The sequence below is a fragment of the Corticium candelabrum genome, chromosome 7 (genome assembly GCF_963422355.1).
Source record: "Corticium candelabrum chromosome 7, ooCorCand1.1, whole genome shotgun sequence".
Lineage (NCBI taxonomy): Eukaryota > Metazoa > Porifera > Homoscleromorpha > Homosclerophorida > Plakinidae > Corticium > Corticium candelabrum.
Genome location: NC_085091.1, coordinates 8,028,388 through 8,095,593, shown reverse-complemented (window position 1 = coordinate 8,095,593; position 67,206 = coordinate 8,028,388). Strand labels below are relative to the sequence as shown.

At 41.8% G+C, this 67,206-nt stretch overlaps 11 protein-coding genes across 19 annotated transcripts in view; 3 read left to right on the top strand and 8 right to left on the bottom strand.

The window, feature by feature from the left end:
• LOC134182130 (neuralized-like protein 4) overlaps positions 1-6,340 on the top strand; it is a 10,419-nt gene extending 4,079 nt beyond the window's left edge. The window contains exons 7-22 of the mRNA XM_062649477.1: positions 6-482; positions 1,162-1,269; positions 1,331-1,479; positions 2,213-2,419; positions 2,609-2,707; positions 2,765-2,828; positions 2,910-2,950; positions 3,390-3,439; positions 3,496-3,628; positions 3,687-3,845; positions 3,896-4,145; positions 4,207-4,365; positions 4,426-4,564; positions 4,624-4,739; positions 4,797-4,944; positions 5,962-6,340. Of these exons, the coding sequence (XP_062505461.1) occupies positions 6-482; positions 1,162-1,269; positions 1,331-1,479; positions 2,213-2,419; positions 2,609-2,707; positions 2,765-2,828; positions 2,910-2,950; positions 3,390-3,439; positions 3,496-3,628; positions 3,687-3,845; positions 3,896-4,145; positions 4,207-4,365; positions 4,426-4,564; positions 4,624-4,739; positions 4,797-4,944; positions 5,962-6,172 (2,510 nt within the window). The 3' untranslated portion in view covers positions 6,173-6,340. The remainder of the gene's footprint in view (positions 1-5; positions 483-1,161; positions 1,270-1,330; positions 1,480-2,212; positions 2,420-2,608; positions 2,708-2,764; positions 2,829-2,909; positions 2,951-3,389; positions 3,440-3,495; positions 3,629-3,686; positions 3,846-3,895; positions 4,146-4,206; positions 4,366-4,425; positions 4,565-4,623; positions 4,740-4,796; positions 4,945-5,961) is intronic.
• A 1,209-nt stretch (positions 6,341-7,549) lies between these two features.
• Positions 7,550-8,890, top strand: LOC134181822 (spidroin-1-like). The gene is made up of 2 exons (XM_062649091.1): positions 7,550-8,832; positions 8,885-8,890. Exons 1-2 carry the CDS (start codon positions 7,693-7,695, stop codon positions 8,888-8,890), a joined length of 1,146 nt encoding a protein of 381 aa, XP_062505075.1. The 5' UTR covers positions 7,550-7,692.
• A 2-nt stretch (positions 8,891-8,892) lies between these two features.
• LOC134181821 (mucin-2-like) lies at positions 8,893-9,745 on the bottom strand. Its single transcript, XM_062649090.1, has 2 exons — positions 8,994-9,745; positions 8,893-8,913 (listed from the first exon to the last, which is right to left on the bottom strand). The coding sequence occupies exons 1-2, from the start codon at positions 9,732-9,734 to the stop codon at positions 8,893-8,895; spliced, it is 762 nt and encodes a 253-aa protein (XP_062505074.1). The 5' UTR covers positions 9,735-9,745.
• Positions 9,746-10,877: 1,132 nt separating this feature from the next.
• On the bottom strand, positions 10,878-18,151 carry LOC134181820 (uncharacterized). The gene is made up of 12 exons (XM_062649089.1): positions 18,050-18,151; positions 17,893-17,971; positions 17,741-17,833; positions 16,377-17,099; positions 16,248-16,299; positions 14,491-14,592; positions 14,072-14,445; positions 13,766-13,924; positions 13,666-13,703; positions 13,499-13,601; positions 12,813-13,435; positions 10,878-12,205 (listed from the first exon to the last, which is right to left on the bottom strand). Exons 1-12 carry the CDS (start codon positions 18,149-18,151, stop codon positions 11,099-11,101), a joined length of 3,555 nt encoding a protein of 1,184 aa, XP_062505073.1. The 3' UTR covers positions 10,878-11,098.
• LOC134182689 (interferon regulatory factor 6-like) lies at positions 12,666-16,313 on the bottom strand. 3 transcript variants are annotated; one of them, XM_062650119.1, is made up of 6 exons: positions 16,029-16,313; positions 14,072-14,572; positions 13,766-13,924; positions 13,666-13,703; positions 13,499-13,601; positions 12,666-13,435 (listed from the first exon to the last, which is right to left on the bottom strand). In XM_062650119.1, the coding sequence occupies exons 2-6, from the start codon at positions 14,439-14,441 to the stop codon at positions 12,792-12,794; spliced, it is 1,314 nt and encodes a 437-aa protein (XP_062506103.1). In that variant the 5' UTR covers positions 14,442-14,572; positions 16,029-16,313; the 3' UTR covers positions 12,666-12,791. The 3 variants fall into 3 exon arrangements, with proteins under 3 accessions (XP_062506103.1, XP_062506105.1, XP_062506104.1); XM_062650121.1 differs by having other exon boundaries at positions 14,072-14,539; XM_062650120.1 differs by lacking the exon at positions 16,029-16,313 and having other exon boundaries at positions 14,072-14,625.
• A 1,466-nt stretch (positions 18,152-19,617) lies between the features above and the next one.
• Positions 19,618-21,553, bottom strand: LOC134182691 (interferon regulatory factor 3-like). 2 transcript variants are annotated; one of them, XM_062650122.1, is made up of 6 exons: positions 21,122-21,553; positions 20,926-20,967; positions 20,820-20,864; positions 20,684-20,722; positions 20,566-20,622; positions 19,618-20,508 (listed from the first exon to the last, which is right to left on the bottom strand). In XM_062650122.1, the coding sequence occupies exons 1-6, from the start codon at positions 21,486-21,488 to the stop codon at positions 19,844-19,846; spliced, it is 1,215 nt and encodes a 404-aa protein (XP_062506106.1). In that variant the 5' UTR covers positions 21,489-21,553; the 3' UTR covers positions 19,618-19,843. The 2 variants fall into 2 exon arrangements, with proteins under 2 accessions (XP_062506106.1, XP_062506107.1); XM_062650123.1 differs by lacking the exon at positions 20,926-20,967.
• Positions 21,554-22,554: 1,001 nt separating this feature from the next.
• On the bottom strand, positions 22,555-25,007 carry LOC134181966 (interferon regulatory factor 4-like). 2 transcript variants are annotated; one of them, XM_062649264.1, is made up of 7 exons: positions 24,593-25,007; positions 24,433-24,524; positions 24,286-24,346; positions 24,049-24,137; positions 23,747-23,834; positions 23,631-23,687; positions 22,555-23,569 (listed from the first exon to the last, which is right to left on the bottom strand). In XM_062649264.1, the coding sequence occupies exons 1-7, from the start codon at positions 24,966-24,968 to the stop codon at positions 22,881-22,883; spliced, it is 1,452 nt and encodes a 483-aa protein (XP_062505248.1). In that variant the 5' UTR covers positions 24,969-25,007; the 3' UTR covers positions 22,555-22,880. The 2 variants fall into 2 exon arrangements, with proteins under 2 accessions (XP_062505248.1, XP_062505249.1); XM_062649265.1 differs by having other exon boundaries at positions 23,768-23,834.
• A 2,626-nt stretch (positions 25,008-27,633) lies between these two features.
• LOC134182256 (alanine--glyoxylate aminotransferase-like) lies at positions 27,634-39,022 on the bottom strand. Of its 3 annotated transcripts, none has more exons than XM_062649644.1 (12): positions 38,854-39,022; positions 38,640-38,790; positions 36,594-36,658; positions 36,433-36,533; positions 36,302-36,372; positions 36,155-36,239; positions 36,002-36,094; positions 35,876-35,945; positions 34,221-34,316; positions 29,565-29,647; positions 28,067-28,112; positions 27,634-28,006 (listed from the first exon to the last, which is right to left on the bottom strand). In XM_062649644.1, the coding sequence occupies exons 1-12, from the start codon at positions 38,986-38,988 to the stop codon at positions 27,902-27,904; spliced, it is 1,101 nt and encodes a 366-aa protein (XP_062505628.1). In that variant the 5' UTR covers positions 38,989-39,022; the 3' UTR covers positions 27,634-27,901. The 3 variants fall into 3 exon arrangements, 2 of the variants coding, with proteins under 2 accessions (XP_062505628.1, XP_062505627.1); XR_009970296.1 differs by lacking the exons at positions 27,634-28,006; positions 28,067-28,112 and adding exons at positions 34,841-34,887; positions 34,945-35,089; positions 35,153-35,402 and having other exon boundaries at positions 29,621-29,647; positions 38,640-39,022; XM_062649643.1 differs by having other exon boundaries at positions 38,640-39,022.
• A 13,036-nt stretch (positions 39,023-52,058) lies between these two features.
• On the bottom strand, positions 52,059-53,610 carry LOC134182723 (uncharacterized). Its single transcript, XM_062650156.1, has 3 exons — positions 53,502-53,610; positions 53,143-53,427; positions 52,059-52,573 (listed from the first exon to the last, which is right to left on the bottom strand). The coding sequence occupies exons 1-3, from the start codon at positions 53,583-53,585 to the stop codon at positions 52,214-52,216; spliced, it is 729 nt and encodes a 242-aa protein (XP_062506140.1). The 5' UTR covers positions 53,586-53,610; the 3' UTR covers positions 52,059-52,213.
• Positions 53,611-56,560: 2,950 nt separating this feature from the next.
• LOC134182063 (alanine--glyoxylate aminotransferase-like) lies at positions 56,561-63,716 on the bottom strand. 3 transcript variants are annotated; one of them, XR_009970258.1, is made up of 13 exons: positions 63,355-63,716; positions 62,408-62,472; positions 61,820-61,920; positions 61,694-61,764; positions 61,549-61,633; positions 61,396-61,488; positions 61,192-61,261; positions 61,030-61,125; positions 60,809-60,891; positions 59,116-59,161; positions 58,002-59,061; positions 57,632-57,922; positions 56,561-57,095 (listed from the first exon to the last, which is right to left on the bottom strand). XR_009970258.1 is itself a non-coding variant. In XM_062649390.1 (11 exons), exons 1-11 carry the CDS (start codon positions 63,707-63,709, stop codon positions 58,963-58,965), a joined length of 1,164 nt encoding a protein of 387 aa, XP_062505374.1. In that variant the 5' UTR covers positions 63,710-63,716; the 3' UTR covers positions 56,561-58,962. The 3 variants fall into 3 exon arrangements, 1 of the variants encoding a protein (XP_062505374.1); XR_009970257.1 differs by having other exon boundaries at positions 56,561-57,922; XM_062649390.1 differs by having other exon boundaries at positions 56,561-59,061.
• Positions 63,717-64,453: 737 nt separating this feature from the next.
• The window catches only part of LOC134182116 (TNF receptor-associated factor 3-like), a 2,788-nt gene continuing 35 nt past the window's right edge, over positions 64,454-67,206 (top strand). The window contains exons 1-7 of the mRNA XM_062649456.1: positions 64,454-64,819; positions 65,001-65,055; positions 65,144-65,248; positions 65,309-65,470; positions 65,730-65,810; positions 65,864-65,932; positions 65,987-67,206. The exon at positions 65,987-67,206 is cut by the window's right edge and continues 35 nt beyond it. Coding sequence (XP_062505440.1) covers positions 64,485-64,819; positions 65,001-65,055; positions 65,144-65,248; positions 65,309-65,470; positions 65,730-65,810; positions 65,864-65,932; positions 65,987-67,009 — 1,830 coding nt within the window. The 5' untranslated portion in view covers positions 64,454-64,484 and the 3' untranslated portion in view covers positions 67,010-67,206. The remainder of the gene's footprint in view (positions 64,820-65,000; positions 65,056-65,143; positions 65,249-65,308; positions 65,471-65,729; positions 65,811-65,863; positions 65,933-65,986) is intronic.

The following is a 67,206-nucleotide window of genomic DNA, read 5'->3' as shown; positions in this document are numbered from 1 at the left end:
ACCAGGTGCCAATGAGTTGTCTACCAGAAATGGTGATCGGTCCATTAACTTTCACAGAAAGTGTGGCACAAACGTTAAGATAAACCAAAGTGAACGAGTTGCCAGTCGTGTGAATCCTGACGTTGAGTTTAATGGAGCTGTTTGTTTGACTAGTCGGCCTCTTCGAGATGGAGAGATCTTTGAAATAGAGGTCAAAGAAGCTGTCAGTCGTTGGTCTGGATCTTTGGAGATGGGAGTTACACTCATTGAACCCAATGAGTTAGAGTTTCCAGATACCATGACTGACGTTACATATGACACATGGATGTTATCAGGCTCAACTGTAATGAAAGGTGGTAGTGCAATATTGAGGGGTTATGGGATAAATTTAGATGTCGTTGTACCGGGAAATCGAGTTGGTGTGATGAGGACAAGAAACGGTGATTTGCACTTTTATTTGGATGGTCATGATGGTGGAGTTGCTGTGAGCGATGTTCCTCCAGGTATGTATGAGTGTGAATGAAGTTGTACTGAATAGGGTGATTATCATGACAACATGACCAGGGAAGAGTGGAGCAACTATGGAAACTGTCAGACGGATTAGTTGATGAACATGTAGACAGGCAGATGAAATGACAAAGGAGGAATAAAACTTTTTTATTATTTCTTGTTGTTATCTCTCTCTCTCTCTCTCTCTCTCTCACACACACACACACACACACACACACACACACACACACACACACACACACACACACACTGTAAACTGTGAATGGCAAAAACATGCATGCTACTTGACTTGCTGCTACTTTTCCAGTTTGTAGATTGGGTCGTTGTCTGCTTGCTTGATGGTTTCAGCAACTTTGTTAACCGTCATCTACGTTGTTTACTCTAGTGCATGTGTTAAGATGGATCCAGTATTTTTTTACATTTGTAATGGTTTGTGCGCACATGAGCCATGTTGTTGTACAAACTTGAGCAATTAATGGTGCATTTTTACGAAAGTTATCAATCTCATAGAATATTGCTAGTTATGTGGGCCTTATTTCTGACTTTTCTTGATTTACTTAAAGGAACCCTGCCCAGAAGTTCCTTTTATGCTGAGATTGTATGCTGTTGCCATTGGTGTTTGATGCAATACACATTTGTGTAGTCTGCTTTGTTGACTTGTGGTTGTAACAGGAACTTACGGAGTTGTGGATTTGTATGGGCAGTGTTCGGAGGTAACAATTACAAATGGAGTTTTGGACAACAGAACAGCTGTTTCATTGTTTCCTTCTCTTCCAGCAGGTAATCTACAATATTCAATTATCTTAATGTGTTGTCATAATGCTAAAGTTTGTGTTCTAAGGTGGTTGGGAAGGCTTACATCGATTTCATTCTCTGTGTGGTCACCTTGTTAGCCTGCGTGAGAACAATCGAGCAGCTCGTCGTACCGGAAGTTTTAACAAGGGTGTGGTGCTGAGCAGCGAACCACTGAGAAATGGCGAACTGTTTGAAGTAAAAATACTCTCTCACACATGCATACATGCACACACACACACACACACACACACACACACACACACACACACACACACACACACACACACACACACCTTGAACCTTGATTCCACCATACCCACTATAGGTTTTGGCAACGCAGCGTAATAGTGCTTCTCCAAGCAGCACGATCATCAGCATCACGAAGACTGATATGTAATGATCTGAGGTCTCTTGTGACAACATCTATCCATCTCTGTTTAGGCCCATGCGTTGGTCTTGTTGCATTACTAAGTCTGCTGCGAAGTAGTTGTTTTTGGGGACAATTGTCACTCATGCATAGCAGATGGCCCAGCCATTGCAATCGTTGTTTCTGTATTGTCATAGCAATAGGGTCTTCACACCGGAGGAACGCGCTCTATTCTGCATTTAGTAGCAACATATGTTTTAAGTGACCAGTTTGCTAGGCTAGCGCACCCTAGCCTCTCACCATCTTCAACTTGTCGAAGGTTGAAGTTAGCATGTATTTCCTCCCCCGGGCAAGGGAACTACCAGAAATACAAGGTCCCATGGGGTACCCTCTTGGAGGGTTCAGTGAGAGGACTTTCACATGCACACACACACACACACACACACACACACACACACACACACACACACACTTGCAGGTGATTAATGAGTCGAGTTTCTGTTTGTGCTTGATTTCTGATATCATTGAGATATTCTAGCAGGTTTTATGCTACATCCTTAGGTTGCCATTGTAAATATTGCTAAACGTTGGGCTGGATCCATCGAGATTGGTCTCACTGGCATTTCTCCTGAGGAGCTGCAGCGAGTTGGATTTCCAGACACTTGCGCGTCTTCTAAGCAAAGCACTTGGGTGGTGTCAGGCTCCACAGTGCTGGTCTCTGGGAGCACTTACAAGGAAAACTACTGTCGATCACTTGACAGTCTGAAGGTTAAGCAAGTGTAAAGCATGTTGAAATACAATTGAAATTCCTAATTAACTAATTAGGACACATTGCCTTCTTTACATGTTCTAATCTTTCTCAGACAGGCATGCAGTTCTGTTGTTATAGGTATTACGGAAACACTACTATGTAGCATTTTGTGTTTGAGTTGTCTTTGACTGTTTTTTGTTTGGCAGGAAAAGGATCGAGTAGGGGTAGTTAGAGAGTCTGACGGTTCAATGCATATTCACATCAACGGTCATGATCAGGGTGTCGCTGTCAAAGGCATTCCTCCAGTTTGTGCCATGCACAGACGAACCCTAGCGACACTCTTGATCTGCTTGTTTTTTTAGATGGTTTACGCAGTGGTTGATTTGTATGGACAGACGGACGAAGTAGTGATTCGGAGCAAGAAACGTAAGGAAATGCTTTAATGGTCGCCATACCCTTCTTTGAAATAAGAGGCGATAGGTAAGCTTGTTTTGTTGTAATTCACAGAAGAGTCCCCGGAATTCGACGGGTTTAGATCTCCATCTGAGGTGAGCTGCAGATCAGACAACAAACATACTCTAGGGTCAAATACTGTAGAACGGATGTGACCCCAGGCGGGGGCGGGTGGACGCGTGTGGGGTACAAAGTAAACAGGCAGAACAGGTAGAACAGGTTTTGACATCTGAACGCTTAGTGATTTGCGAGTGTCTGTTACAAAATCTAGTCTCTTCTAGTGATAATCGTGTGTGAATTTGTTAGTGAGGGTAAACAGTATATGCAAACATATAGAAATAGAGTGCCATAGTGACTGTTTTTTCCTGCAATGTGAAAGAGTGCACGTGGGTGGAGTGTTTTGACTCAAAGGAATGTGGGGACAGGATGTCACTGATTGATTATCTTGGAGATGAACTTGTGTAAACGCTAAACATTGTTACTGCAACATTACCATTAATTGCAAGAGGAAATGTAATCTCTCTATTTGTGCAGAGGAAAGAATCAAGAAAGGAAGTATCAACAACACCAGCAAAACCAGTCCAGTAGGTAGATATCATTGCTGTATTTGTTAAGGTATTATGAACTTTTTGATAACAAGGTATGAGTTTTGGAAAAACTGTGGAAAGAATATTAGTCTTAGCAATGGAAATAGAACTGCTGCAAGAACAGCTAGTTACAACTGTGGTGTGGTATGCAGTCACCAACCTCTGGAAGTAAATCAACTTTTTCAGGTGTAAGAGATGGAGGTTACCATAGCTGAAAGTATGGTCTAATATACATCTGTAATAGATCCGTGTACTCAAGTTGAACAAGACGTGGTCTGGATCTTTGATGATTGGAGTAGTAGGGCAAGATCCTGACGTTATTGTTTCCCACCAAACAGCAACTGCATTGAAGAGAAATGCTGTCATTGTCAGCTCTTCATCCGTACATGTTGACAGCCAAAAGGTGTAGTAAACGTTTGCATTTTAGTGACACTTGGATGATACTTGTGTTAGGTGAAGGACAGGTATTGCAGCAGTTTGGATACCCTTTCTGTTGGAGATGAAATAGCAGTTTGTATACGTGAGGGTGGAATGCATCTACTGATCAATGGAAAAGATCAAGGAGAAGCAGCACCTAATATACCACCCAAGTGTTATGCTGTTGTTGATGTATATGGAATGGCTGAACAGGTGAAGATTGTGGGAGTTGGAGATGAAGAGGAGAAAGAAGATGAGAAAGAAGATGAGAAAGAAGACGAGAAGGGTATGCTAGCTGTTAACTGACAATGAGATACCTCAAACAGGAATGCCAGCTTGTTTTATAGCCGACAGCAAAATGGAAATGCAAATTTCACTGCCTGCAAAGTTATTGGTTGCAAAACCAGAGTCAGAAGCAGTGCGTAGTTCTAAAAGTGTAGTTACTAAGCGAAAGTGCTCTTACCAGGAGCTGTGTCGAAGATTTGTTGCCTCACTTGCTATACCTGGTGACAAATTAACTATTTGATTTACCTGTCATTTGATTGCTAGAGCTGTGTATTGTGTAGGTGCATTCATGGAGCGGCAATATGATCTGTGCTATTGTTTGGAATGTCACACTAGTCGACATGATTTAAATTATTATGAACGTGGTGATCCACCAAGTACATACGCACTGCCTATTGGTTGGGCTCGAAGTGCTCTAAAGTAATGTCGATGTTGTGGTAGCTTGTGCGTTACTAGTATGCTGATTTTGGTTATGAAAGGCTTCCGGCACGTGCTGAAAGTTTGGACATTAATAACAAATGGCACGTTGCATTTCATGGAACACAACCAGCCAATGTGCGGCCAATACTGGATTCTGGTGACTTTTTAATACCTGGTATGGCAAGGTGGAACTGAATTATAAACATTTATGTAGCTACTGGTTTGATTTTAGGTGATGTTGCTTTGGGTGGTACAACCATAGCTGAGGGAAAAGGCCATTACAATGATAAGTGGAAGCCAAAAGGATTTGACACCAAGAAGATTTTTGTGTCTCCAACAATAAAATACGCTGGTATACAAGTCTATGCTAAGAAAACAGAGTAAGTCTTTGTTGTATGGTGATGTTTCTCAAAGTAGTAGTACGAGTATTATGGTTGGCAGTATGCTTGCAATTAGCATAAAAGGCTGTAATGTGGGACCACCATATATTTTTATTATAGTTTTAATAGTTGAAGTGCTACTTTATGTTGTCAAAAGTTATGCACAACATTTAAGCTACATATCATATAATATGCTTGTGCTGGCATTTATAAGTAAGTGAGGCGGGTGACATTGAAAGTGGAAAGCAGTGTGTTTTTGAAATGCGAGGAGAGAGAAGGCATCTATCTTGATACTGTTACATTCAAATGTGACACAATAGAGTTGCATCCTGAGCAGTTAGTTGAAGTGTTGGAGGTTCATTGTGCTAAGAATGGTGATATTGCAATGGAGTTTGGTCAATTGCTTTTTAGTATCTAGCTGGTGCAGAATTAGATATATTCTTTATTATATCTTGATGCTTAGTGCTACTTGGAATTAAGGATTTTATGAGCTTATGCAAGGCACAAAATTTACTGCTACCAAACTATTTCAACAGCAGGTGAAGTTGTTCAATAAAGCTTAGGAGGGGAGGGGGTTGCTGTGAGCGCCAATGAGAATTGGAGAGAGAGTTTACAACATGCCAGAGGCGTGTATGTGTTGTTTGACGTCTTGTCTGCTAACTCAAGTTTAACCGATTTTGTCCATGTATGACACTGTTTGGAGATTCGTTTAGCATGAAACTTCACCGTGCACGTAATGGAATTTTTGTTTTTTGCAATATATGTGCATTTACTAAAGATGTTTAGAGTGTGATATGGTACAGACTAATTGAATATAAGTCAATACAATTGAATTGCAGTAATGCTATGTTTGTATGGCAAAACAAGAGGCTTGGAAATATGAAATGAGTTTCTTGGTAGTTGTTTGTTGACATTCTAATATAACTGGCATTTTCCCTTAATATTGATGTTAATTATGTAGGGTAATTAGTACTTTAGATTATGTATTGTTTGCTACAATGGTAGATGCTTGTGCAGGTTTACTGATCCCCTTACAAGGAAAAAGTATATTGCTCAAGTGGCGTTTCAGGTTCGGATCAGGCCAGGAAGCTACGCAAAGGGAGACCTCACCGTTAAGTGTGTCAGTCCTCTAGATGCAAAGATTCCTAATAAAGAGATTGAATGGTCAACTAAAGAACGAGGAGCAGTGATACCATATGGACTGTTAGTGAAAATTGCAAAGTCATAATTGCTTGGTACACTTTTTGGTACGAGTTTGTACGATTTTAATAATAATATTGTAATGTTCAAATGCTGTGGTGCTCTAATTCTTTGTATAGAGTATGAAAAATGAGTCGTAGTTGATAAATTTTTATCAACTTCAAGCAAATAATATGTTTACAGTACTCTGTGGGTACTTGCACCGTGTTGTGTGCGTTTGCATAAGAAAAGAACAACTTTAGCTAGCTGAAAAATTTCTAAGTGGGTGGTTGTCCAGGATTAGAGAATACATTGGATTATGGTAATTCCAAGCTTGGAAAAACAAAACATCTCATGGCTGGGATATTGCAACTTGAAGCGCCCATTTGTAAAGAGGCGTTGTGAATACAAGCTTCAGACGCTTCCACTATTGTTTCTTTAGTTTCCGCTCGCATCTTTCTTGGTACATGCATGGTTTTGTTTATTAATTAATTAATGTTTGATCAGTACGTGACATAATCACCTGTTTTTAAAGCTGATCCTGAATTTTTTGTATCTTTGTCATCATTCAATAGGACTTTCTTTTATAGAGTACTGTCAGAGCAGGTAAACCGGGACCTGTTTTTATTAGAATGAGGTTTGCTTGAGTATGTTACTTAGATTTAGCTAGGCCTTGGTGCGCATGTGCAGCTTTCTTTAGACAGACAGGAGAGAGGAGGGGAGGAGTGCCCTCCTCTCCCCTATGACTCTCAGGGATCGGTGATAACGTAATGTCGCTGAACGTCAGAACAAATTGATTAGTGAATTTCTAATGTAGAATATAATAACGCAAGTAGACGTATCTGTTTAGTTATTAAAATAACGCTATGGATATATACTGTAGTCTCGCATAGCCAGCCTCTTCTCCTTTCATCATCTTCCAGTGGGAAAGAGGTGGAATGGCTAGCTAGGCAAGACTACAAATTGTAGTGGTGGTGTAAACTTAATTAGAGCTTACGTGTTAGCTATGTCAGGGAAACAAACTACTTGTCACTTTCTTATAGATGCAATGTATATACACAGTAGACTAGTTTGATAGAGCAAGCAAGATTCTTGGTGTATTGTACACTCGATGATTCATCAACAAATGGAAACAATTAAATCTAACAAAATGCTTCAGTCAATTCTTTCTTTGTCTGCTCTTTTTCAGAGCTACTGGAGAAGCTAGCAGAGCCTTGACTGTCAATCAAGGTATAAGTATAAGTAGATTGCTCGCTTGTGGATTCCTCAATATTTACAGCATTTTCAAACTGTTTGTAGGGCACACGGACCATTTTGTTTTTCAATAAAGTATAACAGACAAATATTGCAATGATTGATGTCGATACAAGTGTCACTGGAACTGCAATTCCAAGTTCTGTTGAACATTTACATGATGGATGTTGATGGGGAAGACTTGTAGAAGTTGGCTTGTGATTGTTTGTTGTGTTGGTTGGTGTGTGACTAGTTGGTATATTACTGTAGCTTGTTGGGTGGCCTGACGTTGGCTTGTATGAAGCTGTTGGGGTTGGACTTATGGAATTGTAACTTATGGTGGCAGTGTTAGTATTTGGTGGCCATGGTCTTGATGGTGAAGGTGATATTGTAGTGGTAGTGTTACTGGTCGGTGGCCATGGTCTTGATGGTGAAGGTGATGTTGTAGCGCTAGTGTTACTGGTCGGTGGCCATGGTCTTGATGGTGAAGGTGATGTTGTAGCTGAAGTGTTACTGGTCGGTGGCCATGGTCTTGATGGTGAAGGTGATGTTGTAGCACTAGTGTTACTGGTCGGTGGCCATGGTCTTGATGGTGAAGGTGATGTTGTAGCTGAAGTGTTACTGGTCGGTGGCCATGGTCTTGATGGTGAAGGTGATGTTGTAGCTGTGGTGTTACTGGTCGGTGGCCATGGTCTTGATGGTGAAGGTGATGTTGTAGCTGTGGTGTTACTGGTCGGTGGCCATGGTCTTGATGGTGAAGGTGATGTTGTAGCTGAAGTGTTACTGGTCGGTGGCCATGGTCTTGATGGTGAAGGTGATGTTGTAGCTGAAGTGTTACTGGTCGGTGGCCATGGTCTTGATGGTGAAGGTGATGTTGTAGCTGTGGTGTTACTGGTCGGTGGCCATGGTCTTGATGGTGAAGGTGATGTTGTAGCTGAAGTGTTACTGGTCGGTGGCCATGGTCTTGATGGTGAAGGTGATGTTGTAGCGCTAGTGTTACTGGTCGGTGGCCATGGTCTTGATGGTGAAGGTGATCTTGTAGCGCTAGTGTTACTGGTCGGTGGCCATGGTCTTGATGGTGAAGGTGATATTGTAGTGGTAGTGTTACTGGTCGGTGGCCATGGTCTTGATGGTGAAGGTGATGTTGTAGCTGAAGTGTTACTGGTCGGTGGCCATGGTCTTGATGGTGAAGGTGATGTTGTAGCTGAAGTGTTACTGGTCGGTGACCATGGTCTTGATGGTGAAGGTGATGTTGTAGCTGTGGTGTTACTGGTCGGTGGCCATGGTCTTGATGGTGAAGGTGATGTTGTAGCTGAAGTGTTACTGGTCGGTGGCCATGGTCTTGATGGTGAAGGTGATGTTGTAGCTGAAGTGTTACTGGTCGGTGGCCATGGTCTTGATGGTGAAGGTGATGTTGTAGCGCTAGTGTTACTGGTCGGTGGCCATGGTCTTGATGGTGAAGGTGATATTGTAGTGGTAGTGTTACTGGTCGGTGGCCATGGTCTTGATGGTGAAGGTGATGTTGTAGCGCTAGTGTTACTGGTCGGTGGCCATGGTCTTGATGGTGAAGGTGATATTGTAGTGGTAGTGTTACTGGTCGGTGGCCATGGTCTTGATGGTGAAGGTGATGTTGTAGCTGTGGTGTTACTGGTCGGTGGCCATGGTCTTGATGGTGAAGGTGATGTTGTAGCGCTAGTGTTACTGGTCGGTGGCCATGGTCTTGATGGTGAAGGTGATGTTGTAGCGCTAGTGTTACTGGTCGGTGGCCATGGTCTTGATGGTGAAGGTGATGTTGTAGCTGAAGTGTTACTGGTCGGTGGCCATGGTCTCGATGGTGAAGGTGATGTTGTAGCACTAGTGTTACTTGTCGGTGGCCATGGTCTTGATGGTGAAGTTGTGGCACTAGTGGTTGCTCTTTTGGTGGCAGTATGTGTAGTACTGGTCAATGGCCATGGTCTTGAAGGTGAGGTTGTGGCACTAGTGGTTGTTGTTTTTTTGGTGACAGTACGCGTAGTCCTGTTTAATGGTCTTGAAGGTGATGTTGTGCCACTAGTGGCTGCTCCTGTAGTGGTCAATGGCCATGAAGTTGTACAAGGTGTTTCAGATGTTGGCAAAATGCTTTCAGCAGTAACGGACTTTCTCGCTATAGTGCTATGGACTCTCATTCCTGTACTTGTAGCTCTCGAGTGTACTGATTTTGGTGCAGTTTTGGTTTGGTCTGTAGTCGTGTCGGTAGTAGAGATGACTGTTGACGTACCGGTGGTTGAAACTGTTGATGCTGAATGTAGGTAAAGGGCATTAGATTTCACACTTCGTATGTCGTTAGGTAGACTGGCTGTCAAAGTGACTCCAAGAAGAAGAACGCGTGTGAAGTACATCGCCGAGTTTAGAGTAGGAGCATGCGCTTAATCTAGATAGTGTTTATAAAACTCCCGTATCGCGGTCTCATGCTATCATTGTTCACCAAAATCGAAATCACTATTGTTTGAGTTGACGAAATGCACCAACAAATACTATTTTGCCATTCATATGACAGCAGTCTGGTGCTCAGAAAGATTTTTCAGTTCCTTCATAAACATAGTTTCTAGTTAAACAACCATCACAAGGAAACTATGCACGTCAATCTAAGATGCACGTTACTGCAGTCAGTAGCACCGTGAGCGCCGTGCGAATGTTTAGAGCAAGTGGTGCATGCACCGTGCGCATGTCTAGAGCAAGTGGCGCATATGCTAACTCAACACATGGTCGGCTATAGCTGTCTATCTCTATACCACAACAGTTGTGACAAAATTGTTCAATGAGGGGACCTAATATTAATTAGCTTAATTTGTAGAGCACTTGACCTAATATGCAGCGCCTTTGAGATGTGATGCGACAATATGATAGGGGTTTGAATATGATCGTGAGTAAAGAATCTGAATTTAGGGCATCTCGCCATAACTAAGCGAAGACTCATTCTTCTAGAGGTACAACGCGAACCCTGACAATCTCTCGTGTTATTTCGTAAAACAGATTGCTATATACCGTATTACCAAGCTGGAGGACCTAGAATCGGATGAGCTTGAGAGTTGGCGTCTGCATTACTGTATACTGTAGTTTCAATAGTTATCGTGCATGCATCGCAATGCGACAATTGCTAGGACCGCTGAGTAGCCCTTTTTACAGTCCGCTGGAGACATGAAGTTCTCCCACACAAACGTAATTAGAAAGGAAGGATGGATGACTTACGGCTGGAATAAAAATTAATGTTACAAGGGTTAGCTAGGAACCGTGTGGACTGTGCTTCGCCATAATTTTCCTGCCTCACTGCATTACACAAAAGAGATGAATACGCGTGGCGTGGCGCCCGACACCTCGAAAACTTCTTACGCCTACGTGATATTTAATTAAGACAGGAAACGTGCGGATTCCGTAGACGGTGGGTGTCCGAGTACAATGACTATACAATTGCTTAATTAATTTTAACTTAATTCCTGCTCATTATTTCACCGGCATCGTTCGTTTCGCAGCCTACCGGAGTCTTGGGGCATGAGCCAAATGTCATATTTCACTACAAATGTTTGCCATGACAGTAACTTCAATTCGCAAGTCTTCTACAGTATTGGTCAGCACCATCAAAATTATCTCTAGCAACGCAAATGTAATCACGTCCAGCTATAACAGCTGTGTTAGTATATAGCATGAGAATGCACTAATCGTCTCGAAAAGAACAGAGTGAGAACAAACCGTTAGAAGGTCCACATTACGATTCGACCTTACTGTATTTGTGAGACGCCGGGCTGCTGATGACGCCATTCTTCAGCAGAGCAAAGAAAATCAGTATTGTAGCAAGCGCCGTCAGAACGAGAGTCACTGGGATTGCAATTCCAAGCTTCCCAGAGCAGCTGCATGTTTCCTTCTGAGGTGACGGTGACCTAGTATGACCGTGATGTGTAGTAACAACTGTGACGTGCCTAGACGAAGTAGATGTTGTGGTCGAATTAGATGTAGGACGATGAGATGTAGTGTTTGATGGCGTTATTGAATTGTTGGTCGGATGAGATGTAGTGTTTGAGGGCGTTGTTGAATTGTTGGTCGGCTTTCCTGTGATGGCTGTAGTTGCAGCTTTTGTTGTACCAGCTGTAGTTGGTTGTTTCGTGGTAGCAGCTGTAGTTGCAGCTTTTGTTGTACCTGCTGTAGTTGGTTGTTTTGTGGTAGCAGCTGTAGTTGCAGCTTTTGTTGTACCTGCTGTAGTTGCAGCTTTTGTAGTACCTGCTGTAGTTGCAGCTTTTGTTGTACCTGCTGTAGTTGGTTGTTTTGTGGTAGCAGCTGTAGTTGCAGCTTTTGTTGTAGCTGTAGTTGGTTGTTTTGTGGTAGCAGCTGTAGTTGCAGCTTTTGTTGTACTAGCTGTAGTTGGTTGTTTTGTGGTAGCAGCTGTAGTTGCAGCTTTTGTTGTACTAGCTGTAGTTGGTTGTTTTGTGGTAGCAGCTGTAGTTGCAGCTTTTGTTGTACTAGCTGTAGTTGGTTGTTTTGTGGTAGCAGCTGTAGTTGAAGCGGTTGTTGTAGTTGCAGCTTCAGTTGCCTTCGTTGTACTTCCTGTTGTTGTGTCTTCCGTGGCGGCTGTAGTCGGAACTCCGGTAGTCGAGTTTGAATTGACTGAACTTGTCACCAGGTGTGATGAGGGGGACTTCCCAGTTCGAGACGCTGCGTAGCCTTGACCACTGCATGCTAATGCAACAACTGTAAGCAGAAAAACAGGTGTGAGAGACATCACTAGGACAAAAATCGATGTCTGTGCGAACGTGCAACAGCCTCGTGTCAAAGAGAAGTAATATTGCGCAAGGCACGTTCCCGGATTAGAAATCACGTGCTACACGTGTATGCCCTCTACCACACATGCACCTAAATATTCTCTTCAGTCTACAAACAACAACGTAAATAGCACTGTAAAAACCAAACATCACGAATGAAATTAGAATAGAACCAAAAGAGACTTCAACACTTGACACACCACACACACACACACACACACACACACACACACACACACACACACACACACACCACAAATGCAATTCGAATAGAACCAAAACAGACTTCAACATACTGACACAAACACACACACACACACACACACACACACACACACACACACACACACACACACACACAGGCATTTACAGTCATTTCATGCATTCCATTCCAACCCACATAAACTACAAACTAAACTGAATCACAAGCAAGTAAACAAGCTCACAAAGAAAGTACCAGACAACACAGCTGCAGGCAACAAAAGATAGATCTCATAGTGGCTACAATGTGTGACAAAATATTGTACATGAATATATATTTACTGTCCTTTCTTAAAAAGTGCCAGAAGCACTGAATATAGTTACAGTCAAGAAAGCTAAAGTAATCAAATAAAGCTGGAAGACCTGACAAACACGTTGTTATTGTCACTGTTCAGGAAGCTGTACACCAAAACGTAATTCAATCTGATCATCTTCGTCCGTCTTTTCATCGATCTCAAGTTCAACAGTCTCGATAATTTCAGCACCAGGTCTGTGAGGACTGAGTTCCTGTACTCGAGTCCTAGCCAGACAATGAATCACAGCTACAGATAAAAGATTTTCTTCACTAGAACGATGGCAATTCCACGCCTGTCCGAATGTCATGTAAATCTCAGTACTAGGACAGCCTCCTTGCCCATTACAATGACTCTCAAAGTGCGAACAAAATAGCTGAAAATCATACACTCTCGTGCCATCGAGTCGTCTGATTTTTCCTTCCGAATGAGTTTCATATCGTGTATCATTGCAATACACCGAACAGAAACCTAACTGTTTTGCAAATATGTCGTTATTCCTCATTTCTATTAATACACCGAGCTGCATGCTTTGGAGTAGTCGTTTCAAACTCGGTGTTCCGAAGCCAGTGTCTGGGTTGGGTAGTGCGATGTAAACAAGAGAATCACCACATGTATGATACTTTGGCTGAGAATGTTGATTATAGTAGAGAAGACAGCCCACCGCGTCTCTAATGTAATGGCGAGCAACTTCTCTATTGAAATAAAACACGATTACCTCCATTCCACTTGGCCCTGCAAACGTACACAAAATGCTCTGTGAAACATTGTTACACAGACATGAGATACAGTAATTACTTAGCATATCAGATATTTGGCTATCTGGTGGACTCTTGACATGTGTATGTCTGTCCCCTAAGGGAGTTGGCAAACGTAGAAGTTTGCTCTCTTCTGGACACTCCTGAATAAAATTAGATGCTATAAGTTCGATTTTTACATAAACAAATTAACAAGCTCAATCCTACATTTTCGGCCACTGGAGAATTCACACGACTGACCTTTTCTACAGTTTCACATGTATACTATTGACTCAATAACACGTTAATTAATTAATATTAAATATACTTGAAAGTGCTGTTTTGAGTGAAGGCAAAGGCTGACGAGTTCTTTTCCTCCTGTGATGTTCTTCTTGGCAAGGCACAGTTTGAAGACGAAATTCTAGTGAGGATCGTGAGCTTTCTTCCAGACTCTCTTCTGCTTCCTCAACTGCTGTGCATGTGAGGCCTAAGAAACAACAATAGAAAAATACACACAAACATTAGTTAGTAGAGAAGCAATGTACAAACAAGCAGTACAACCATAAAAACACACTTAGAAACTAAACACATCAAAGTGATCATGAGTGAAGCAGGCAGTGCGTCTGAATTTTACCATTTTGCGTTTCTCCCGTATCTCTTGCCTGAATGACACTCCGCAAAGCATTCCTATCGAACTGCAGTAGTCTGTATCCTTCTATTTCATCTACCTTCACCGTCCTAAGCCATCCCTCCAAATTCTGCACAGCGTAGTTGACTTCCTTCATGCAAGTGCGCAAATCTGGCTCTTGGCCCCGCCCGCAGAAGTCTGCCCAAGCTTCCAGCAAGCGTGTAATGCTTCCTCCTGTTAGAGACTTCCTGCTTCCTCTCTGCCACGGAATTTGACAGAGAAGGTCGCGTTTATTTACCCAGATAACTCCCGGGATCGAGTCTTCTTCAACCTTGTTATACAACCAACAAACAAAGCGTTCTCCTGCTTCTTGCATTTTGCTGCATGCCACAATGGATCTGTTTGCTAGGCGTTTCCAAACTCACACTGAAATTGATCTCGTGATTGCGCGTGGGCTGTGACCACTCGGTAAGTCTACAGAAGCAGCAGCAGCCAGAGGCAACGTATCTACACATTCGTAGCGTACACTGTACAGAGCATGCGTGCAGCGTAAAATTCACTAACAATTTTGATTATTAATTAATTAATTAATTATTTAATAAACATTTGATGTATAGTATACCACCTAGGACATATGAAGTGTCTATGTTCTCCGTCTACTAAATGGCAAAACTAGGGCTAATCAATTTGATTAAAAATAAATTAGTAGAAACCTGCTTGGTGCGTTTATAGCAAGTTTTCTCCCACCTGCTGCAAAGATAGAGAGAAACGCTAAGTATCTCTATCAGATACACAGAACTATTAGGTAGGCATGCAACGTCATGATAATTTGCAAATTGACAAAAGATTTGTATAAATTTGTATTTCCAGTGTAATTTTAAATATCTGGCTTTATACATAATTTTTAAAACGGTTACGTCTAGCACACTAAAAAACAGTAACACGTACTGTACAGATTCCGCCCTCTGGATCCGCCCTGTCACTGTGGGTGGAAGTTCGAGGCTACCTTGCAGCAAGCGGAAAGACAGGTAAGTGCAATTATTGCGTTGGTGTGGTATACGGAAAGTGTACTGTACGATGTATTCAATTAAGAATCAATGGACAGTTATCTATATCGTTCTCAGACGCTGACCTATCTAGCTGGGATGGTCACTTCCGTACTAAAACGACTCCCTTCTTCTTGCTGTGTGGTCTACCAGATGTTCTAAGCGTTGTCCTTGTTTAGCGGTACTTGCGGGCACCTTTTTTCCACTAGGCAACAAGCGCTAGCCTTGGAATTCCAAATTGACACATTTGCGCCTGTGGCCAAAATAGAAGGGACATGGAACACAGTTACGTTACACGCGTGTCTCACGGCTCATTCGGTTGGATGTGGATGTCGTACATGTACAGCCACAACGAAAAAGGCTCTTCCTGCTGATCTCCAACATTGTTCTACACCGGAAGAAGGCCCAGCACGGACTGCACGCCGTTTTGGACCCGAAACTGAAAGAAGCACATGGGTAAGTCTGATTCAGAGCCGTCGACAACAAACAGCAAAATTGCCAGTAGAATACTGTAGAAACGGTTCGGCTTCTAGTAGTAGCTAGGGCTGGCTAGGCCCTATGGCTCTCTGATATCGTCCTATAGTCTCGCGTAGCCAGACCTCCTTGTCTAGCCCGGAAAAGCACAAGTAAGAGACAGTGGTACGTTCGTCAAACAGTTTTAGCTGGTGCAATGTGATGGCTTATCGGTCTTGAGGCAGCGGCCTGAGCTCTCGTCTAACTATTGGTGTGTCCTACTACACCTAGGTTGCAGAAGAGAGACTGGGTTGAGTCTAATTTTGCAGTCCTTTCAAACAAATGATCCGGGAGCTTGACATATAGAGTGTCTTGTAGCGAATTTTTAGCAAAAACCCACAGTTCAGTAGTTACGTAAGCTAACGCTCCTAGTGTGAGTTGTATGTGTATACGTATACGTTTACCTCACAGCTTCCATGCCGTCTTCAGTTGTCTGAAAATGCACTACTAGAGCGCTTTCGGTCTCATCTCGTTACGCAACTTACAGGTAGCTCTCCAGCTTCGACTTAGTATAGTAAGTCTTCGAAGTCTTCTACTATTGTTCACAGAAACATATGCGCATGCGCATATATTATTATCTTAGTGGTCTATTCTTTTCATTATCAATAAAATTAAAATTTTACATCCTAGCTTCATTCTTAGTATGTGTTTGTAAATCATCTGGAGACAAGTAACCTGCAAAAGATGAAACAGCCAGTGTAATTTTTCCAACATCATCCTTCAATTTCAGTTTTAGTGTTTCACCTGTATCTATAACTGTGCTTTCAGTAGTGCAGCATCTTTTTCCTGCACGTCTCTTGGCGACGTATGTACAGAATTTTCCTGGAACATTTGCAACAATTGTTTATCATCGTCATCTGATTCTTCTACTTCAATTGAGATATCTGATGTCAAATTTTGTACGTCAATACTCTTTGCCTGAACTTGACATCTTGCTAGACAGTGCACCATCACAATATACAGCAAATTCTGCTCTGCTGGATGGTCGGCACTCCACGTTTGACCAAAAGTAAAGAACAACTCCGAACTAGGACAAGGATTTGCACCTTTGCAATGACTCTCAAGAAATGGAAGAAATCTATTGCTGTAGTGAAACACCTTTGTGCGCTCTTTCCTTTTTAGCCTGCCCGCTTCGATCGTCATATATCTGGTATCGCTGCAGTAGACAGCACATTGGGACAAATTGGTGGCAAATGCATCTTTGGAGGTTATGTCTAGTAGTAAACCTCTTTGCATACTAGTCAGCAATTTCAAGAGATCTGTATGTGACTCTGACGGTCGAGGAAGACTGATTTGTTGTCGTCTCGGGTTACCAAATCCCCGCTGAAAACCGTCGGGATCGAGGAGGTCTACCTTTTTCACTCGGTCAAAGAACTCGGGACAGTAGAAAAGACGGCAGCCAAAGTTATTAGTGACGTGGTGGCGAGCAACCTCTGCGGTGTTGTAGTACACAATGATGTCCATGTCACACTGAGCTATACACAGAGAAGAATAAGAATAAGATTCTCATCAAACTTTGACGTAAATAGAAGTGTGCTCGAGTATATAGTTGTTAGTAAATCGCCACTAGCCCGTGCAGTCGGTTATTGGTTACTTATATATCTCTAGAGTAGTCTGCATGCTTGCATCTATGCATCTCTCCCAGATCTCTGTTGTCCTAGCACAAAATCTAGCATAGACAGCTGTTTTTTGTGCAGTCTGGGTTTATATCATGCAATGAAAGTCTCGTTCTATGCAGTGTGCGTTGCTACTAAAGCTTTGTGACTATACTACTAGTCCGTGAAGTCTAGAACTGCATATTGCGCAGCTCGTGAAGAAGTGCAAGGAAGCTAGTGCATAATAGAGAATGGGTGCATGCATGTCTCACTAGATTTTGGACCGAGTGCTTTTTTATGCGTGGTTGCGAGGAAGAAAAGCTATTGTGGTCGCTTTTTCTTCTACGCTTTCTTCTGTTGTGCGAATAGTAGGGCCCCCTAGTCTTCGTGCGTACTCGATTTGCCTCTCTCACCGGCCTGTTTGCATGTGCACGGGCAAACACGATGCGTGAGTCTGTAGTCGCTACTCTATACTAACGCATCAAGCCATGCAGACAGGTACAGACCGATGATCGACATACTGCTTTCGTCATTCACTGTCGGTAGGTCCTCGGCTTCTTTGCATGCGCTAGGAAGAACCTCAATGTTCATCGAATCTTGACTTGTTGAGGGGACTACAAGACAGTTTTTCATTCTTCAAGTAACAAAAGTCAACCACTAGGCTCCATCTCACCGCTCTTGGAGAACAACGAGTTGAGGGTACCGTCTTCATCATCTTTGCTGCTAGCATTCTTGTCTTTCAGGCTAGAAACCTACAGACATATGATATCGTACACGCGGGCACACTGCATGTACTACAGTAGCCATTCGTGTTGTCATCACGTGCTTACTTCAGTTGCCGGCTGTGCGACGCGTGAGCTGCGCTTGAATGACTTCCTTCCAGATCTCGAGGCAAGCACGGTTTGTGTATTCTCTACAGTCGAAAAAGACATCCGCTCGTCACGAAATTGTCTGTCTAGATGGCACATTTCCCTTCCTCTGACGAGACAACATTGAGGCAGGAAGCAGTACTTACCACTCGCATCTGCGTCTCGTTCTTTTCGCGAGTCCCCTCTCTCGTATTTGTAGGCCGGCACATCCTGTAATCAGTTCAGAGCACCGTAAGATTTGCGATCTTTCCGGGCGAAACCGGAAAGGCTAGGTTGAGCGAGCAAATGTAGCGGCCGCTGTTACCTGGTGGCTATAAATAGGCCCTCTGCTTCGCTTGATGCGTCGGGGCGGCCAAGAGGAAGAGGCCTCGCGAGAGCTCATGTGGATGCGTACTGCACGACTGTGTAAACCTAAACTGCGACCTTTTCTTTGCAAACCATCTAGTCATTTGTAGCGAGAAAGGAGGCTGGGGGAGGGATTTTCAGAAGGGCCCGCCCTTTCGGAAGCAGGAAAACAATTACACGTGCCCAAGTTAGGCCGAAGCGACTCTCTAGGGGCGGAGATACGGTAGGTGTTTCTTGTAATTCCGGTCGGTTTTCTTGCAGTAGAAGCATTGCTGCTTAGAAGAGACTTCTCTCGGTGAAAGGGATCCACGAACAAGAGGATTTCTTTGAAAGAAAGCATGTTTGCATTTCACCCCGAGAGTGAAGCTCAACGACCTCCTAGCTAGACTAGCTAGCTAGCTAGAGGCTACTACCATAGCGCTCTGCATGGCTGCCACCTCGACTTTCCGTACGGTTTACGGTCTACCGGTAGTACAGTCACGTTGGAAACGCGCTATTTGGTGGCGAAACAGGTTAACGCACTACGCTCCACGTGCTGGGGGATTTTGTTTGTGACATGCCACCTATAGCATACCGTACTATCCGGGTTCTGAATTAGACAGTTTATCCCGTATATGCTGCAGTAGCGATAGCAATAGCGAAGGCAATAGATGAAGACTGACAACGTGCAGAAACTCAACAAAGGTAATGGTGCAACGATTTGTAGCAGTGGAACTTACGTACTGTATTTCTGTTGCTAGTTATAGAACAATTTGCATTTTTTGTTCCTATGGTTTTCTATTTTTTACAAGAAACGATGAAATTCACTTAGGGGAACAGATAAACGACTGTTTAAATCTGCCTTGACAATACAATGAATTAGACAATTTGGAATGGGATTAGGATATTGATGTAGGCCTAATTAATTAACTAAGGTACGTAATTTTGTGTAGACTAGTGGTACCCAACTACCTCAGCTAAACTATTCACTATTAGATGACCGTCAGTGTTTAGTTTAGTGCCATTGCCACTATAAAGAGAAGATGTATTCTTCAGACAGTGGATTATGCTTGACAAAGTCTCTAGGCTTGGTAATGTTATTTGGTGGAAGGGAATGAGTGATGTCAGTAGGAAGCACACCATTTAACAAACGTCAGCACACTTCATTCATCACTCACTTATCAGTTGCTGGTACAAAGAGACCATAGCTACAAAAAGGATCAAATTATCAAAAGGGCATACGACTAACAAACAACACCTTAGCAAAACTAACATCAGTGTTAAAGCATCCAGTGGATAACTACAGACATGTACTTTCCAGTAGGAAAGCGAGGTGATGCAACTATATATAAAACAGCTAATGAATACTGCAATCAGTTCACCTATCAGTGAACTTCATTCATGTGCTCACATGCCAACCTAGAAAACGCCTCATGATAATGGATATGGTGGATCATAGCCCAGTAGTATGTTGACATACTCATCTTCACTGGTCGGCTCAGCTATCTCCAACTGCAAGTTCTGTTTTGGTGTTGATTTTGCATGATGGTATCTCTTCACCTTACTCCTTGCCAATGAATGAATGACAGTGAAGGACATGATGTTCTCCTCGGCTGGTCTCGAGTGGTGCCACTTCTGACCAAATGTGAAAAACAACTCAGTGCTTGGACAGCCTCCTAACTTGGCACAATGATTCTCAAAGTGGGAAGTGAAAAGGCCTCGGTAGTCAAACACTTTGGTTTTCTCATACCGACCCAGTTTGCCAGCATCGGTGGTCTCTATGCGTGTGTCATTGCAGTAGACAGAACAACGACCATACTGTGTGGCATATAGATCGTAGTTGGACATGTCCAAGAGGATGCCTCTTTGCATGCTTTTCAGAAGTTTCCTCAATGGTGGTGTGTCATAAACCGGATATGGGAGAGCAACCTGTGTTCGGAGATGACTTCCAAAGAATCGGTCATGTTCTTCTGGATCGATTTTCAGGCCATCACCACGAGAAGGCCAGTAAATTCTGCAGCCTCTTGGATTGCTCACTCGGAATCTCATGACTTCTTTATTGTAGTAGAATATGCAGATGTCAATATCATAGGAAACTACAAATTAGAACCATTGTGTCAACCTACATTACTAACAAGACGAAGTATGCCTACTCTCAGCTGGGCTTGCAGTCAGCTGATCAATCAAACTTCCAATAACTTCAGTCTCATCTGCCAACAGCAACAGTTACAGAATTGTACTGTTGATCATGATCATACTATGTGGGCACACCTGGACAGAGCTCCTGTGTACCAGGACTTGAGTTACTGCCTTGAAAGCAACAATAAAAACACGCACGAACATCACAGTTTGTACAACCACAGCTAGTGAAGCAATGTACATGACCATCAAGACCAAGTATGCCTACTTTTGTTCAGCAGGTCAATCAAACTTCCAATAACTTCGATCTCATCTGTCCACAGTAACAGTTACACAATTGTATTGTTGATTATGATCATACTACGTGGGTGCACCTGGACAACGCTCTTGCCTAGCATGACTTGACTTTTTCCTGCCTTAATTAAAACATGCAATCATAGAAATATGCACAAACATCACAATTTGTACAACCACAGCTAGTGAAGCAATTTATTAATTAATGTACTTACAACCATAAAACATACATAAAACTAAACAGTGCATGAAGCAGTATGTTTGCCTGAATTTTACCAATTTGCGTTTCTTCTGTATCTCTTTCTTCAGTGACATCCCGCAAAACGTTTCTGTCGAACTGGAGTAGTCTGTATCCTTCTATTTCATCTACCTTCACCGTTTGAAGCCATCCCGTTGTATTCTTCACGGCGTAGTTGACTTCCTTCAAACAAGTGCTCAAATCCGCCTTCTTGCTGCGTCCGCAGAAGTCTGCCCAAGCTTCCAGCAAGCGTGTAAGACCTCTTGTTAGAGACTTCCTGCTTCCTCTCTGCCACGGAATTTGACAGAGAAGGTCGCTTTTATTTACCCAGATGACGCCCGGGATTGAGTTTTCTTCAACCTTGTTATACAACCAAGGAACAAAGCGTTCTCCTGCTTTTTGCATTTAGCTGTCAGTGCATCCACTGTCTGTTCGTTAGGCGGTCCCAAACTCGATCTCGTGATTGCATGGGTATCTAATTAATTGTGTATTGTATTGATTAAGTGATACACAACATTACGTGTGAAGTACTTTATAATTAGACCACATAACATGTCCATTGTGGATCCTCAGTCTAGTAACAAAACTAGGGGATATTCAATAGAAATTACCAAAAACAGAAAACTTAAACTAAACAATTTTTTGGATGGTGGCAAACATTGCTTTACATTACAAAACCAATATGGTAACAGTCATAGCTATGATGGTCTACAGTATAACCCTATTTACTAGGATCTGTTTCCTGTTGTTTCTTTAACAACAAAATGGCTGCTAAATAATTCTATAAAACTGGGTTTGAAACTGTCATGAAACTTCTTTTACACAACTTAAGAGCAGAACTTGATTTTTATTCACTTACTCATCAGTTTGTTGATAGGAGCTTGATTGACTCAACATCAGGAACAATGGTTTTTTCTTCTCTGCATTTTTTCTGACAACTTAAGGAATTTCTTGATACTTTTAATTCTCCAATAGAATTTTTGAGAAATCAATTTTTGTAGTGAGATGAAATCAGGTTGTTGTGTAACTGACTGATGAAGTGAAAGCCAAATTTCTCTCTATGTTGACGCATTGTCACAACCTTTCTAAACCGGAAGTGAATTAGTAGAAACTGTGAATCTACTGCTGGTAATCTTAGAGTTGCTAACAAATCAACATTTTAGTTGTCTGCAAACACATTTTCTGCGGAAGGCTGACTGTTCAGCTAAGTGTACTGAGAACACACGGTATAGTTAATGTCTGGAGTGGAGTGGAAGGTCTATAAGAGTAGACAGATCTGTTGCTACTGCTAATACCTACTATTTTTAGTCCAGGGAGCAGAGTGACACGTCTGTGAGTACATCTAAATTTAAATAGACAAAATGGATTACTTAGCTGTAATTGTAATTGATACCAACTTTTACAATCTATCTGTGACAGTAGGGAGCACATGCAAGATAACTTTCTGACACAGCAAAATGCAAAACACAGCTCACAGTATATAAATCTTCTAGATTTGTCACATAATCTCAGCTTTACTGAGAAGTCAGAAGCACCAGCTTATACAAATGTTAAAGTCAAAGAGACCATAGCACAAAAAGGATCAAATGATCAAAAGGGCATATGACTAACAAACAGCAACTTAGTAAAACTAAAATCAATGCTAGGGCATCCAGCGGATAACTACAGACACGTACTTCCAGTAGGGAAGCGAGGTGATGCAACTATATAAAACAGCTAATGAATACTGCAATCAGTTCACCTATTAGTGAACTTCATTCATGTGTTCACATGTCAACATCAAAAAGCCGAAACGACTTACATAAGTGATGACTGCATTGCAGAAGAGGAATATGAATATGGCGGATAGAAGCCCAACAGTATGTTGACGTACTCATCTTCGTTGGTCGGCTTATCGATCTCCAACTGCAGGTGCAGTTTTGTTGTAGATGTGTGCTGGCGTCTCTGCACCTTATTTCTTGCCAATGAATGAGTGACAGTGAAGGACAAGATGTTCTCCTCGGCTGGTCTCGAGTGGTGCCACTTCTGGCCAAATGTGAAAAACAACTCGGTGCTTGGACAGCCTCCTAACTTGGCACAATGATTCTCAAAGTGGGGAGTAAAAAGGCCTCGGAAGTCAAACACTTTGGTTTTCTCATACCGACCCAGTTTGCCTGCATCGGTAGTCTCCATGCGTGTGTCATTGCAGTAGACAGAACAACGGCCATACTGTGTGGCATATAGATCGTTGTTGGACATGTCCAAGAGAATGCCTCTTTGCATGCTTTTCAGAAGTTTTCTCAATGGTGGTGTGTCATAAACTGGATCTGGGAGAGCAATCTGTGTTCGGAGATGACTTCCAAAGAATCGGTCATGTTCTTCTGGTTCAAGTTTCAGGTCATCACCACGAGTAGGCCAGTAAATTCTGCAGCCTCTTGGATTGCTCACTCGGAATCTCATGACTTCCTTATTGTAGTAGAATATGCATATGTCAGTATCATAGGAAACTACATAATGAGACCATTGTACCAACGCACGTGACCATGCAACAAGATGAAGTATGCCTACTCTCAGCTGGGCTTTCAGTCAGCTGATCAATCAAACTTCCAATAAACTCAATTTCATCTGCCAACAGCAACAGTTACACAATCCTATTACCCACAGTTATCATTAAGTGGGCGCACCTGGACAGCGCCCCTGCTTACCAAGGCCTGAATCTTCTGAGTTTTCACTGCCTTGGGAAGGACAACGACCCGGAGCCACGTGCAACCGCTACAAAACACAACAAGACAACCTATTACATCCCGCACTCGGTAGCTATTGGGCTGAAAAACGTCAATGGTATTATTATCCTATCAATTAAAATACGTGCTCATGCATAATTAGACGTTCCCGCTAAACGAACCGGAAACCTAATTATAGTTTGGGAAATTTACATGCGCATTGCATCAGAGGTACCCCAGCCTCCAATCCTCGCTTCACTTACTTGGTCGTCGATTTCTCCAGTTGTGTGACTTTCTGGTGATGACAGCGAGCTGTCGCTCCTGCTCAACGACTTGGCGGGCGTAGAACTTCCTGCAAAAAGGGGAATTCCCGTGTGTCATTTCCACGTGATAATGACAACATGAGAAACAGTATACAAACACAGGAGGGACCGATGACGCGGGCGTGCAAAAGATAACAACACAGAACGAAAGCGGGTGAGAAATCTGATGCTTCGTACCGTGAACTCTGTAGTTCTGATCATCGCAGATAGACAATGTATCGGACTGAGATCCAGGTTCCTGTACAAGAGACATCTAGGTGAGGTAGGGCGTCAGACCGGGCATGCACAAACGGATTTCCATGTCCATTGCGCCTAGACACTCACCATGAAGTTTCGCAGCAACGACGGCGTGCTCATGCTGTTGAACGACGATTCACTGCGACGCTGTCCGCCGTGCATGTCGAGCAGTTTGCGACCTGTTAACGAGCCGAACAGGAAGCATATCAAGCGGGTCGACTCCTACCTACACTCACACTCGTCTTACCGATATTTCTCGCCTGATCCAACTCGAGCTGATCGTTGAGCGCCTGTCGGCTGAACTGCATTCGTCTGTAGCCCTCGATCTCGTCGGTCTTGACGAGGTTGATGTGTCCTTTCAGGCTGTTGAGTGCGCAGCGAAAATTGATCTTCCAAGTTGTTGGATCGGGCTCATCGCGTTCGGGGAGGTATTTACCGCTGTTGAGAGCCCATGATTTGTAAAGCGCCGCGTCTCGGTCCATGTCGTAGCTTTTCTTCTTTGCATGCACCCAAGGCATTTGGAAAATGAGCTGCGATTTGTCGATCCAGAAGAGGCCAGGAGTCATGCCGTCCTCGATGCGTTGATACAGCCACGGCATTAACCTTTGCTTTCTTGGCTCCATCGTATTGCGCAGGCGATGCAAGGACTGACTTTACAGCGGGGAGGTAACGGTTTATAGGAGTGCGGTGTGCCCCTGTCAAACCGGTTATGTAGATTACCTAACAGGTATGATTGAACCCAACAGTACACGCCTCCGGGAATACCCTAGATTTGGGGTCGAGATTCTATCTCTTGAGAGATCGTCTGGAAGGGCATCCTCACCACTACCACAACATTGTTGGACAATCGTTTGTAGGTAGATAAACGTGTCACAAGCGACCTAACGTTGTCTCTTTATGCACATGCCGGTGGTTGTTAGTTAGGGTAAACATCGAATGCTGCACGTGACGAAATTTGCACTTGCGTCATCCTATTTTGGCGCGTTTATCTTGCGCCGGTACTCAAACTGCATGACACGAGCGCAAATTATGTGCTACTTACCTGCTGGAGTCAAAGGCGCGTTTCCACACAGAAAGAGGGAACAGCCACTAGAGGAAGTATCTGCCAACGTCCATCTCCCGTCACATTTCAAAATTCAATTTTCTTACGAAAATGAGGATGATTTAGTGAAATTGGACATGAGCTGGTGGGAAGAGTCACGCAGCAACACTATCATATCACCAGACTTCCTGGATTAGAGGGAAACCTTGAGGCACACTTCGATTGCTATTTTCAGCAATTCGACTTCTAGAACGGCTCGAAGGCTTCTATCGATTTCAAATCACGAGTCTATCTATTAAGCCTTCGTTTGCACATAATCTAGAGACCACCGTGTTATCACAGACCGAGGTAGTCGAAAGAATCACTTGCTAGCTCTAAAGATATATATAGTGTTCTCAGGATCGATGGGCAGGTACTCTGGTTTATCCATGCGCCTATTATACCTACTATGAATGTATGAGTGGCACGCATGTCTGGAGAAATAAAAACTAAAGTAAGAGGAAGAGAAAACAAAGCGGTCGACATCGGTCGGTGTGTGCCTTTGATTTGATTGTCTGTAGAGTCGCCAGTTGGCAAAGAAAAGAGTTTCACGAATGCAATCGACGGAAACGAATGAATTAACCAGAAATCATTAATTTAATGATGAACACCTACAATTTCGGCCTTTGGCAATAATCTAGTGGTGTTACATACAAGAACTGAAAACGTGCTGGAGATTTGAGTTAACAGATTAGCTCGACGGTTCCACATTCATTTCACAGCTCGCGGCATATGATATCTGTCTTAGATGTCCATATACTCGGAAAGAAGATGATTGTAAGCTAAATTAGAAAGGAGATCAGAGTTTAGATATATCTAAAGTGCGGAACAAAGAAAGTAGAGTATTTTGATAGTCCAACAAACTAACGAGAACTTTCAGACAAGAATGCTGGAAGTATCTAGTGCCATTCGCACCAAACACGTTCCTTTATCACGCATTCCCAGCTTCGCAAGTTACTAAATGCGTAAAATTCTCGGCAAGATTCCCTGTCATATCGTCAGTCATCTTCTAATAACTCCAAACGACGCCTTCAGTAGACGTTGCATCTGACATCGCACGATAGGCTATGAATTCTTGTCTGCTCGTTCATGCCAGTTTTCATTTCACTTCATCAATTCATATTGTTAGCATTGCAGCTTATCCACCAACAGACCACCGACGTGTTTTAATGTTGTCAGTCGTTTGACTTCAACTGAATGATGAGACTGTAATTTACAGCAAGAAGCCTCCAATACAAATGGAACAATGGAATTGTAGACTCAAGCGGCACAAGTGCATACATTCTCTTCCACTAGCTAACTTGTCATCTCGGAACTAGAGAGGTATTGCAATATCTAGAGAACGCAAACTGAGCCATACGTCATTCAAAAGGAAGACTGTAATATACGTACAGAGTGAAACGTGAATGATGTACTGAATTGATTGAGGATTGTCTTGCTTGATTCATTGAAGACTAGCTTGTTCAGTCAGACTGCACTCTTGAAGTCAAGAGGCAGCAATGAGCGTGTATGAAACTGTCGAGAAGCTAAGAATGCGAACACACAACCGAAAAAGGATGATGACATTTTTGTTTCAAATACTAGACAGCGACGTTGCTGTTTCTCAAGGAAAGCATTGCACAGAAACTTGGAAAGTACCGACGGAAACAACTGCAAATCTGTTCAAAGAAGACGAATTGATGCAAGTCTAGGAGACTGTGAGAGATGAAGCAAGAAAACCGTCAACAACATCAATCAACTTTATGGCAGATAGTAACACATCGGTGTACTAAATTCTAGACTCTATGTCTAGTATACTTGTCTAGCTCCCTACGTATTATCAGGCTTGTGTAGTAGGTAGCTGCAGACTACAGGATTTCATGTGTCGCATAGGCACGCATGCAGGTGTATCATACAACGTTTATTTCCCGTGTAATACGCTGGAAAAGGGGGTCATACATTGTACTTTGATAACACTAAACGAGTTCAGAGTACAAGCAAGTTGGTTTGTCGTCAAGGGTCAGAGCCGTCACACATACATGTCACGTGCGGGTATGTACTCAACTGTTGACCTCGCTCATGCAAATGACCTTAGTTGGAATCGATAAGGTGAGCTGAGCCTCCTCCCACCGCTTTTTTTAGTAACCGATTCGTGGTGTAGCTGGCATTCACGTCTGCAGCCACACGCCAGATTCCAACAAGGCAACGATAGCATGCAGACAGCAACAGATCCTAATACAATTGTGAGACTATCATTTTTCTGATCAACATCACCAATCCTTTGTGTTCTCCGTGTACACCTACGGCTCCAATTTACATTACGAGACAAGAGAATTGCCGCTAAATGCACTGTACTGCGGTAGGTCCTTGCAAAACAGAAAAATAATTAAGGCAAACTGATGACTGATGATTTAAAATATTAAAATAATTAAGACAAATGCAAAACAAAAGTCGTGTACAAAATTCTTGATCTCTGCATGGATGGTTCCCTCAACGCTATTCTTGCTTGGGAATGTTGTCGAACGCATCTTTCAGTGCTTTCAGCGCCAAGTGAACATTGTGCAACTTGCAGTTGTAACCCATTAGACCAATTCTCCAAATCTATACGCACACAGTCCATCACACCAAATTTGACACAGCAGCTGCCAGTCTACTACCCACCTTGCCCTTACTTGGTCCCAGACCAGGCGATATTTCGAGATTGTGTCTAAAGCAAAAAGGTTACTGTATTACTGTTATATGAAATTCATGAAGTCAAACTTTTTAGCTATAAAAGCAAGCAGATAAATATATGTTATTAGTGGAGAGAAACAGACAGACACTACATAAGACAGACAAATCTGCGTTTCACAACTCGTAAATCATGATAAATAGTGCCCCATGTTATCGTCTCTTCCAAGTATACCAATGCCTGTGGACTCCAACGTTAGGCCTGCAGTGTTCACATGAGGGCTGACGGAAGCTTCATTGGATTGGAGGGATGGTGAAGAAGTTATAACCCAACTGACCACCATTTTGATGTTTGATATGGTTGGTTTGTCATAATCTGTCACCAAAGCAGCAAACAGGCATATGACTGATCACGACAGTATGCACCAAAGGAGTAACTGGGATACTGTCTCTGTCGTGTGACCTACTGTACACACATACACACACAGAATTACTGTAATTATTTGATGTTCCTGATTGGAGTTAGCAGCAAGTATTAAAGGGGCAATTGCTCTTCCTTTCTCCACTTCTGCCACTGCCCCTGCTCTGCACATAATAACACAGAAAGTTGATCAAGTTTATAATCCAGGGACTACGATGTTTTTGTAAAGTCCTGGATAAACTCAAATTCAATCGAGACGAAATTCTAGAACTCATCATGCGTCTTGGTGTAGGAGAGGTAAGACTTGAGAGGGAGAGCTTAGTACTGATGGGTCAATCAGGTTCCTCCATCCAGTAAGTGCTCACAAGGCCGTCCAAGGAGAGCAAATACAATCATAACTCGGCAATGAAGCATTGGTTTGCAACTCTGCCAAATTATAAATCAAGAAGACACAGATTTGTATGCATAAAAGCATATAATTGCACTTAGTTTCACCAGCTAAGCTGTTATAGCCAGAACACAAACAGACAGACAGACAGACAGACAGACAGACAGACAGACAGACGAGTTGACAAGTTTCCAGGCCTAGTGGCCTTGGAGTAGATGATGATGAAAGTAGCTCGGACATTACTGAACAATTGTAGAGGTTAGTAATAGCCATCATGTACTCTAAACTGTGATTTATCAAATATATGAAGATGACAGACAGACAGACAGACAGACAGACAGACAGACAGACAGACAGACACCCCACACACACCAGGTACCATATGCTCGCTGAGCACGTGCACCGAGGTACAGTAAAGCTACAAGCACCGAGGTGCAGTAAAGCTACAAATTGACCACCTGCCACCTTCTGTTTATAATAACATCATCAAACACCCAACTTGCTCATGACTCGTGTAACACATTGGACACGAAAGTCTGAGAGAAGACTATGTCTTAAAATGCCTACATATGAAAACCATAAACAACAAGCAGCAACCGTCACTACTCCTAATGCTCGTTTAATTAATTAAGAAAGACATCAACAGCACGACTTCAACTCTACTTATTCAAGGTACTCACTTTGCTTTGACATATGCAATAACTGCTTGCGAGTCAACGTCACTAGGGAGTATCACCGCTGTAATTGTCCCCAACCTGTACTCCTAAACCAACAACAGAAACAATACATTGTTAAAATAATTTATACACAAAAACTACCAAAGTGTTAGCACACATTGTATCGTCTGGTAATAAAATGCTGTGCTGCATACAGTATTTTTCAATCGTTATCAATGTTGGTCGGTATCTCTACATCGATGTTGATGAACGTATTCTTCACTGACTTCACTATTTATGAATAATATTCAAGCTTGTTGGAGTACCAACATTATATTAATATGGCTGATGCAGCCACCACTAGAAATAGACAACAATTGATATAAAAACAAGACATTTTCCTTGCAGCTGCAACACTCCATAATAAAGAATAGATTACAAGCATATCAAAACATACAAACTAGAATAAAAACCCGTGTGACATCCGGGTAATTCTGGTCTTAGTCTGTCAAAGAACAACACACTTTGATGCTTCACTTGTACTACCGGATACACTTTACATACACTGTGATATTGAAATAATACAATTTAGGGATGACCTGTTCCAGCAGCAAGGTTGGGATTCATGAAACCTACCATGCACCAAATGTGATTTGTGCCTTATGCCATGATATATTCTTCCACCCTTTCGATCCCCTGTCTACTGTGACCACCATCGTATGACCCATTACTTACAGATGATACAATAACTTACCCTCTTCACGAAACCATACCATTCATTTATCTAGAAACCCCTTCCTTCAACATTTGTCATTCATTAACCTTTGACTATTGAAACAAGAATTGTTGCTACTTTGGGATATGCTACTTGATCTGTGGTCAGAGATAAACCACACAATTTATGTATATTATGTTAAGTAATCAAGCTTGCATCTAATCACTATATTCCTTGTGGAGCTTCAGACTAGAGATTCACATTTGTCAGACACACTATAAGACACATGCATGTACAGTCGTAATGAAAAGAAGAAAGGAGATCCTTGTGAGTAGCGTGAAGGCCTCAAGGCAATAAAGGGTGGGGCTAAATTGTTTTCTCCAGAGAAAGTGTGACTGTCAAGTTTCATGCATTACTTTCTGTTGTTGGTGTCAGCATTTTATGAAAACCCCATTACCATCTTGGGCAGGTGTACCTCGTTTCTCTTTCTGAGCGTTTGTAATTATTACAAATTGAAGAGACAGTAGAAAATGAAGAAAGCATTCACTCAGTATTACAACAGCTATAAAGTGAAAAGTACATTTACGAGACCGAGACAATGTTAAATTAAAATGTTATTAACATATTAAGTGTGTACAGTAGTCCTCATGTGCGACCCTCTGATGTACGAGTACGACCACCTCCTATCGTCGACAAGAATGGCCATGTACGGTACACCATGCTAGTACAGTAATATACCTCTAAGAGAGACGACCTCAATCCATTTTATGACCAAGTTCGATGGGCTCTTGGGGTGGTCATAAATGGGAGGGACCACTGCACAGCCAGAAACCTGTGGCAGAAAGTTGATTATTGTGGTACTTAATGTAGGTAATAGATTGAGTAAACGGTATTGCTGCTTTCCCCCAGAGAATCACAAGTAACCCACTAAGCAATCAGTCACACATAGAATAGAAAATGAATTTAGAAATTGTAACGCAAGTTGACCCAGTATCATATCAGCTATTCCATGGATCTCTCAGCCACAGCTAGTACTTAGTCAATTACTGAGTGCTTGATGCCCTAAACTTTGTATGTATGAACATCCAACGGTGATTATCAATATGAGATTGTTGGTTTGATAGAAAAAAAACATTTTCAACGAGTTTCTATAATGGCAAACATGACTGCTAATGTTTCTGTATTTCTAATCTTGAAAGCAAAATAACTATACAAACACAAAATTTAGAGTGAGATTAGCATCGTTGCCAGACAAAGAAAATCTTGTCAATAAATCATAGAGAATAACAAACAAGAGAAACAGCACAAGCTTCATGTTTACATTGTGTTTGGCCATGCAGTTTGGCCAGTCTGTCACTTTTGTGTCGCACTATCAACTTGCATTTGTCCACATGTTGAAATTACTACAATTAAAGCAATCCTGCTCACCTTGCATGGTGTCTATCTGCATGACCTTCAAACTAACAGTAATAACTGCTGCAATATCAACAGTTATTATTATTATTGATAATAGTAATGTTGCGTAATGTTGTCACCAACTTGGGCAAATCAAGTAGTGTCCAAAATTTTCCAGTCTCTGTCAATACGTTACACAACACTAAATCACTTTGACTACTAGTGATCATGAGAGGCTCAATCTGGCAAAATGCGTCGACCATCAAACATGACAACAAATTTTAGGATTGATATTTAATGAAAATAGAAGAGAATCTCCTTGAAAACAAGTGCCACTACAGAGTAGAATATAACAGTCTGTCATCGGTCATTGACCGGCCAACTGGTGTTCATGACCGAACACAATCTGCTTTGATCGGACATATCTACATGACTGATAAAAGTGTAATAGTTACTGCATGGATGGTGCTGGTAGGAAATCAATGAGCAACCCAAATGTCCAGACAACTGACAGAAGCAGGCAAGATGTAAGAGTTGATAACCTCCAGATGTGTGAGTGCACAATGACCTTAGTGATATCATATTTATTGCCCCAAGCACCATTTATTGCACTATCTGCAGTCGAATAAGACAAACAGTGGGAGGGCCACATGCCCGTAACTACGTTGTTTGTTAAACAACAACATGCTCTTGATAATTAGCTTGCTCATCTCTTGATCAGTTCATGTCATTACTTTACAGGTCTTGCTTTAACTAAAATTTAATAAAATTTTAGTTACAGTAAATTGTACCACCACGACAAGCATGCAACAAAACAACAGCAAAAAGCCAAATTTTATGCTGATTTTGATAGCAAATAAATACAGAAATCAAATAAGAATGAATCAGAATGCCCAAAATTTAAAATATTGGGTCAACCTCTTTTGCTAGAGCACGATGTCCGATCATAATTTTTGCCTTATATTCCACTCTGCACTATTGCAATAGTTATGCTATAACTTTACACAAATAACCCTTGAACTTTATAGTATAATGTGTCAGTAGAATCCTCAAGATCTGCTTGTAACACAGCTAAACATGAAAACTTATATCATATATGTACGTTCAAGTGCAGTTACAATTAACTCTAAAGTTCCTAAGTCTTTGGCCATTTTATATACGAATAGTACAGTATATATGTAGGCCTTTCAGGAGAAGTCATAGCATATTTGAAGTTAGAAGAAATTACTACTGAAATAAGCAATGTGCAACAACAATTAAATTTTAGTCCCTCAAAGAGTGAGGTAAGCCTGCACACTTCACTGTGGTGTTGTGTGGGTCCCAACATCAGTGCAATGAAGTAGTACAAACGAGTTTAAATCTGTGGTGACTGTTAATCAATTTACTTATCTGGATTACAGGTTCAATTGTTGTATGCAAACAATGCTAACTCAACTGCTCTATTTGAATGTCATTGCTGCTACATTAGCATGACCAGAAAAAGCAAAAAAGTTTTCCAAATTTTGTTGTAGAGAGCAAGGAGGTTGGACTATACACAATGCTGCAGGCTTTGAGAATCACAGCTTCGAGGTCAATGGTGCAACACACCAGAGCAGTTGATATCCCAGATAAAACCGAGCACCTGATTTCATGCTAACATGATTGGTCCAACTTCGGTGGCATCACATGGCTTGCTGTACAGATAGAAAAATATCGTATCCCCCTGGCATTCGTTGCATGCCGTTCTTGCTACCCAATAATTTGTTCACAACCCACCATTGGCCGCTTCCATTTTAAATGAGCAACATCATGCTTGATGCCACTGCTGTAAACTACTGTGAATCAAGCCTACATGTGAAAGAAGGTCACTAAAAATAAGACGTCTTCCTGCAAACCAGGCCAGAAAACTTAGACCAATCATAAGCATCAAATGGCTATGCTTCTCCAAAATACTGTCATCATAGTGCAAACCTTAATTAAAACAACAACAGCATGGCAAGCTATGTCAGAGCTGTCAGAAACAGATTAATTAAGATTGATCCGGTATAACGCGCGCTAAAAGGCGCGGTCAGGTACATGATTTGAATTCGTCCCCCGTGTTGTATTGCAGAAATTTTGTCGTGGTTAATATTAATGCTAGTCCTTGAAAAAACTAAATGTGTGTAGACAATTCTTGGGTGTGCAGTGTTTGCTTCAATGCAATGGTATCCATCTACAGGCGAATAACAATTACAACGAAAAATTAATTACAACAATAATACAAGAGTATTGAAGAAAGAGGGTCTAGGTATACACAGTGACATACAAAAAAGACCTCAAAGAAACAAATTATTAAATTAATTTAATTATCTATAGCCTAAAGTACTAATTTTGAATATTGGTATGGCAACAGCCATAGCTACTGGCCAGGTGTGCCGGCTCTGAAATATTGCCGCAGAACTCAACAGCCAATGGTTTGTCTGGCTGCAGTATCAAAGTGAGTGGCACATATGTGGAACCATGTTATATGATGTGTAACTGCTGGCTTTACTTACAAGGTTACTGTAAATTAATTAATCTTAATTAGCAGAGCAGACACCGAGCAATCATACCTTGTCGGGAACCAAAAACTTGAGGCCCAAATTTTCCAAACCAGTCCATAAAAGCTCAGAATTCACTTGATGTCTTTCCCAGATTGCTTGTAAACCCTACAACATTGTAATGCAAATCAGTATTGATACTGACTTAAAGGGCCACTGCAGTGCAAAAATCATAATCATTTTATCAAGTAAATTGAAAGATCTGCTAGTACTGACACCAAGAAAAAATAGAATTAGATTTTTCAAACGCACTATAAGAGAATGAGAGTCTTTGCAAGTTACTTCCACTCTCCAACTTCCGGTAATGAGGCGTGTCCCCATGTAAGTCATTGGAGGGACGCTGTGTGTGAGTGCATATCAATCTGCACAACGACTGATTCTCCAAATGAAGTGCAATGTCCTAGTTTGATGAGCAGTAGTACTGACAATGCTTCTGTGGAACGTTTCTCTTCAAATTCGTCAAGTCTGATCTAGAGCTCAAACCGTAAACGCAGAACACAAAATTCAGAGTCCTAAATGCAGAAATCGCGCGTTGGGCAGCCTTAATGGTCATTCCCACATGTGAGTCATTTGATACAACACACAAATTTTAGCCTAGAAGAAACCCATGCTAACCTCTCAATTGCACGTACTTTCCATTCGGTCTGATGTCAATAGCTACGTCATTCGTGGGCTCTACCTAGATAAACTGTTGCTGTAAACTTATTACAGTGTGCGGATTAACAATAATGCATACTTGGTAATCTCTTCCTGCAATCATTCTGAGAGTTTCTTAGATGACAACTGATGAGGCACTATAGATACCGTCAACTCGTCTGTGTGCAATGCATTCCATGGCTGCATGGTTTCTCGTAATCTGCAGACAATGAATCTTCCAAAATCTAGAAGCCAATCTCAGACGTCTCAGTTCAGCACACTGATGCCCGTGCAAAGAGCATGCTTACCCTTTCTCTCAAGCTTCTTCTTCTTCTTCTTCTTCTTGGGCACGGCTGATTGTGGAGATTAGCACTGGTCGCTGAAGCCATAGTTTGTTTGAATAGTGGGCACGGCATCTGACTTCAATTTGGTCCTCCTGCTGTCAAGTCAAGAGCTTTCAAACAGGTCTGGATCCATCTCAAGGCAGTCTTTCTCGAAGTGAAGGCTGCATAGGCCAGTGTACTCTGTTACAGTTGTCTCTGGATTTGGGTTATCGACCTATTGCGCAGGTTGTGGATTATTGGGGAATCGAAACACAGTAACACCAGACTGTACTGCTGCAATCTACTGCCACACACTGACGCCCCATATCTCACGTATATGAGTGAAAGAAGCCACCCCTCCAATGACGTCGCCACCTTACTCTGCCCTTTACCGGAAGTACACAAGTGGAAGTAACTTGCAATGGCTCCTATTCTCTCGTCATGTTTTTGAAAACCTAATTCATTTCTTGAGTGCCAGTATTGGCAGATCTTTTAATTCAATTGATAAAATTAATTTATGATTTTTACACTGCAGTAGCCCTTTAACACACACACACACACACACACACACACACACACACACACACACACACACACACACACACACACACACACACAAACACATGCACACACACACACACACACACATGCACACGTGTGAACACACATACACACACATACCTATCACATACACACCATATTACGTACCTCTTCACATATTTCAGCCAGAGCTTCTCTCATCCCATACAAATTTACCGGTAACCCAGTGTGATGATATCTAATATACCCAAACCAGTCGATCAACTGTTACTCACTGTCAACATATTCCGTTACTGTAATGGCTGTTCGACGCCCCAGTAGTGAGCCAGCAGTGTAGCATCCAAATAGAATGACCGAATACGAGTTTTCCTTTGCTCAACCTTCTTCCTGTACCCAAAAGCAACATAGTCAATAACCAAAAAGTGGACATATGTAAATGTTTATGACCATGCTCGTCGACTAAATGTAATTGGGCTGATGCCAGAAGGAGCACTCAAAACCTTCTGTGAAGCACTGTATAGCACATCGATCTCTACACAACACAATCAGTAAAATCCATAATTCGGTCAAATAAATAAATAATTAGAATGTCACCCCAAGCATCAGTAAACAAGGGAACGGCACCAAGACTGGCGACAGCGTCTACAACAAGGAGGCAACCGTACCTGTATACGTTCATAACATATAACATAAGCAACATTGCTGCACAAACTCTGATGCCTGACCGATGACAAAGTGGTCCGATGTCTTTAAGAGGCTGCAGTGTCCCACCGCTCGATTCGGCATGAGTGACAAACATAACACGCGGTTTGTGTTCTTTCAATCCCTGCAAGAGACGTACCTCAGTGCAAGCATGTTGATACCCTACCCTACATTCTCTTCAAACCTCTTCCAGATCACTCAGAGAGAAGACTTCGCCTATTTCCTTATTCAATGTTTTCACTATACCACCTGAAGTAAACATGCCACGAGTGAGTGTGTTAGTCATACTCATGTATACTAAGTCCGTGTGTAATTTAGTGTTGACAATAATTCTAAGAAGTTTCAAACTTCTAATTGCACAAGCACACCACAAATGGAAGAGACAATTATTTGCCCCTTTTCTATCGTTAGTCGTTTCCTGTTGCTGAGAACTAGTCATACAAACGCTGGCTTGGGTATGCACACATGCTCAGCAAGTGATTTTGTTTGGTTTCAATAATACATGTACAATTTATTTAGTACATACACGTACGTATAAGACGAAATAATGGCTGGAAATCTATTTTGGCAGATTGGTAGATTCTTCAGTGAGCACCAATATACAATCTGCCATTAATTCAACCATATGTGACGTCGTCACCCACGTGGATCAGGCATAGAATTATGATGCAGCAACACATCACCCGGATTGTAGCCTTGCGTGTCATCTGTTGTGTATACCCTGTCTAGCAAGAAGGTCAATTAAACATGGGAATGAGGTCTTAAAGCTATCGATAAAGCAGGATGAGTCATACTGGATACGTTCTCTGCACTGACACAGCAATTCTTCAGCAATACAGAAGTTGGAGACCAGTAAGTTGGGGAAATGTAATGGTCACGAATGCAGCTGTCAATCGCAAACTCCTACATGATGCAGCCACTTGACTAGTGGGTGGGAAATACATATATCAATTATCCAATAATGATGTCCAACCACCAAAATAAAAATCTGCTAATATGCTTAATTTTTCAGTCAATGTCTTATCAAACCCCAAAATAAATTCCCACCAATTAAGTGAGTGCTTTCACACACAGGGTTTACCCAAGTTAACCCTGTGTGTGAAAGTGCTCAATGTTTCATCTTATACTTTGTATTACTAAAATATCGATATACACACACACACACACACACACACACACACACACACACACACACACACACACACATATATTTTTCTTTTTTATTAAACAACTAATAGCATGCAGGGAAGTCCCAACTTAAAACATTATCTACTTCCGCAAGCATGCGGCTAGAAATCACTCTAGCGTTATACAACCATAATTTTACAGACAGTTGCTCTAGCAAGTTCTTTAGAGCTTTCCAGAAAGGAACAGCTAGCACAGCACAAATTTTAGAAGATATAGATTTTAAAGTTTCTAGGCTATCAGGTGACCATAAGCCGAGCGACTCCACCACCAAGGGGTAGAAAACCCCGACTACAGATGTCACTCTTGCATCGTGACGATCATCTTTGTCCATCTCAGCCGCTTCTGCCACTATTCCTGATGTTTCAGCAACTCGAGGGATGTATAATGGTATACATATACATATATCCTATACTATAATACGCCAACCCACGCTTCCGTCTGTCTGTAAACGCTGATCGACAGGACGTCGCTCTCCAATCGTTGCTAAATGCAGCTAGCCGTCCTAGACAAACGGTCGAGTCGGATTTCGCCTACACTGCCTCCAACAGCAAGAAACGAGACTTTGGCGGCCTGAAATGAGATGCACTAGAGTTTGTTTGTTCAATTAATTAACCAAGTATGTGGATATGACGTGACCTCACCAGCCACTGTATGCCAGAGTGCAAGATGCGCCACTGCAGTGGAGTGAGCTGGCCCACCAGACTGCTTTTGCGTGCGTGCGTCCATGTGCCATGGAAGGTGCGTCTTCTTGGGGAAAGTGGCGTACAATGATAGATTGCCACCGCCCATAGAGTGGGGTAGTACTAGTATATCTATACAAGTACATAGTTTTATTATTATTATGTTTTATATTGAATCTTTCCACCTACTGTAACAAGTGGGAAAGTCTATGTTGACTATATGACATCATGTAGTGTTGTGTAGTATAGGTAACTTATCAATCTTACACTAATTACAATTAATAGATATCTTTTTGTACGATACACAAGTTTAGTCGGTAAACGAAGGTACCCATCATTACAGAAATTAATAGAAGACTGACCTTGTCTAGTCGCAATGTCACTCGCTCTTTCGCCCCAAATGCCGTGCACAGTCACCAGTACAACGTCGCCGGGTTCGATGAGGCTAGTTAGCGCGCACTCCATTGCAGCATGTCCAGCTCCACTCACAGCCATCGTACACGCATTGACAGTCTGCATGACATATTGCAAACCACTTCGAATATCAGACATTATCGCGAGAAGCTTGGGACTGACGGGAGATGACATTTGATGAGTAAGCGCAGCCATAACTCTTGGCGAACAGTTGGTAGGTCCAGAACCCATCAGTGTCACCGTCGGGACGTGGAGTGGATCGAATAGCTTTAGAGGAGGACGAGACAGTTCAGTCATTGTGTGTTCGTCACCCACCCACACAGTCCTTGCTTCTCCCGAACGTCGTCTGCGCCAGTCGATATCTGACGTCATGCGTCCACGATATAAAATATTTACCGCACTTGCGCATATAAATAATTATATATTCAGATGTTGCACTGAACAAGTAATAATACCTTTATGCGCAGTACATTGAATTTACGGCACTACATGTAGATCTTCAATATTAATTAATTAATTAATCAATTAAATAATGTGCACATTTCTAACCGGTTCTTAACAAGTAAATTGCGTAACGACCCACCTAGAATTGCTGTAAATTATAAATCAAGCAATTATCAGCGGCCTAGTGTGTTACTATCAAGACAGATATTAATTAATTAACACTATTATATGTAGCTATTGCATATGCACAGCAATAGAAATTAGTGACAGCAATATAGAAACAAACTTATTAATTAATTAGTCAATAACGACATTATCTGTTCCGTAAATTTTTTAGCTGCAAATTTTATCCAATTCTCATTCCATTTTTGCTTCACTTTTTGGTTACAGTAAATCATCTTTATCTACAACTTTAGCATACATACATACATCTACTGTAGAGTTTTGTTGATCTCACGTACACTTTTACCTAAAACTGTTTTTAATTGATAAACTAAATTAGGATTTTCTAGTCATAGCTTCGTGGTTATCAACATAATTTCAAATAAAATATTTTATATTTTAAATGCATTGCAAGTGAAATTGCGTGTGCGTAGAGTCAAAGCTGGCTTTTCCTGTTTTTGGATTTCAAAGTCCTTTTAGGTTGGAGGGACTAGCGGGGGTCTCAGGGAAGGTCGAAGATGAGCGATAGGTGACCGAGAAAATTACGGCATCGGCAGATGAGATATATTCACTGTCTGTTTCGCTTCTCGTGCGACTTTCAGCAATGCTGTTCCGTGATCCTAGCCGTCATGTTAATTTCCCGGAAGTGAACAAAGGGTGGGGAGGAGTTTTGAAGCGCTAGGGCGTGGCTAGATTGTGGTGTCGTCTTTCTAGATCAAGATTCTAGTAATATTGTTGCAATCATGTAACAACGCAGATATAGGAAATGCTTCTAAACAAGCGTAAACAGTGTTCATTGAGTATGCAGTTGATTGTGCACAGCTGTACTGTACTCATTTCTGTTCAACACCGGTGAAAAACAGGCAGTACTCGATATATCATGTAGGTAGGAGCCAGAAGAGGTAGCTAGGTGCGTGAAACATTTAAAACTAAATCGATAAAACAATCGACTGGGCATAACTCTAATAGGCTCCAAGTCTAGTAGGACCCACGGTAGCAGGGTACGTATACTACTACTGCGCATGCGCACCTAGAAATTATATACATACTGTACTTCATGAAAATCCATGAAAACATTTCTTCTTACCTGTAGAAGACGTTAAAATCTACCGTGCAGGTAGATACAACGGTAACAAATGAACATACACACGCACAACTAGACCTCTGCTACGCATGCGCACGCAGGCCTAGCACTGCTCCTACTGGTAACTGCAAAGACCGAAACGGCAGAGAGATTAGTGTCAACTGCAGTACTATAGCCTACAAAATTATCCTGTACAAAATCTCTTGCAAGCGTAGAAACAGCGAGATCGCGCATAGCGCGGGTAACGCATGTTTTAGGATTACAAGTTTGTGAGTCTTCTCGTCAACAAAATGAAGATGCACCGTTAACTAATACAAGCATTCACCTATCTACTAGTATCTAGCTAGCATGTCAGCAAGCTCGCATGTACTCTAGCTACTCTATAGCATCTAGGATACAACATGCAGCGTCTACACTACGAGTTAGTCTAGCTAGAAGCAATACAATCGACAGTTGCATCGCACATCTTCGTCAAACCACAAAGACTGATCGCTTGGAGCGACACGCTCAAAGTGATAGCGTTTGTTCGAGTAGAAGTGATCGAGAGTTCCTCCTTCAACACGCTCCGGATCCGTCCTGTTGAAGCAGTTCACAGCGGTCATAAAATGCCTTCGCCCTTGACATACTTTACGATTAGGTATGACGACAGCGTCCGCTCTACTGCCAAGGAGGAACGTATGCGCATCACCCAAGCCGCATATCACAAAATGGTTCGTTGAACTGTGTAGACTGACAGAAGTATCGACTTCACATCGAGCGGCGGTCACTAGAAACTTTGTAGCGGCCTGTAACAAATGACATTAATATAATATCTCTGCATGGAGCATGCAGGGTGGTCTGGTCGGGAGCTGCAGGGGCACAGGCTATAAACAGGCCTTTTCAGAGATTGGGTTTTGGGCAAGTCAAACATTGTATTCGATACATCTTGCTCTCTTTACGTTACAAGTTGCATCGGTGCTGCATGTTAATTCTTACACCGCGTTCCCTCTAGCAACTTCAAAACTGACAATATTGCCAATAACTTTATACTTTACCAAAAATATTTGGTAAAGGTCTCGCCGATTTTGGTCATCTAGATCACTTTCCGCTAAACCTGAAGACTCTAGTGTAAACATTGCATGTGTCAGGAGCTTTAGCTCATTTCCCAGTCGAGTGTAATTGATAAAATATACTATACACGACCCTTGTTACGTAATTACGCTCGCCTAATACAATGTTACACAAACATTTACTTTAGTTGATTTGATGCGAAGTATCAACTGAATTGATATTAAATTTATGGCGGGCTATGTTGTGTGCTCCTAGAAAGATTTGCGTCACGGTAATGGAGGGCTACCGATATACATGCAACGTCTACAGAGCTTAGAGCATTAGCAAACAATTAGCTATAGGTATACACATGTACACAAGCAAAACGTAGACATGCATGACAGTGAACGTCATGTGTTAGCGTACTTGTTTCTCATGGATGAGGTTTCCATTCGAGTCTAGTCCCAGAAAGCCAGACATGGTCTTAATGTGGTATACGTCTTGACCAGCGCGGGTCGGAACGAATGTAACTAGAGCCGTACGGTCAACGCTTCGTTCTGTTGCCGTCTGCAACAGTGTACTTCCATTCGTCCAATAGAGAAATCGTGTTGAGCAAGTTTGATGGTCTTTCGCTCTCGTCAAGATGAACGAACGAGAACAAAACTTTCTCAGGTTGCTGTCCTCGAGATCAAGACAATTCGCATCTGTAGCCTGTAGTATCGACAATCCAAACGAACAAATTCTCAAACAATTTACGGCAAATTGCTGGCCACTTGCATGCATATACCTTAGGACGACTGCTACCTCCTTTCGATCCGATTCCTAGTGTTTTACTCAACAAACACATGACAACACATACGACGATATTCATCACAACCTACTTCGTACAAACGATCTCTTCAAAACGTTTGCTATACATGCTAGCAAGATGCTGCAGGGCGGTCTCTTATACAACTTTGAAACGACGAACACCCATAGAGCTGATGATATCCTTGTTTAGGGCCTAGACCATAGTTTGGGGGAGACTGATAAAAACAAAGAGATACCTAAACAGCGACGCCAATGTCGGAAAGCAAATATAATCAGACACCCGCTGTATGCTCTAAGCAACGTGTAGTCTGGGATGCACAAAATGGGCGGATTCGCACTAGTATACAGGTCAATTTGATAATTAGGTTACACAATAGAGAGTATACAGGTCAACAAGCTACACATGTAGTATGTATGTACACATGCAGGTCAACTTGACAAATGTCGCACGAGTAATTACGGAACCGAACCGCTCTACTCAATGTGTCTCGGCCAAAGAATACAATACATTCCAAAGCCAAACAAACCTGAGCTGCATAACCAAACTCAAATTCTAACACATGAAAACGATTTAATTAATAACATTCTACAATGCTCATGAGTAGGATATAGAAAGAGCATGAGCTAGCAATCTGGTTCACCACCTAGCTAAAGTCATTGATTTCCTCACCACGGCCCAATAGTGGTGTAAAACTGACAATATTGGTCCAGTCGACGTCGTCACCTACAGTGTATTTACCATCCCTATTGACAAATGGTAATTTAGGTGTTTCTACATGAGTTTGTAATTACTTAGTTGCACACTGGCGTGGCGTGCGTCGGAGGGCTGAGGGAAGCTAAAGTCTTGCCAATATTTGTAGGCGTGTAAAGCAGAAAAGATTATGTTTGCCTTAGGTTGCCAAACAGTCAGGACTCAGGCTCAAAGGGCATCGGAAGCAAATGTAAAGTGCACAACCTAACGCGCGTTAAGTAGGTGTGGTCATACAAAAACAAGCGAATGCTAACTACTAGTAAGACTCAGGGTGCGTTCGAATGCTAGCTCCAGTTCTAGAACTGGAACTGCCAGAACTGTTGGAACTCTTTGTAGTGTGACTGAGTATGATACTATTATTAGCTACTATGATGTCACGCGAGTGCATGAACGAGCATGCGTAGAGAGTGAGTCATTCGAGACTTATTCACCGGTTGGGGTGTATCTACTTATATAGAGTCTGTATTCTAACGTTGTGTACAAACGACTATAGTAATACGTGTCTGGTGCCTTAATACGAACCCGATAACGCTACACTCTTGCTAGCAAACAAACGCCTAGAACTGTCAGCAAGTTGAGCATGCGCAATAGACTCCGACGTCATGGTAAGCGTCTAGCTAGAGTGGCGTTTTTACTCCATTTGTTGTACAGTATATAGTCTGCTTTTTTTGAGCTGCACGCCAAGAAGGTCACTGCAATCAGCTCCAAATGTCGTTTTCTTCTGGTGTTTGCCAAGCCGCCACAAGTGTCCAACAAGAAGGCCTGTGTATCATTTATTCTGGATCCTTCGTGCAAACGAAATCCGAAAGATTTCTTGCAAATGGGATCCGAGCCGCGTGCTGATACCGACCGCTTCAACCTCTTCATCGTTAGCAATGCAACGTCTCTACGCCTAGTCTACTAGTGGCTAGTAGTTGTACGGCCGCGCTCTCTAGGGAGGTCGCCACTTGTATGCATAATGCCTTTCACTGTGTCTAAAGGCCTGTCCACACTAGACCAGAATGGATCGCGATTGGATCGCGATCCTGCTGATCGCGATCCGATCGGGGTAGCGAGCGTCCACACTGCACTTTGAAAACGATACCTCCGCGTCATTTCGATATCACGTGACTGATGACCGATGTGTACGTGTGGCTTCTTTGCTTGTGGAAAGCGCTGATACAGCGACGTAAGGTGAGCGAGAACAGAGACGTGTGAGGAGTGCTAGATGTTCCAACTACACGCGTAGCGTGCGTGAAGGTAACGCCCACTATTTCTAATCGGATTCAACCGATCGCGATCGGATCGCGATCGAAACCACCTCGAGATGTGGATCGGACGGATCGCGATCGGCGCGATCCGATTGCGATCGAGTTGCAAGTGTGGACAGCGTTGCGGTTGGATCGCGATCGAATTGCGATCGGATCGCGATCCAGTTGCCAGTGTGGACAGGCCCTGTGCATCTTCTAGTCTGGATCCTTCGTGCAAACGGGATCCGAAAAATTTCTTGCAAACGGGATCCGAGCCGCGTGCTGATACCGACCGCTTCAACCTCTTCATCGATAACAATGCAACGTCTCTACGCTTACTCGTACGGCCGCGCTCTTTACGGCGACGCGGAGGTTGCATTGCGTAATGCCTTTCATTGTGCCAAATGCACCGAAACATGTCACAGATCGCTTGCAACTATTTTTCGCAGACTCTAAAAAATAAGAGGAGGCGACAGAACAAGTTTGGAGTCGTTGCGTTGTTTCCTCGATTTACTACAAAAAGGATCCCGTTTGCACGAAACTTCGTGCAAATGGGATCCCACACGTTTTCCTCTGCAGATCGCTTTGCAACTATTTTTAACGTTTTAGCATAAGTACATTGAAACGTAATATAATATATTATTTGTAACGTAAGTACGTTATTCAATAACTCAAACGCCATTGCTACAAAATTGAAATAGAGATTAGTGACAGATTGTGTATCTACGTGAAGAGAAGCCACTTGAGATCGGTTCTACATCAAGATGAAGCAAAGAATTATTTGGTGTGTACTGAACGAAAGTCTTGTTATATTATAGAAACTATTTATGTGCAAAAATTAAATTTGAAGGCTCGAGTCATTTCAATAACAACTATCTATAGCAGTTATGGAAAACATCACAAAACTCTAGACGTACCACAAATAATGACATTGACGTAAAAACGTTACATGACCAATTGCTTTATTTATAAAATTGTAGATTGAAACAATAGTAGTCGAAAACAAATTTGTATTATAACAATTGAAAAATTTATCTAATTAAAATATTATTCTACACGATTACATAAAATTTATGAAACGTTAGTTACCTATAATATGATCATATTTAAGTATTTAAATATTTTTATTGTCTGTTATATTATATATTTATTACAAGATTTTGTAAAAATATTAGAAATATAGAAATCTGTTAACTTATTTCAAAATATTCTCGAATGATAGAGCAAAGTACATCGTTATCTGATTATATATATTTATTCACTAAACACGAATCCATAGACTTATTGAATTTTTTATATGTAATAGATAGATTTAGACGTATGTATTATCAATTTTTTTGTAATATTTTAATGAAATGGATCTAATATATTATATTGGCGTCTGGAGGGGAGTCTCGCAAAAACACCTTTGCCTCCATGATCCAAAAGTTAACCTTGACAAGAGAATTCGAATAGTGTCAGTCCTAGAGTCATTTTAGAAATGATTTCTGTGAGGCTATTGATTGTCTCAAGTTACAAGTGACTAACTAATAAAAGAAGTACGTATTGTAGTGTGCGTAAACAGCTGCAGTCTAGTTTCCGTCTTGTTCTATTTGTTCTGTTTCTCGTAATGTGTGCATATACAGAGTCAAATTGTGTAGCAGAGTACAATGGAAGATCAGACATATTAGTCTGAGTTGTTAGACATATTTACATATATACATACATACATACATACATACATACATACATACATACATACATACATATATACATAGTTTACATATGTATGACAACTACTAATCGAACGCTGTAGAACTCCCCCCCCCCCCCCCCCCGGTCAATTCCAGTTCTAGAACTATTCGAACGCTCAACAGTTAAAACTCTTCAAACTAATCTTAGTCGCTCTTCTATGACTCTATAGAAACGAAAACCATTGAAGAGGCAACTTGACGACCTCGAATTTAATTGTCACTAGATAACTAGTGAAAGCACTGTAACGCAGCACTGTGTAGTGGAACATATATTAGGTATATAATTACCTACCTCTAAACCGGAAGAATACGCTAACGGACGACTGGCAAAAGTCCATTTCTAGACTAAACACAGGCGCGGATCCAGCATTCAATTTCGTTTAGTGCCCAAGTTAATATTAATTAGATATTTGAACCTCCCCAATTTAATATTAATGAGAAATTTGAACTTGATATTGTTGCTAATATTAAATTTAAAGAAGAACAATACGACTTCATGACAACGAATACTATCAGCAAGAGCCATCCTGTGAAAATGCTTCATCAATAAGGTTTGTAAGTTCCATTCTACGAGGATGCTTCCTAGCAAAGTCATTAATGATAGCTTCATAGTCAATGTCTAAACCATAATGAAAATGCATGAGTGCGAGACCATTAAGGCGGAGTTGGCCAATGGTTGACCGTAGGTAAGTCTTTAGGTATATACTCGTACCCAAGTACCTGTCAGAAGCACTGAGTTTCCGCCCATTTGTATATCCTATAAGCCCAAGATCATATGGCGGATCGACTGCATCCAGACCATCCAGAGGAGCATGCGATGGTGCTGCAGTTCTCCTTGTCGGGCCTTCAACTTCAGTATCTGGTAAAGTGTCGTTACTTGTGTTTTGAACCTCCAACCGAGGTACTTTAAACCCGAAGAGCTCTAAACTTGACTGCCGCTTAGACATCGCCGCCAAACATCCGGGAAGAACGTCCGGGAAATGGGTGACACACCCCCTAGGGACCTTGGTGCCCGGGCACCTCGGGCCTTATGGTAGATCCGCGCCTGAAACAGCCGTGCGGCCAATGCCCTTCCGACGTCCCTGTGACCGAGCCTAGTTAATTAATATAATTATTTTGGTGTGGTGTGTTGAACGACACAGCATTTCAGTATAGGCGGTGAAGGCTGAAGCCACGCATTGTCGAAAAGTCGTTGCAGGTGAAGTGCGCATGCCCATTACACTTTTCCGGACGTCCGTGCAGCGTCACTAGCTTTGCAGTACGATTGATCGGTCCCTCCAAACTTGAGGACCACGCTCCCGGTGTCACAATATTTGTAAACTTTCATCATGCAGACGATGCTCATAAGTTAGATATCTAAGAATCACCATTTCCACATGAATGCATGTAACTCTAACTCATACAGTAACACGACACAAGAAATTCACGTACGAGTGTGTAGAGAAGACCAAATTTTTCATGGTCGGGAGATTAAATAATTTTTGCACACCGACTAATATTAACATGTTATCTCTTAGAAACGCAAAACAATAAACGCAGAGAATGGACGTAATGGACCACATGCATTAGTGGCGGGTCTATGATTTGGTAGACGAGTCACAAAACTTGACACGTGGACGTGGCATTAGAGTACTAAAATGACTGTAAACCAACAGTTACAAGACGTCGTTACAGTTAGCTCTGCATGTAAATGACTCGTACACTCGAATAATTGAACAACAGATGTGTAATCTAGACTTCTCTTTGCAACTCTCTACACTATCAATCGACTATATATAGGATTTTCAGAACTAAACTCAAAAAAAGGCTCGCTGTCGGAGAACACGTGCACGCCCACGTCCGGATACTCCGCTATACTGTATTTATACTATATGTCTTTCGCTTATAATTTCGATAAGCCAATCACAACAGACAACTATAAACCTACGACAGGTCAGGTTTCTATGATACCGTATGATCTAAACTACAAAAGACTTTATCACTATTTTTTTAATTAAGTGCACGTTACATCGCACATCTTCGCACATCTTCGTCAAACCACGACGGCTGATCCTTTGGAGCGACAAGCTCGAAGTGATAGCGTCTGTCCAAATAAAAGTGATCGAGAGTTCCTCCTGCGACTCTCTTTGACGTGTTCACGGCCGATATAAATTGCTTTCGCCCTCGACATACTTTAAAATTATTACGTATTACGACAGGGTCCGCACCACTGCCGGGAAAAGCAAGCAAGAAAGCACGCTTACTCCTCTCGCGATGACCGCATATCACTAGCTTGCAACGTTTTGCTGAACGGTCTACGTTGAGAATAGTATCCTTCTCACACCGAGCGGCGGTCACTAGAAAGCGTGTAGTACACTGCAACAATGACAATAAATATTAATTAAATATAAATGGCCTCTACAAATTCTATGGCTGCACGTACATATTGTTCATGTCCATGCATGACCAGGGTTTTATATAGGCATCTTTATATTACTGAATTCCCTCCAAGATATGAACTACAATTATACGTCACTATAGGAAAGTCGATAGCAACAATACTGCAGTAGATGCATGGCATGCTAGAGTCAGAAAAAGATGAGTACACGCTGCTTGTATGGTCATCTACTAGTGTGTCTAGATCAACAACTGCGTGCCATTGAAATTGACTATTTCGATCAGGATATTCGATTTCTATTGCTTCAAGTTCCCTCAGTCAGACGATTCCAAAGTTTTGTCTGATATCGGAATACACGGTGATCGACCCAATTTATATCAATACAAAGAGTGGGCGTTGCCTTACCATTTTCAAAAATTCCCTACCAATCTGAAATTATTATATAGAACCCGGATAACAGTGCATACATGCACGAATGTTACTCTTTACTATCATAGAGTAACTAACGTACTTGAGTCTCGCTGATGAGATTTCCACTCGAGTCGAGTCCAAGAAATCCAGACATGGTCTTAATGTAGTACGTGTCGTTACCTCTGTGGGTAAAATGTAAGACAACTAAAGCTGTACGGGCAACGCTTCCTTCTGTTGCCGTCTCTATCAGTGTTCTGCTATTCGTTCCCCTCCAATGGAGAAATGGCGTTGAGCAAGTTTGGTTGCTTTTTGCTCCCGTCAAGATGGACGATCGAAAACAAAAAGTATTCACATTTTCGTCGTCACGACCACAACAACTCGTATTCGTAGCCTATAATTCAAGCCAAACGCAAAAATTTCAAAAAATTATTCAAACTTTAATGTGCCAGTAACCTAAATACCTTAGAAGAATGGGTGACGCTCCTCAATGCGATTCCTAGCATTTCACTCAACATGAACGTGACAATACAAACGAAGATGTTGCTGGTTAGCATCACAACCTCTATGCTTAGCACAAACAATTCTCTCCAAAAAATTTGTGCTCTACAATGTGATACTAAGATGCTAGTAAACAAGCTTTTATATACAACTTTTGGAAACGACCAACACCCATAGACCCGTGAGGTCATCCCTGTGGAATCCAAGGAAAAATCAAAAGAAAGGCATCGACGCCATTGCTGAGACAAACCAGAACCAGCTGTCGGTGGTAAGCTGCACGTAACGCACAGTTTCACATATTTTTACCCCCCAAACCAAAAGATTAAAGAATGCACAACCTCTTCATATCAGAGACGTATACACGCACTTTCACCAGCACACCCATACCCACACCCATTTCTACAAGGGCGGCGTAAACAAATTAATTGGCCCAACACCATTTGCATCATGCATGTGGCATGCTTCAAAAAGCGGTAAAGGCTGCAGTATCCGCTTCGCCGCCTTTGATTCTAGAGTCATACGTACGTATACATACAGAGCCATGCCAAAGGTCACATTCCATATCCTCACCCACACAACTCACGCCAAAACAAACGTTTCTATAGAAACACGTAGATGTTTCTATACCAAGAGAGAGGTAGCTAGTCCATAGCCAGACAGGTGTCATAGGGAATTTGACATCCCCTGTTTGTTGCATCCCCCGAGCCGTATTCACTAGGGAATTTGGTATCCCCGAGCCATATTCTCTGAGGGTCTGAGGCACCCCTCTTGGCATCCCTTGGGGAATTTTGTGTCCTCTATCCATCATGTAGGTAAATGATCAGTCGGCCGACGAACTACCGGTGCACTTCCAAGAACTAATTGTGCGACGATGCTAGACGATCATGTGCCACTATGCTGCAGAGTTCACGAACTTTCGGTGATGTCATTGTTTTTAGTACGAAACACCGACTAGCCCATGCCATGCACAAGTTCTCGTGCAAGATAAATCCAGTGCCGTCTAGCTGTCTCTACGTCTGGATTGTTCCTCATCACGAACTACCAAAATAGTCACTAAATTTCCAGTAAAAAATTAGTGTATTTAATTGAATTAAACTAAAGACACCTTATCACCCAACCTTGTGTTCACAAGATAACAGAGTTAATAATCTTTCTAGCAAGGATATAATTAACAACGTTTTGACACTAACCTCATGCTAAAGGTAATTTCAATTCTCTCAAAGATTGAATTTGTCATCCATAATTAAACATTCAGTGCTTTTGAAATCTATTACTTGCTAATTGAAAGAAACTGAAATTGTCATAAAGCTGTTTTGTAACTAATAGTTCAGTTGTATTGACCAAAAGTCTTTGTCCTCTCATAGGTGTTCACTAGACACAAAGCAGTGTTAACTTTAATTAAGTAAACAAAGTGGCTAAACATCCACTGACTGACCACATGGAATAGACATTTTCACAACAATAACTTTACTTACTAGCTAGCCTACAGACATTTGTTATCTAAGTCTTCCAATAGCACGTACTCTGAAATCATAAGGGATTGAGGTTGTATGATACACATGTCGGGAACAGTTATAATTACAATTAATTTTTATTAGTAATACTCATGCAAACATGTAAAAAATCAATTACTACTAACCTACATTGAGTATACAGGATTCTAGCCAGGCATGATAAGGCGGCCCGCTCCGCCTTCAGACCTGCCCGTTACGCCTTCAACATACCCGGTACGCTTCCAACATACTGGCATAGTCTCGCGTAGCCAGACCCTTCCCGCCTACATCCTTCCGGCGAGAAAGGGTCTGGGGAAATGCTTTGTATAGGTTTGTTCTGCCGCCGTCATTCCGGTGGGGTAAAGAGGTGTTTAAACGGTCTTCGGTGGGCTATCAATATTCATAATGAACACGACAACACGCGTGTAGCAGATGTCATATCATGACGAGGTAGTTGTTTTAGCGTTCCAATAAACAACACTTGCAACAACAGCGAGACTCGCAGTTTGAGCTCTACGTTTGTCTGAGCAACGGACGAGCAATTAATTAATTGCATGCATGGTTGAAGCAGCAATCGTTTGTCTGCGTGGCTGCTTTTCCAGGTGCAGTATACCTAGCCTACAGGAACGTACGTGTCAGCTAACAAAAAGTCTTCAGGTCTGTCCGCGGTAAACGATCCACGTCTAGGTCGATGTGACACATGGGCAGCTCGTCAAACAATGACGACACCACACGGACTTGTAGACAAAGACTAGATACGCAACAGGTAGGCTGAACGACACTTGAGATGTCGCTCCGTCTCCGACACGTCAGCGAAAGCAAACCGAAGCAGCCAAGCCACGCAGACAAACAATTGCTGCTCGCGCTCTCATCAACAAATCTAGAGTAGAGAGTGAACACTCATGTCATGAACGACACGTCGACGGCATGCTCACAACCCTATCTAGGCATGCAATTAATTGCTCGTTTCAAGCCTTGCCTGCTCGTCCGCTGCTCAGACAAATGTAGAGTTCTAACTGTGAGTTTCGCTGCTGCAGGTGTTCAAAATCCACCGTGCAGGTAGATACAGCGGTAACAAATGCACGTAGTACTCACGCACAAGTTGTCGACCGGCAGACAGGCTAGGACTCCGCTGCGCATGCGTACGTAGGGCATAACACTGCTCTTACAGACTGGTAACTGCGAAGACCGAAACGGCAGAGACATACTGTACACCACAAGGTATCTGTACTCTAACCTAGAAATTTTCCTTCACAAAATTAAATCTCTTGCAAGCGTAGAAACAGCGAGATCGCGGATAGCGGCACACATGTTGTACATTTAGGATTTTAAATTTGTGAGTCTTCTCGTCAACAAAATGAAGATGAATCAAATGTACCGCGTACACTGCTCTCTAGAGGCTTATACCTCTAGAACATGTCAGCAAGCTCGCATGTACTCTAATTAGCTCTAGTAGCATCTAGGATCTAGCATGCAGCGTCTACACTACGAGTTAATTTATCTAGAAGCAATACAATCGACAGTTGCATCGCACGTCTTCGTCAAACCACAAAGGCTGATCGCTTGGGGCGACACGCTCGAAGTGATAGCGTTTGTCCGAGTAGAAGTGATCGAGAGTTCCTCCTTCGACACGCTCCGTCCTGTTCACAGCGGCCATAAAATGCTTTCGCCCTCGACATACTTTACGATTAGGTATGACGACAGCGTCAGCTCCACTGGCGGGAAAAGCAAGGAGGAACGCATGCGCATCACCCAAACGGCGACCGCACATTATTAACTTGCAATGGTTTGCTGAACGGTGTAGACTGACAGAAGTATCTACTTCACATCGAGCGACGGTCACTAGAAACTGTGTAGCAGCCTGTAACAAAGAACAATAACATAAATATTTCTGATGAAGCATGCCGGGTGATCTGGTCGGGAGTATGCAGGGTCGGCACATGCAGGCCCTGAACAGGCCCCTTCAGAGATTGGGTTTTGGGCAAGTCAAACACTGTATACGATACATCTTGCTCTCTTTACGTTACAAGTAGCATCGGTGAGCATTTTCTCCGCGTTCACTCTAGCAACTTCAGAATTGATAATTGTTTTTCAAGATTGCCATTACTTTAGACTAGACTCTACCAAAATAGTAAAGGTCACGCCGATTTTGGTCATCTAGATCACTTTCTACTATACTGCATGGCACAGTTTTGAAGACAGTCTGATTTTAGTGTGAACGTGGTGTTGGTCAGGAGCTTTAGCTCATTCGAGGGCTACCGATATACATGCAACGTCTACAGAGCTTACAGCATTAGCAAACAATTGGCTATACGTACACACACGCACACACACACACACACACACACACACACACACACACACACACACACACACACACACAAGCAAACATAGACATGACAGTAAATGCAATTTTTACTACTAACGTACTTGTCTCTCATGGATGAGGTTTCCATTCGAGTCTAGCCCCAGAAAGCCAGCCATGGTCTTAATGTAGTACGTGTCTTGACCAGCGCGAGTCGAATCAAAGGTAACAAGAGCCGTACGAGCAACACTTCGTTCTGTTGCCGTCTGCAACAGTGTACTTCCATTCGTCCAATAGAGAAATCGCGTCGAGCAAGTTTGATTGTCTTTCGCTCTCGTCAGGATGGACGAGCGAAAACAAAACTTTCTCAGGTTGCCGTCCTCGAGATCAAGACAATTCGTATCTGTAACCTATAGTATACACAATCCAAACGGATAAATTCTCAAACAATTTACGTCAAATTGCCGGCCACTTGCATGCGTACCTTAGGAGGACTGGTAACTCCTTTCGATCCGGTTCCTAGTGTTTCACTCAACAAACACATGACAACACAAACGACGATATTCATCACAACCTACTTACAAACGATTCTCTTCAAAACGTTTGCTATACATGCTAGCAAGATGCTGCATGGCACACTTTTATACAACTTTGAAACGACCAACACCCATAGAGCTGATGATATCTTCCCAATACCATAGTTTGGGGAAACTAACAAAAACAAAGAGATACACAAACAGCGAAGCCAATGTTGGGAAGCAACCAGGATCAGACACCCTCTTCTCTAAGCAACGTGCAGTCTGAGATGCACAAAATGGGCGGATACACTAGTACAGGTAACTTGACCATTAGTTACACACTAGAGTATGTACACACACTACAGTATGTAGTACAGGTCAACATGACAAGTGTCGCACGAGAAAGGAACCGAACACCTACTCAATGTGTCCCAGCCAAGGAATCCACTTTACAGATTCCAAAGCCAAACGAACCTGCGCTGCATAAATAACGATAATAATTCTAACGCATGAAACGATCTAATTATATCGTTTCTGCAATGTTCATGATCAGTAGGATAGAAAGAGCTTGAGCTAGCAATCTGGTTTACCACCTACATGCAGTCATTGATTTCTTCAACACAGCCCAATAGTGGTGTAAAATGACATTATTGGTCTAGTCGATGTCGTCACCTACAGTGTATACAAAAGCCTTACCTTCCAAAGTCTTCTCCTCGACACCCCATTGACAGATGGTAATTTAGATGTTTTTACACGAGTCTCGTATCTACACTGGCGTGGCATCGGAGGGCTGGGAGAGGTTAAATTCTTCCCAACGTTTATGAAGCAGAAGCGCCATGTTTGCCTCAGGTTTCCAAACAGTCGTGCAAGCTCCATCGGCGTCGGAAGCAAATGTATGTAGAAGGTAAAGTGTACGACCTAATGCGCGTTAAGTACGTGTGGTCATACAAAAACAAGCGAACACTAAAACAAGGAAAGTGGAATAAAATCCGCATGTGCTAGCCTATGTCTGCGTATTACAGATGCAAGCTCACAAAAATGTGTAATTACGTAATGGAATGTGAAACGCGCAACCTGGAACGTCAGAACTGCGTATCTAACGAAGAAACAGACCGTATCCATACATCCACTACCAAAACAGTACACGATCAACAACACTGCAGTTATACTGTGTAAATTACTACTAGATAAATGAACAACACAACACAACAATTACATGTGTATTGTCTATAATGAACATAACACAACAATACCGTGGAATGAACAACGCAATCGACTAATGAGCAAATCAGCCATTCGTAACATTTTAGAGAATCAGGTAACATACGAAGGTATTCTCGACGGAAAGTGCATGAAGAGCTGGCTTTAAATATCAGTTGGAATACAAAAGGCTCATTGGTTCAAAGGTTAATTAATTAATTGGTTCAGCTGCTCTCATGCACGCACTCAATCCGACAGTGATAATATGCAGCTGATTCGTGTTTGGGGAGTGACGAAATTTCCTGAGGTCTAAATCCCAGTAGCTATATAGGGGCGTCTTTCAGCTCTTGATAAAATGGACTTGTGTTCGCAGGGATTGTCACTGTGCCTTGATACAATGGCTGGAAAGGCGATTCATTAAATTGAGAGCTCGTGCTTAGCGAATAAGGGATGAAAGCTAGAAGAATTCTCCTTAGACTGTTCTGTTGCAGGAATCATTGCTGAAGCTACTATAGTATATGGTAAGGCAGCATTAAATTAAATTATTTCTTGACTCTACTTCGGTATACCTGGTTCTTCTAACCTCTTCCAGGGGGCATATTCCACTCATTGCCAATGAGGTGATCTGTTAGGCCGGATGCTTCTCATGCATCAAGTATCATGGATGTATGCATACTGTCTCAGTGTCTGCGTCCTAAAAATTGTGAGCTTGCATCATTATGCAGACATATGGCACATACGCATTCTATTCCACGTTCCGTTCCGTTTTCCATTCCATTGATTCCACGTTCCTTGTTTAGCATGTTGCCACTAGTAGATCTCATTTCAACAGTTACAACACTTCAAACTTGCCAAATAATCTTAGTCGCTCTTCACTAACGCCTATATGACTCTAGAAACGAAAACCATTGAATATCGAGCAACTTGATGACCTCGAATTTAATTTTGTCAATAATGAATTTATATATATACGCAGCACTGTGTATAGTAGAACATATATTATTTATGTAATCACCTACCTCTAAACCGGAAGTATACGCTAACGGACGACTGACGAAAGTCCATTTCTTAAATTAATTAATTAGAGTGGTACGGCCAGCATAGCCATGCGGCCAATGCCCTTCCGACGCCCCTGTGCCTGAGCTTATTTAACTTAATTATGTTGGTGTGGTGTGCTGACGACAACACAGCATTTCAGTATACGGTGAAGGCTGCAGCCAGGCATTGTCGAAAAGTCGTTACAGGTGAACTGCGCATGCCCATTACACCATGCAGCGTTGCAGTGCTATTGATAAGCCCCTCCAAAATTGAGGATCGCGATAGGCCAGTGTCAATAATTTGTATCATGCAGCCGATGCTCATAGGTTAGATATCTATGAATCGCTATTTCCACATCCACTGTGACTAGCTCATACAGTAACACGATACACGTACGAGTGTGTAGAGAAGACCAAATGTCTCGTGGTCGGAAGACTAAATAATTTTTTTGCACACCGACTAATAATAATTAACATGTTATCTCTTAGAAACGCAAAACAGTAAACACAGAGAATGCATGAACGTAACGGCACGCATGCATCAGTGGCGGGCCTATGATTTGGTAAACGGAGGTACAAAACTTGACACGTGGACGTGGCCTTATAAAGTACTAGATGACTGTAAACAGTTACAGGCTATAGGGTTAGCCGTCGTTACAATTAGCTCTGCATGTAAACGACTCATACACTCGAATAATTGAACAATATAGATGTGTAATCTAGACTTCTCTGTTCAACTCTACTATTTAGATAGAATTTTCAGAACTAAAGTCAAGAAAAAGGCTCGCTATCGGAGGGCACGTGCACGCCTTTACAGATACCTCCGTTCTAGAATATTATACTATACGTCTTTCGCTTAAAAATTTCAATAAGCCAATCACAACAGACAACTATATACGACAGGTCAGGTTTCTATGATACTCCATGATCTAAACTGCAAAGAGTCTATCACTAATTTTTTAAAAGTGCACGTTACATCGCACATCTTCGCACATCTTCGTCAAACCATGACGGCTGATCCTTTGGAGCGACAAGCTCGAAGTGATAGCGTCTGTCCAAATAAAAGTGATCGAGAGTTCTTCCTGCGACTTCTTTTGACGTGCTCACGGCCGATATAAATTGCTTTCGCCCTCGACATACTTTAGAATTATTAAGTATTACGACAGGGTCCGCACCACTGCCGGGAAAAGCAAGAAAGAACGCACGCTTACTCCCCTCGCGATGACCGCATATCACCAGCTTGCAACGTTTTGCTGAACGGTCTACGTCGAGAATAGTATCCTCCTCACACCGAGCGGCGGTCACTAGAAAGCGTGTAGTACACTGCAACAATGACAATAAATATTAATTAAATATAATTGGCCTCTTACAAATTCTATGGCTGCACGTACATGTATGTTTGTTCATGTCCATGCATGACCAGGGTTTTCTAGAGGCGTCTTTTGTTACGGAATTCCCTCCAAGATATGACTTACAATTACGTCACTATAGGAAAGTCGATAGCAACAATACTGCAGTAGATGCATGGCATGCTAGAGTCAGAAGAAGATGAGTACACGCTGCTTGCATGATCATCTACTAGTGTGTCTAGATCAACAACTGCGTGCCATTGAAATTGGCTATTTCGATCAGGATATTCGATTCCTATTGCTTCAAGTTCCCTCAGTCAGACGATTCCAAAGTCTTGCCTAATACTGGAATACATGGTGATAGACCCAATTGATATCAATACGAAGAATGGGCGTTGCCGTACCATTTTCAAAAATTCCCTACCAATCTGAAATTTCCATATAGAACCCGGATAACAGTGCATACATGCACGAATGTTACTCTTTACTATCATAGAGTAACTAACGTACTTGAGTCTCGCTGATGAGATTTCCACTCGAGTCGAGTCCAAGAAATCCAGACATGGTCTTAATGTAGTACGTGTCGTTACCTCTGTGGGTAAAATGTAAGACAACTAAAGCTGTACGGGCAACGCTTCCTTCTGTTGCCGTCTCTATCAGTGTTCTGCTATTCGTTCCCCTCCAATGGAGAAATGGCGTTGAGCAAGTTTGGTTGCTTTTTGCTCCCGTCAAGATGGACGATCGAAAACAAAAAGTATTCACATTTTCGTCGTCACGACCACAACAACTCGTATTCGTAGCCTATAATATATGATTCAAGACAAACCCAAAAATTTCAAAAAAAATTGTTCAAACTTCAATGTGCCAGTAACCTAAATACCTTAGAAGAATGGGTGACGTTCCTCAATGCGATTCCTAGTGTTTCACTCAACATAAACATGACAATACAAACGAAGATGTTGCTGGTTAGCATCACAACATCTATGCTTAGCACAAACAATTCTCTCCAAAAAATTTGTGCTCTACATGTGATACTAGGATGCTAGTAAACAAGCTTTTATATACAACTTTTGAAAACGACCAACACCCGTAGACTGGTGGTGAGGTCATCCCTATGGAATCCAAGGCGAAAGATCAAAAGAAAGGAATCAACGCCATTGCTGAGACAAACCAGATCGAACCAGTCGCTTGGTGGTAGGCTGCACGTAACGCGCAGTTTCATATATATTTGCCCACAAAACCAAGAGATTAAAGAATGCACAACCTCTTCACATCAGAGACGTATACACGCACTTTCACCAGCACACCCATAGCCACACCCATTTCTACAAGGGCGGCGTAAACAAATTAATTGGCCCAACACCATTTGCATCATGCATGTGTTATGCTTCAAAAAGCGGTACAGGCTGCAGTATTCGCTCAGCCGCCCTTGACTCTAGAGTCATACAGACGCATACGTATAGAGCCATGCCAAAGGTCACATTCCATATCCTCACCTACACAAATCACCCCAAAACAAACGTTTCTATAGAAACACGTAGATGCTTCTATACTAAGAGATGAGGTAGTCCATAGCCAGACGGGAACGTGTGATCGAATGCCTGTTGTGCTTACAATTTGTAAGCAAGGCGTTTCTAACATTAAACAAGAGCAAATCCAGGCCTCTGCAAGCGAAATTGCTCTTGCACAACACAATATAACAATTACACATTACCCTTTAATTGATATGCTACATTAACAAAGACAAGTACCTCAGATGTAGAGACTTAACTCTACTGTACTGTAATGATCATCAGCACGAAGTCAATGGATAGTCATATCATGTCTTTCAAACATGCCTTTTATGCCTTTAATGTTTCCAGAGCATCTTTCATTGCATTGACTGCCAATTCAACATTATATGGAGAACTGTTGTATGCCATCATACCAATTCGCCACACCTGTGTGCACTCAAATTATTGTAGCAAGAATGGTTATGACTCAATAGCAAGTACCTTTCCGCCGAGAGGACCCAAAGAGCCTTCTATCTGTAACATATGTCTAGTGCACAGACATGGTGATACAGCAGTTGTTATATGAATTATGTATAGATATTAATACTGAACACACACACACACACACACACACACACACACACACACACACACACACACACAAGACAAAAAGGAGCAAACAGATTAACAAACAGACAGACAAGCAAAGAGACAGAACAACGAAAAAGACAGACAGACAGACAGTCAGGCAGACAGACAGACAGACGGACAGATTATTATATTTGAACTCTTACTCTACTAAAAACAATCGCTAACTTTACGTATGCATAACAATATAATAGTCAAAGAACAAAATGTTGAACGTCTTTATCATATAAAAATCATCAAAATTGCACGTAAGACAACTTTGACAACTTTATAAAAATCACACGAGAGTTACAAGACTGTACAACTACAGACAGTTGCTTTCTCCATCTATCTCTAAAGTCTGTTTCGCTGCTCTTTCCATTTGCATCTTTTGAAATTCTTGAGATCTTATCGAGATAGTCTTCAGCCATAGGGCACCAAAAGCCAAAGTGTTCAAAAACCAGTGGAATAAATTTTGTATCAGATCCTGCTATAGACTGCTGTTGACAATATTTTGTCATTTAGTGTTTTTCTCTCAACTCAGCTGCATAACCTGATATTTTGCCAGCTGATTGTATGGTGTCACAAGAATGTGGATGAGCAAGTGAAATGTCCAGGTCTTTTGTCAAGTGTCCAGTGGGATCATATGTTGTTATATCCGGCCTGTTCTCAGAGTCGGTATACCTATTTCTTGGCTCAACTTGATGAGGAATATTTAACTCGTCTAAACATTTAGCCCAAGTTGACACGATTGCATTGTGTTGCCATACTGGGCCACCACCAAACTTGCAGGTCAATTATAGCTGATAACCATGTTCACATCAAGGCTTCTACCACAATCACACTTGGTAACAATCTGGGAATATGGCAAAGGAACACCAAGTCTAAAAAATGCTGCCACACAAAATTCTGAGGACTTTAGAACAAATTTTGGTGCTGAAGGAATAGCTTGAAGCCATGATCTTGCTCCACGTCCCTGACATGACCTTATCCTAGCAGCATGTTTGAAAGAGGATGCTTGCATAACACATGTTGCTGCATTCCCTTCAGCAATATCTGAGCTCAGGCAATTTTGGAGTTTTACTGGATTTGCCATAAGCCCAGACAAAGACTGAGGTATGAGTGTCTCTCCATCTGATCCTAAGGTGGAAGGAAGGCTTGCTATTGCCTTGCAAAGATGCTGATAGAAAGGAGGTGGACTCACAAAGTTGAAGCTGTCACATAGATCTATTCTAGATGGAAATCTTTGAGGAATTGTGATCATTGAATAGCTCCATGAACCCACAAAAGCAGCAGCAGCAGAGATTTGCGTCAAGTTTGTAATGCCAAATGATAGACAGGCAGACAGACAGACAGACAGAGGCAGAGAGAGAGACAGACAGAGAGACAGACAGAGAGACAGACAGAGAGACAGAGAGACAGACAGACAGACAAATTGACAGACAAATTGGCAGACAAATTGACAAACGGGTAAACACACACGTGCAGATAGACAAACTCACCCACATACCCACACGCAAAAATCCAAAGTATAAACGCAATAATGTCACATTGTTACTAGACTGACTTTTCTCTAATGTAATCAACCACAGCACGCCAGTCGACACCATCAGGAACACAAATAAGCGACACAGTTGCGAGTCTGTAATCCTAAACATACAACACTGAGTAACAGCACCATCCTCAAACAAAACTGTATTCACTGCATGCTTGCATTTTGCCTGACATCAATTATAACACAAATGTAACAACACATGCAGCAAGAGAATTAGAAAATAACCAAAGTACCTTGTTTTCAACGTACATATGAAGGCCAAGTTTCTCTAAACCACTCCACAGCTGTTCAGAGTTGATAGAATGCCTTGTCCATACTGCTTCTAGTCCCTTAATTGTCATGCAACAAAATCATCTTTGGTATGATTTTCCACCAAATCTCATAAACATAGTCACTTCTTCTGTGATCATTGCTAGTGCTTCTCTCAGTCCATATACATTGATAGGTAGACAAGTGTGGTGGTACCTTGACATGACAATGCAAAAATACACGACCAATCATCATGCAATATGTAATTTATTACTATACATGTATATAATATTCTTAATGTATACATTGTAAGATGTATATATAGTTTGTCGTCTCAACACAGTACGTACTTCATAGGTTCCATTGCTCCCCAGCATTGTGCTAGCAGCTTTGCGTCTAAGTAAAACGATCTGATCTTAGTGACTCGAGTCTCAATTTTCTTCCTGGCATAGAAATAATTATCTCCCACATGTAACAAATCAGAAAAAGTAAACTAAGTATACCATGCTCGAGTGCTGAAAGAAATAGGAGACACCCCAACAGGACCACCAAGACACTTGTGTGCTCCAGTGATAACAACATCAATTCCTATAGCCAATCAGCAGTTAATATCAAATATTTTACTAACGTCACATTATACTCTAGTACCCCATTCATCCATGAAGAAAGGAATGGCACCCACTGTGGCAACTGCGTCGATAACTAATAAACAGTTATACCTAGGACATCAATCACATTGGTCCAAAAAGGAAAACATATTAAGAACTACCTTACTTATGACATAGTTCTCCCACTCCTTTTAATGGTTGTAGAGTACCGCCAGTAGACTCGCCATGAGTCATAAACAGAATGGCTGGTCTGTGTTCTTCTAAACCCTAACATAAAAACACACTAATGCACAGTTTACAAGTAACACACATTGAATTTTCTACAAACAACGAAACAGACTTGTCTATATTAATGAATAATGATCTTTCACAATTTTCTTCAAGGTTTGTGATGATTTCCATACCTGCACTGTATGCATGCAGTATTAGCGAGCACATTATTTTAGTTCACAAAGAAACTCACATAATGGTAGTCAAAATACAGCAAACAAAATAAGAATTTCATTAACTTCAAACAACACAAACACTGCATCGCACTGCAAGTAACTACAACCTCAGAACATAGCAGTAGAAGTGACATGTTTAGACAGAACACGCATAACCATGAGACAGGTTTAGACTAACATAACTACACGGATGATAAACTGTATTTGATGTCATTATGTAGTTCGATATATTTCATGCATTGACATGGCTATGCTGACATTAAATAATTGTCATCTTCCAACAGCTACTTTAAGTACAAAAATCTAACCTGTTGAAGTTCTTCTAGTGTGAAGACCTGGCCTAAGTCTTTCCTGATTTGTTTCACTTTAGCATCTGCAAACAAACACAAACTACCAAAATAGTCACTAAAATGTCCAGTAAAATTAGTGTATTTAATTGAATTAAACTGAGGACACCGTATCACCCAACCTTGTGTTCACAAGATAACAGAGTTAATAATCTTTCTCTCAAGATATTTCAAACCTACTAAATACAAAGTTTCCCAAACTACCCGATACTTGCCACTCACATAAATTAACAACGTTTTGATGCTAACCTCATGCTTATTTAGAGGTAGTGATTCCAATTCCACATTCATATACTCAGGTCAATTCTCTCAAAAATTTAATTCGTCATGCATTCAGTTCTTTCTAAATCTATTCCTTGCCACTTGAAGAAACCGAAATTGTCATAGTGCTGTTTTCTATGGTTTCTATTATTGGCAAAAAACTCTTTGTCCTCTCAAGCTTAATTAATCAAATATAAGTGTCTATGCAGTAGGTAGACACAAAACAAATTAACAAAGCGCCTAAACATCCACTGACTGATCACATGCAGTAGACATTTTCACAATACTTACTACTAGTACAGACATCTGTTCTTGCATAGTTTAATTGTCTAAGTCTTCCAATAGTACTACCTACTCTGGAATCTTATAAGAGATTGAGGTTGTATGATACACACTTCCTGAACAGTTATAATTACAATTATTATGCATGCAAACATGTAAAAAATCAATTATTATTTAACCTACATTGAGTATATGTAGTACAACTACACTAAAAGTGTACGTCTATAGTGTACTACAAGTGTTAGATATATGACTTCACAATACTATAATTAATAAAGCTAACTAATTAATTAATTAGTTGTACAAATAATGACCATAATTAGATCAACGCTGAATGAAGACTAGGAGATAAACCTGTAACGTACCATGTCTCTCTGCAATCTCACTAGCTCGCTCTCCCCACAGTCCATGAACAGTTACTAGTACGACCTCTCCAGGTTCCAACGTATTCAACAGGGCGCATTCCAAAGCTGCATGAGCGGCGCCGCTTACAGCAAACGTATGCTGGTTGTTGGTTTGGAAAACGTATTGCAAGCCCTGTCGCACTTGTTTCATGATGTCCACCAGACTGTCGTTGCATGCATATGTGGGAAGCATCTGATGGCTGAAAGACGCCACGACACGAGGTGCACAAGCGACAGGACCAGGCCCCATCATTGTCAAGCGAGGGATTACTAATGGTCGCAAGAGCGACTCTGGACGAGATACAGATAAAGACATTTTCAGACACTGTTGCCCTCGGATGCACAAACATTGTGGAAGATAGGGTCCCGTATATCTGTGGGAGGACTCAAGAGGCGGTCATTGGACATGGAAAGAGGGCACAGAGCCGTATATATGGCTCTGAGAGGGCCATATACGGCTCTGAGAGGCCTATAATCTCGCGTAGCCAGACCCCTTTTCGTCAGAAGTTAGCGCGGCGGAAAGGGTTCTGAGTCAGACGGAGCCAATACTGTCTAGATCTCAGCTTGAAACGATGGGACTGCACTCAATCTTTTGATTAATTAAATCATTTTACGTAGATTTCTTACAAACTGGGCTACTGTTTTGCTACGTTGTGTACTCTATTGTTTGCCACATGCAGCGTAGAAATATTATTAGCTAATTAGCAAGTAAATGGAAATGAATACATCAGAGTTGGCAAATGTGTGTATTTGTCTGGCATTACGCGCGCTAAAGGTGCAGGTTAACTAATTATGTGACTCAAAACCGTCCTGTAGTCAAAAACCACAACGAAAAAACCAAGCAGACGATCGATGTTCATTGAGTTTCAAATGTAATCGCCATTGACCTTGCCTTACTAGTTTTGGAAGTCGAAATTTTCGACCAAAGATCATTCATCTGACGAAGTGCTTTCTTTCAGATCTCTTTATGTAAGGGTGTCTATGTAGGGCGGTCCAAGATGCATGGCCGGGGATCCCCAGAGTCCCTAGAATTGGGACTCCTACAGCGTATTGTAAAAATCTGGCGTCGCTCCAAGAAGTTGAAGAACTAGATGACCTCTTATAGTAACCTTGCAGCTCCTTCTAAAGCGAAAAGATCGAACGACCCGCTACCGAGCCCCACTGACGGACTCTCGCGATTGGCAAACGCAGGTCATAAGAAAAACAACGACAATAAAGGACTCGATTCAGGAGACGACGAAGGCGATGATGAAGGCGATGACGACGAGTGCGGAGACGTAGCAGACGAATCCTCCTTTGAGTACCATGATCGTGAACACGTGGCAGACTCTCTCAGATGCACAGGATGTAGAGAAGTTTTGAAAGCTCCTGTTCTACAGGCTTCATGCGGGGAGAGGTGGCACAAGTTATGCTTCAAGAAGTTCAAGTACATACTCTAATTTTAGGATCTGCATGCACAGTTGTGTAGCAGTCGACGACATCCATGCTAGCTAGTGTTAGCATCAAGGCATAGTTTTACTGATAGGCGCGAGGGGTGCAATGCAGCATAGGAGTCAAACAATCACAAAAGTTTTAGATATGGTTGATATCAAATCTATTGTTTACAGGTTGCTTGAAGAAAGCTCAAGTTGTCCCGTGTGTCTAGAAGTTCTCGATAGGGAGGTTAGTCCAGACACTCTACGTACTCTAGCTCACAGCAATGAGATTGGCTTGTCAACTAAGTTAAGTGGTACGTACCGTGTGCATGCAGATATGGAGAGACGTTTTTGCTGAAAGAGAACTAGAGAAATTGCATATAGTTTGTCTGAGAAGGGCACTAGGGTGCCAATGGATTGGAGAAAAGAGATCACTAAAGGTAACTCAAAAATTCAACAAAATAGAGTTAAATGTTGAGTGATTTAGATTTACATTTTAGGAACATTTGCTTGTATGTCAATTTCAAAAAGTCTTATGTAAAAATGGCTGCCATGTTAAAGTGCTAAAAGAAAAATTAGAGCAGCACTTGAAGGAAGAATGTACTCTTCGAACAGTCCAGTGCATCTTCTGCAATTGTTCTGTTCAATTCTTGGAAATGGAGGTGTGTGTGTTTGTTTGTTTGTTTGTTTGTGTGTGTGTGTGTGTGTGTTTTGTGTGTGTGTGTGTGTGTGTGTGTGTGTGTGTGTGTGTGTGTGTGTGTGTGTGTGTGTGTGTTTGTGTGTGTGTGTGTGTGTGTGTGTGTGTGTGTGTGTGTGTGTGTGTGTGTGTGTGTGTGTGTGTGTGTGTGTGTGTGTTGTGTGTCAGCGTCTCAGCTATAACACAATAGAAACAATAAACTCATTGCATGCACTGACCAATAGACTCACTACGATTGCTGCTCAAAAGTGCTTCTAGAATGCAAATATGAATGTCAGCCTGGACACAAGATGTCCAGAGAAGCGGTAATTAAAACAGTCCGTTTGCCTATTTCAAATTTTAATACTCACTTTGTTAGCTTAACGAACATCTTAAGATTTGCAAGCGTCGAAGAGAAAAATGCCTTATTATAGATTGTATTGATGAAGTAAGAAATTCAACTATTGATATTAAAATATGTATTAAAGTTTTTTATATATAGGTATATCATCATGAGTTACGCAAACATCTTGAAGATCATCTCACAAGTCACATAATAAAGATTAACGAAAGTTTAATATCAACTCAAAACGCGGCATGTCAATGGCAGACGTCACTTGAAGAGAGTGTTTCCGTAGTTCGACAACGCCTTGTTACATTCGAAACTGCTATGACGTCGTTACTTAGCAACGTAAGAGGTACCGACGATCAGTTGACGGAACTAGGAAGGTTTGTAAAAATCAAGCAACAAGAAACTTTACAATCTTGCCATAACGAAGTTGATGAACTGAAGAAAAACTTTAGCCTAAAATCAGAAGCCATTCGTCACAATATTACCACAGCATCCGATAGATTATTGTTGTTGGAAGAAATAACTGTTGAACAAGCAACCAAAATACAGACACTCGAGAAGCAATTACAGGATCAAGTTGAGTCAAATAAGATATCTTCTATTGAGCAAAAAACGCGTGTTCATAATCAGGCACTCGCCCAGCACGATGCCACATTAGCAGAGCATGGTCTGAGGATTGATATTATGGATTGCAAAAATACATCCGGAGTTCTCTTGTGGAAGATTCCTGACGTTCAAAGACGACGAAGAGATGCACAAAGTGGCAAAACGCCATCCATTTACTCTCAACCTTTCTACACGTCACCAAATGGTTACAAACTTTGTGCACGTTTGTACTTAAATGGAGACAACATGACAAGAGGTACTCATTTGTCTCTGTTTATTGTGCTAATGAAGGGAACATACGATAGTTTGCTGAAGTGGCCTTTCCAGCAAATGGTAACTTTTATGCTAATTGATCAGGAGGGGAGACATCACGTAACGGATAGATTTTGTCCTGATCCCGAATCTTCGTCGTTCAGACGACCAATTAGTGATCTAAACGTACCGATCGGTTGTCCACAGTTTGTCCCTTTGGGCTTACTTGACTCAGGAAGATACATCAAAGACAACTGTATCTTTGTCAAAGTGATTGTTGATACAAGACATCTAGCTGATACGGGATCAATGTGACTGAGGCCGAGACGACTGTTTTCTGCTTGTCTTTAGAATTCGTGTCTTTTACTAACTAGAGCTGTCGCAGCGAGAAGTTGCACGAAATATGCTGTTTGCAATTTAATGGTTCTAGGCGTATACTGAGCGTTTGGAAGCTACCTAGCCAAATAGAGTATTTCTGACTCATAGTCTCATTTTTCTAAGTTACTTATCTC

Excerpts from the sequence above, each read along its gene's own strand:
- LOC134181822 (XM_062649091.1), top strand. The coding sequence starts at position 7,693 with ATGGTGGCAGTGTTAGTATTTGGTGGCCATGGTCTTGATGGTGAAGGT.
- LOC134181821 (XM_062649090.1), bottom strand. The coding sequence starts at position 9,734 with ATGTACTTCACACGCGTTCTTCTTCTTGGAGTCACTTTGACAGCCAGT. Across the intron at positions 8,914-8,993 it reads CACCGACCAGTAACACCACA|ACCATGGCCACCGACCAGTA; the intron begins GCTACAACATCA and ends TTCACCATCAAG.
- LOC134182689 (XM_062650119.1), bottom strand. The coding sequence starts at position 14,441 with ATGCAAGAAGCAGGAGAACGCTTTGTTTGTTGGTTGTATAACAAGGTT. Across the intron at positions 13,704-13,765 it reads ACTCAAAACAGCACTTTCAA|AAAAGGTCAGTCGTGTGAAT; the intron begins GTATATTTAATA and ends GTGAAACTGTAG. Across the intron at positions 13,436-13,498 it reads CCAAATATCTGATATGCTAA|GGCCAAGTGGAATGGAGGTA; the intron begins GTAATTACTGTA and ends GTACGTTTGCAG.
- LOC134181820 (XM_062649089.1), bottom strand. The coding sequence starts at position 18,151 with ATGTCTTTTTCGACTGTAGAGAATACACAAACCGTGCTTGCCTCGAGA. Across the intron at positions 16,300-16,376 it reads ACTACTGAAAGCACAGTTAT|GTTACTTGTCTCCAGATGAT; the intron begins AGATACAGGTGA and ends CATCTTTTGCAG. Across the intron at positions 13,602-13,665 it reads ATTCTCCAGTGGCCGAAAAT|GAGTGTCCAGAAGAGAGCAA; the intron begins GTAGGATTGAGC and ends AATTTTATTCAG.
- LOC134182691 (XM_062650122.1), bottom strand. The coding sequence starts at position 21,488 with ATGCAAAAAGCAGGAGAACGCTTTGTTCCTTGGTTGTATAACAAGGTT. Across the intron at positions 20,623-20,683 it reads TACACAGGAGCTCTGTCCAG|ATGAGACTGAAGTTATTGGA; the intron begins GTGTGCCCACAT and ends TGCTGTTGGCAG. Across the intron at positions 20,509-20,565 it reads GACTGCAAGCCCAGCTGAGA|TTTCCTATGATATTGACATC; the intron begins GTAGGCATACTT and ends TCTAATTTGTAG.
- LOC134181966 (XM_062649264.1), bottom strand. The coding sequence starts at position 24,968 with ATGGAGCCAAGAAAGCAAAGGTTAATGCCGTGGCTGTATCAACGCATC. Across the intron at positions 24,138-24,285 it reads TCAGAACTACAGAGTTCACG|GAAGTTCTACGCCCGCCAAG; the intron begins GTACGAAGCATC and ends CCCTTTTTGCAG. Across the intron at positions 23,835-24,048 it reads CTGGAGAAATCGACGACCAA|CGGTTGCACGTGGCTCCGGG; the intron begins GTAAGTGAAGCG and ends TGTGTTTTGTAG.
- LOC134182256 (XM_062649643.1), bottom strand. The coding sequence starts at position 38,988 with ATGACTGAACTGTCTCGTCCTCCTCTAAAGCTATTCGATCCACTCCAC. Across the intron at positions 36,534-36,593 it reads CTCTGAGTGATCTGGAAGAG|GGATTGAAAGAACACAAACC; the intron begins GTTTGAAGAGAA and ends CGTCTCTTGCAG. Across the intron at positions 36,373-36,432 it reads ATCGGACCACTTTGTCATCG|GTACGGTTGCCTCCTTGTTG; the intron begins GTCAGGCATCAG and ends GAACGTATACAG.
- LOC134182723 (XM_062650156.1), bottom strand. The coding sequence starts at position 53,585 with ATGAATATCGTCGTTTGTGTTGTCATGTGTTTGTTGAGTGAAACACTA. Across the intron at positions 53,428-53,501 it reads GAGTTACCAGTCCTCCTAAG|GTTACAGATACGAATTGTCT; the intron begins GTACGCATGCAA and ends TGTATACTATAG. Across the intron at positions 52,574-53,142 it reads ACCTCATCCATGAGAGACAA|GCTGCTACACAGTTTCTAGT; the intron begins GTACGTTAGTAG and ends TCTTTGTTACAG.
- LOC134182063 (XM_062649390.1), bottom strand. The coding sequence starts at position 63,709 with ATGTCTTTATCTGTATCTCGTCCAGAGTCGCTCTTGCGACCATTAGTA. Across the intron at positions 62,473-63,354 it reads TGAGATTGCAGAGAGACATG|ATGCTAAAGTGAAACAAATC; the intron begins GTACGTTACAGG and ends GTTTGTTTGCAG. Across the intron at positions 61,489-61,548 it reads TCTTTCAGCACTCGAGCATG|GAAGAAAATTGAGACTCGAG; the intron begins GTATACTTAGTT and ends TTTCTATGCCAG.